The 58,984-nt window shown below is 41.1% G+C and overlaps 1 protein-coding gene and 1 pseudogene across 9 annotated transcripts; one reads left to right on the top strand and one right to left on the bottom strand.

Moving 5' to 3' along the window:
* The first annotated feature begins 3,496 nt into the window (after positions 1–3,496).
* On the top strand, positions 3,497–42,361 carry LOC127651425 (uncharacterized). Of its 9 annotated transcripts, none has more exons than XM_052137239.1 (21): positions 3,497–3,574; positions 3,721–3,836; positions 4,158–4,263; positions 4,329–4,422; positions 4,618–4,774; positions 4,915–5,104; positions 5,400–5,522; positions 8,235–8,288; positions 8,387–8,506; positions 10,220–10,381; positions 15,728–15,781; positions 16,368–16,410; positions 16,553–16,769; positions 17,173–17,252; positions 25,218–25,325; positions 25,416–25,496; positions 37,002–37,106; positions 37,289–37,410; positions 37,732–37,854; positions 38,204–38,252; positions 40,847–41,120. In XM_052137239.1, exons 2-21 carry the CDS (start codon positions 3,722–3,724, stop codon positions 40,919–40,921), a joined length of 2,178 nt encoding a protein of 725 aa, XP_051993199.1. In that variant the 5' UTR covers positions 3,497–3,574; position 3,721; the 3' UTR covers positions 40,922–41,120. The 9 variants fall into 9 exon arrangements, with proteins under 9 accessions (XP_051993199.1, XP_051993200.1, XP_051993196.1 ...); XM_052137240.1 differs by lacking the exon at positions 40,847–41,120 and adding an exon at positions 42,208–42,361 and having other exon boundaries at positions 3,500–3,607; XM_052137236.1 differs by having other exon boundaries at positions 3,500–3,607; positions 10,223–10,381.
* Positions 42,362–42,597: 236 nt separating this feature from the next.
* Positions 42,598–43,466, bottom strand: LOC127651352 (guanine nucleotide exchange protein smcr8b-like; annotated as a pseudogene).
* Positions 43,467–58,984: the final 15,518 nt, after the last annotated feature.

The following is a 58,984-nucleotide window of genomic DNA, read 5'->3' as shown; positions in this document are numbered from 1 at the left end:
TCCAAATAAGCAGTAATCAAAGTGGCAGGCCATGCCACTGGTGACTCAGAAGACGCAAAAGGGCAACAGGCTTGCAGAATAGCAAAGTGGGCAGCAAAATAATTAATTCATAGCCCACACATAGGTGAATGAGATAGCAAAGTGGGCATCATACCAATGATGCATTCCACTTTGACTAATGATCTAGACATCAACATTTTGCAAGCAAACTCAACAGCACACGATTTAGAGCATTGGGCAGCCAATGAGGTATCAGATGATAGGGGACTGCTAAAAGACAAAACAAAAATGACTGGCACTACCAACATCAGCACTAGTGCTGTTGTGCAGACATTATTATGGCATGTCACATATTTCAAAAGAAAAGGTGATACAGATCATCAATTAATTGTATTGCATTGCAAATTTGAAAAAAACGGTGTCTTTAATTCTAGATGCTTGCTTAGTGTGTGCACAAAAACAACTACAACAAAACTGTCTCCATTTGAAATAATAATGGGTAAGCCTTTCCTGACTCCTTGGGTCAAAGGCCGCGCATGCTCTTTGTCCACAGGTGATTTGAAGGTGGCAGTAGCTGATTACGTGGATTCCCTTGTCAAAACTTTGAATAACATAAATAGTGATGTTTCTCTTTCTCTCCCTATGCCCACAGAAAAGCCCACTCACCCATTTGTTCCAAACCAGCAGGTCCGAGTGAAGTGTCTGAAACCAACGAAGCTCTGGGAGCACAAGTATCTGGGTCCAACAACGGTTCTGGCTGTTACCAGGACAGGGGTACTGACAGAACTGCAACCACAGTGGATACACGCAAGCGGCGTGAAGCCTGCACCTGGGGAGAGCCTGACTATGTTAAAAGCGAACAGTGAAAGTACTGGAGGAGCTGAACACGCATGGTGCCTAACCATGAACTTGAGATTTAGAAAGGACAAAGAATGAAGTTCTTCATTCTATTGTTCTGTCTTATGACAGAAGTCGATACTCGTATATCTAGCGGTAATGAGACATGGATAGATGAAGGTGATGCACCACATACCTATCAATTTGTGGTGGAAAATAGCTTACTACTTTCAACTTCTTTCTGAATTACTGCAACACCCTGAAAAACACTGAAAAGAAAGGTAGTTGTTATGTATGTACACATATGCTGCATAGTGCATTTATACCAGTGGTAAAGGTACACTGCTCTGCCGGAATTGTGGATAGGTAGATGTGTCATAGTAAAATTGAGTGACCACACCATGGTGGTCTGAGCTATTGAGAAAACAACAAACAGAAGAAGTAGCATAAGTAAACCCTATACCACACCAAGAGAACACAGATTATGGACAGAAACAGAGAAATTCTTCGGAGCACTGTTCCCACAAGTGGGTGTTGCAGTAATTCAGAAAGAAGTTGAAATGACTAGATATGAACTGATATCATTCATAAATTCGACAAAAACAACGATTGATGCTGTATGCCAAGAACTAAAAGGCCTAAGATTAACAGTGCTACAAAATAGACTGGTCCTTGTGTCAGCTGCCAGTGGAGGAGTATCGTGGGAATGAGTAGCTGTACTTTCATTCCAGAAAAAGACGAAGATGGACATGCCATAGAAATGGGCCTGAAAAACATGTAGATAGCAGCAGACTTGACAGCGAGAGAAACTGCAGCAGATGTTAATGAATTACTAACATGGTGAAATGGTTGAATTCTTTTTTTTTTAATGCTTTAATAACTATAGGAGTAATTTGAATTGTTATTGCATTACTGATTTGTTGTGAGATTCCATGTGCTAAAGCATTGGTCAATAGGACCATTGATAACGCTTTGAATGCTAATTACGCTCTGATAAACCTTGAAGATGCTGATAGAAATTATTATGGGACACATTGGACGGAATATGATGGTAATGAGTAAAAGATCGAATGTAAGGTAAATCGGATACGATTTTTGAATAGCCATCTGATGAACTTGTCTTTTGAAACAAAAGTGGGCAATGTGAGAAATAGGCCTCATATGGAACAATGTGACCTTGATGCTTGCTTATCTGCTTTTTATGTTTTCGATACTGTCTTGAGCAAAACATATACTTCATAAGAATGCCCTTCTGTAAGCGAGAGGAAACAACCCCATATATGGAGGATTGAGAAAGTTCGAGGTGGGGGTTGTAACCAGCCTTGTGTGACAAGAACCATATAAACCCCTTGCTTGCTTTTAATAAATTGAAGAACTGCTTGTGACATTCTGTGTCCATGTATTTATTCCCACCGGTGAATTCATCTCCTGATCGAAGAGTGACTGCGAGGATGGCAGAATAAAGCATCCGGATCATATTTTACTAACACTACCTTAAACTGTTTATCACACAGTTACAGCCTATGTGTTCATTGTTAACATTTTCATTTGTATTTTGCAATATAAAAATAACAAATACAAAAAAGAACAATGAGGGTTACATTACATTATGACAAAGCTTGTTATACTAGCTTATATGCATTACATCAAAAAATAGTCTTACATGCAATAGAATTGTTAGAATTCCTTAAAGAATTTAAATATATATCAATATCTTTCTTGAAAAAAAAAGGAAGGAGTTTTCTTTGAAAATGTACACTTATAAAGGTAATATTTGGCAAGAAAAAGTAATACATTAATTTAAAATTGAAATGAGAAGGGTCTAAATTCAGAGATTCACCAAAAAACATTTTTTTGGCTTATACAAAAGTTTGAAGATAAACACTTTTTAACAAAATTTGAGAAGTCTACCCAAAATACTTTGCAATAAGTACTCTCCCAAAACAAATGAATAATTGTTTCTTCAAACTGATGACAGAAGGAGCACATGGGGGAAATACTATTATTGAATTTAGCAAGTTTATAATTTACTGGGTAGCAGTTATGTATAATTTTAATAGAGACTTCAACAACTTTATTGGATAATAAAAATGCTGTCGTAGGAGCCAGAAATCTTCCCATTCTATATCATTAAACTTATTATTCCAAAAGCTTACACAAGCAGGCAGTGAAATCTGACACCTGTTAAGAATTAAACGAATGTTTTGGTTTGACATGTTACTGAAAAGACATTGGTCAACAAATAAATGATTGTTGTCAAAAATAGGAGGAGAGCATAAAAAACCTTTAGGGCCAGGCTTTACTAAAAGTTTGATACAATCAGGAATTACACTAAAAACAATGGCATACTCTCTTGGGGGTACTGGAAAAGAGAAAACTTGCATAACATTTTCGTAACTGAGCAGGACACCCCTATCATCTATAAGTTGACTCACTAAAAGTATATTCTTGTCAAACCAATTATGAAGAAAAAGAGATTTATTTTTATATCTAATATTTTTGTTGTTCCAGATAAAATAACTATGTGGAGAAAAAATATCATTATATATTAGGGACCAACATATTAAAGCCTGTTTATGAAAACTAGATAAAGCTGACGGTATCGGAGACATCTTCCGCCGGTAGTGGGCTCTACGCGCAACGTAAGCAGTGACGTACATCCAAGTCCATGAGACTGTTTGCGAGGGAAGGGGATACAAATTTGAAATGGAACGCAACCTTTGAACGCGCACAGACAGTTAAATCTTACGGAAGCGTTTCGATATACAATGCACGTTTTAACTAATTCGCAAGCAAATATTTAATGTTTTTGTTCGACACGTACACAAATGTTAAATAGCGTTGCCTCTTATTCAGTGTTGTTTCTTCTGTGATATTTTGTAGGATGGAGCAAAATATACCGATTATTATTTTGAGCGACGAAGATGAAGATGATGAAAACTCAATGACTCACAACGATTCCTCTGTGCTAATTGTTGAAAACGAGAAAAACGGAACAGGTAACGTGTTCTTAATCACAAATACTTTAACATGACACTAACAATACTGTAAAATGACAACAACAACAAAACAAATTTCATGGTACTAGCATGTGTTTTTCTTTCTTTTCTTTTTTTTAATACCGTGTTTTTGTTTGTGGCGTACTATGGCAATACTATAGTTTTTGGACCTGATATCATGTTTTTTTTAAGGGGAAGTCATACACTTATGAGGCAAATAATTTGTATGTGCCACTATTCGAAAATGAAAAAAGGCAGCTATAAAATAAATGGGAAGAAGTTGTCATTGCTTTGTTTGTCTTGTGTTTCTGTTCATCTCAGATACATCGATGCATATTGAGGAACTGGATGAGGACCTGGCTATAACATACTCTCAAACTGCAACGGTGCTTCCACATGCAAGATATGACTGCTCACTAACTTTCAGGTCAGTATGTGATAACATTGTGTGAAGGACAATGCTGGTTGGTACTTATTTGTGTTTTGTTCCAGCCGTGCAGAGCAAGATGTCTCAGGACCCTTACATGAGAATGCAATGCACTGTGGTCAGTGTTTTTGCTACATCTGTGACAGACTGGCCTCCATGGTGAGATCACACTAACTATGGAAATAAAAACTTTGACTGTATTACATTTAGTTCTAGGTTGCATGTTGAGTGGATGCATCTCTAAAAGAAAAAATTCAAAAGGAGAAAATGAATTATGCTTTCAATTTAAAAAGGATCAGTAATTTTTGTTTCCAACTGTGACATTATTTTCCATTTGATTTGTTTGTTAAAAAGTGTGAGTACTGGACCCTCCCTGGCATTTGCCACTGTAATGCCCACAAGCACAGCGTCTACTGGAAGGCTCTTCGTGATAAGAGCCTCATGGGATATCTGCATGAGCTTAACTTCACCTTTGACCCACTGGATATGGATTCTGACCTACGGCGTGCTGGTGTGTTCATTCTGGTTTGATTAAAATTTTTGATTTTATTCACTCTCCGCACACATAAGAGAAACTGTGCCAGTCCAAATCTTTAATGTGTGTGTGTGTGTGTGTGTGTGTGTGTGTGTGTGTGTGTGTGTGTGTGGTAGAGACTTCTCTGCAGAAATTTGCTGGTAGTCTGGCGATAAAGTATGCATTATTTTTAACGGGGTTTGAGAAACCATTACGTCCCACAAACTGTCGGTGCAGCTGTCACCGTACCAATAACGGCACTTCACAGAGCCGCACTGCTGGATGTAAAGGATGCCAAAAACATCACATGAAGTTGCTGGAATATGAGTGAGTGGATACTTTTATATTATTTACACACATATATATTTGTATTTTACATAATCTGATTTGATTACGATTCTTTACTGATTAATACAGTGCATCATTCAGTAAAACAATTCAGTTCGATTTGATTGAGGTACAGTTCATAACAATGACTGAAAATAGGTGAAGAATTATATGAAGTTTACTGGTGCAAGTCAGAAGAGTCCACCTATAGGAAATAACACTATAAGCTTTAATTAAATTCAGTAAGCGATGCATTGCATAATTCTAAAAATTGTTTCTCTTTATTTTTTTGTAGTTACACTGCTGTGAGTAACCATATCGAAATGTTTTTGCATGAAGCAAAGAAAGAGAATCCAAAGGCCTGTATTGTTATGCTATTAGGTGCCATCAAGCTTTTCATCACTCACACTGCTCCTGGGTAATATTTGCATGCATACTATTACACATATCCTTTTCTTGTACCAGCATTTTAGTTGATAGGAATACCAGTGAAATTTCACAATTGTTAATATCACATCAAAATCTAATATGCTATTGAACATATTCTTTAAAGTGGGGATGCACCTATACAAAATGTGTGTGCCAATACAGAGACCTGTTTATTTAGAACATCTGCCAATAGTTTGTTGGTTCTGCTTTTTTATGCAACCTTGTTTCAAATACCTAGTATTTAATTACACAACTTAATAAGACATTTAATAATAACTTCGTTCTCTAAAAACAAAACACGAAACAAAAGCACATTATAACTTGTATTAAAATTCTTGACTCACATTAACTGAATTCTAAATAGTCTCCTCTTAAGTTCACAATACATTTTTTTTTAATAAAGTTGTTTTTATGTTCTGATGAATGATGATACTTGTTTTCATTTCTTTTAATGGACCTGGTTTGAGTCACTTGGGATTGGTAGTCATCATCAATACTCGCTGAGCTACCCATGGCCCCCTATTACCGCAGGCTAACTGCTGGCTTTCAGTCCAACAGTGCAAGGGTACAAAATTAAACCAGTACTCGGTACTAATGTTACTGTAGACTGGTATCGTAAGAGTTTTTTTACTTGGTACCTAGTACCATGGCCGTAGCCAGCTGTGAAGTCTGGACCTCGGTCATTTTTTTCATATCCAAAAATAAATTTTGATGCTATGTACAACTGAATAAATAAATAAATAAGCGGTTGAGAACTCCTGAGTGTCTGCATGCATGTATAATTTTGTTTGGATGGTTGGATGGTATCTTTAGTGTACGCTAATACTACAAGGGTGTGATAAAATGGTGCTACCTGAAGCTTCGCAGCGCATTTTGCAGAGCAGAGTAAAAGCGGGACCGGTCTCACTAATCTGACGAACCTGCTCTGCGTGCTGTCCCAAGGTTAACACCGTGCGAGTCGCATGCGACACATTTGAATTAGACAGAATTCTCTGTTATAAACCCATCTGATACAAGACACTTAAAGGCTCTGTGCTGAAGCTAGTTGAAACTAGATTAAACGGCCCATCATATTAAACTACAGTGACGAGGTATACAGGAAGACATTGTTCCATTCACAACGGTAATTACATTTACATAAAAATTACAGTTTAATTTTACAAATCAACAACCATACAGAAATATACCTGACAGTTACTGTAGTAACATTAACTGTAGTAGTAACTATGGTATTTTGCCAGAAATAGTATATATTTGTAATAAATGTTAATATTATTAGCCTACAAAAAATATGAAATATTGTGTATTAGGGCAATAAAAGTCACTTATGTAGGTTGTTTTTATTATTTCTACATGTGTTTAGGATAAATTTTTTTATTTATTTATTTTTTTATCACACATTCCATAGATTTACATTTATGCATTTGGCTTACTCTTTTTATCCAAAGTGATTACAGTGCACTTAGTACAAGGACAATCACCCCAGAGCAACCTGGAGTTAAGTGTCTTGCTCAAGGACACAATGGTGGTGGCTGTGGGTGTCGAACCAGCGATCTTCTGATTAACATTTATGTGCTTTAGCCCACTATGCCACCACCACTTCCACTTTTATAAATTGATTTACAAATTAATTGCATACAAAATTACATCTAACCATTGTGGGTTTTTTTCTACCTGTGATTAACATGATCTTACTAATACCATAGTTAAACTCTGGATACTAAGCACGAGCAATGGTAAATTGTCATAAAGGCAAATACAAGGCAGAATTTAACAAAAAAGCTTTAAAGCCTGGACACTCATGAATTAAGTATGAAGTGATGACTTTTTTTCCTTTTGTAAATATGTTTAGTTCTAATGAACTTTAATGGAAAAAAGTGAATTAGAGGTAGCTACACAATAACATTTCTCATGTCATCTTGGACTTACAGTGACACTTAGTGGTGTGGATGCAGCATCTTTCATAATCAGCAGTTTTCAGTTACAGATGCCATTGTAGAAATTCACTATTCACAATCAACCATGATTAATTTAATCCAGGAGTGAAAGTGCCCAATAACATGACGGTTACTGAGATTAAGTCTGAATAAGTCTCTAAAATGGCAGCCCCATTTAGAATAAAACTGCTTTTTATAATGTAACTGATATGACTAAAGTCCTCATCGCTTGTTAGTGGTCATGATTTTATACATACGTTTCAAAATCATAATTCATTTCTTTAGGAGTAAAAATTTTAAAGGGGAAAAAATTACTAAGTGCACCTTTAAATAATTAAAAGTCTGGCAAAATGTAAACAATGGATGGTTTTGGATAATATTAATATGTAACGGAGTAAACATAGATAAATTAGTTGTTAATTAACTTTTGCTGTTTTTCTGTAGTTAATGAGTACATTTTGCTGCCCAACTCAAAATCTATGCTTCATCTTCAAATGTGCATTTCTGTGACAAATTCAGTATTAATATTGTTAAATGGCATTTTCTATTTATTTTTATTTTTTTCAGTTTTATTATTGGTTTCTGTCCTTTTAATTTTTATATTTAATTTTAATGCATAGAATATGTTGCATTTGTAGGTGTAATTTTGGTAAAAGTCTTCACACCTCACTGTGGACCTCCACTAATTTTCAAACCCTGGCAATGGCCCTGCCTAGTACCACTACTTTTGACCACTTATATATGGTTACAAATCTTCTTTGCAGAAATGTCCATGATGCTGTTGTTGTCTCCAATTCTGTGACATTGCTCCTTTGGAGGTAATTTTACAAACCTATTGTTTTATGTATAATTTTGCTGTGTGACTTGTGTATTATTATTTTCTTATAAACCATGTGTTTGTGTGCTTATCTTTCAGAGTTATGACAAAGGTGTGGATGCTTTTAGTTGACTTTGATTTTTCCACCTCTTTCACAAAACAGCTACAGTCTTTCTTCCAGCGGCTTCCTCTGCCTTCTAACTGCACATTTTCAAAAAGGTAACAATATTTGCACATACATATACAGTTGAAGTCAGAGGTTTACATACACCTTAGCCAAATACATTTAAACTCAGTTTTTCACAATTCCTGATATTTAATCTTCGAAAACATTGGTCAGTTATGATCATTATTTTAAGAATGTGAAATGTCAGAATGATTATTTCAACTTAATTTATTTAATCACATTCTCAGTGTCAACATTTTACTTACACTTTGTTAGTATTTGGTAGCATTGTCTTTAAATTGTTTATCTTGGGTCAAACCTTTTGTGAAGCCTTCCACAAGCTTCTCACAATAAGTTGCTGGGATTTTGACCCATTCCTCCAGACAGAACCGCTGTAACCGAGTCAGGTTTGCAGGCCTTCTTGCACGCACATGCTTTTTCAGTTCTGCCCATAAATCGGTTTGAGGTCAGGGCTTTGTGATGGCCACTCCAGTACCTTGACTTTGTTGTCCTTAAGCATTTTGACACAACTTTGGAGGTATGCTTGGGGTCATTGCCCATTTGGAAGACCCATTTGTGACAGCTTTAACTTCCTGGCTGATGTCTTGAGATGTTGCTTGAATACATCCACATAATTTTCCTTCCTCATGCTATTTTGTCAAGTGCACCAGTCCCTCCTACCGCAACGTACCCCCACAACTTGATGTTGCCAGCCCCATGCTTCATGGTTGGGATGATGTTTTTCAACTTGCAAGCCTCACCCTTTTTCCTTCAAACTTTACGATGGTAATTATGGTCAAACAGTTCAATTTTTGTTTCATTAGACCAGAGGACAGTTTGTCCAAAAAGTAATATCTTTGTCCCCATATGCACTTGCAAACTGTAGTCTGGCTTTTGTATGGTGGTTTTGGAGCAGTGGCTTCATCCTTGCTGAGCAGCCTTTTACTTTGGATATAGATACTTGTCTACCTGTTTCCTCCAGCATCATCTCAAGGCCCTTTGCTTTTGTTCTGGGATTCATTTGCACTTTTCTCACCAAAATACGTTAATCTCTAGGAGACTGAATGTGTCTCCTTCCTGAGCGGTATGATGGCTGCATGGTACTATGGTGTTTATACTTGCGTACAATTGTTTGCACAGATGAACGTGGTACATTCAGGCATTTATTTTTTTTTTTCTGAGTTTTGGCTGTTTTCTTTTGATTTTCCCATGATGTCAAGCAAAGAGGCACAGAGTTTGAAGTTAGGCCTTAAAATAAATCCACAGTTACACATCCAGTTCTGTATACCTCTTATCAGAAGCTAATTGCCTAAAGGCTTGACATCATTTTCTGGAATTTTCCAAGCTGCTTAAAGGCACAGTTAACTTCGTGCATGTAAACTTCTGACCCACTGGAATTGTGACCGTCAATTAAAAGTGAAACAATCTGTCTGTAAACAATTGTTGGAAAAATTACTTGTCTTGCACAAATTAGCTGTCCTAAATGACTTGCCAAAATGATAGTTTGCTAATGTTAAATCTGTGGAGTGGTTAAAAAATGTGTTTTAATGCCATAACTGCAAACTTCTAACTTCAACTGTACCTTCACTAATGGTTGTAAAAGAAGTGCAAGTTAACTCGGTCTGCCTCCTTTTAAAAATTGCTAATACCGGTACCTTTAACTGACAATTTAAAGGAATAGTTCGGGTGAGTAAATGGATTGCAAGCTTGGATTTGTCAATTTGTAAATTATCAATGAAATTAAAATTTAGTGGCTTTTTCTCCAGCAGTCTGAACGTGCTGCGTTGGGATGATCCCTTGCTCTCTGCAGTGTTAAAAGGTCAGAATGTCACCGGAGAGAAGCATGTCAAAGGTCAAAGGCTTGAAGTCTTGTTTGAATTTCTGAACGTGATTCAAGCGCGAGTCTGTAAACTTCAAAAACAAAAGAAGTAAGCACTTTTTCTTAATGTAATTAAGATTTTTGATGTTACTATTTATGAAGAATTGTCTAAATTTATTTGTATTTACATTGGTATGATAAGTATCCTTATACAGGCCTGCATGGAATCTGCAAATCTCAAAGCCAAATTGTTTTGAAAATTTTAAGCAAATTTACATCCCGGTGTCCATAGGCGGAAATGTCGGCCCCCCCATCTGAGGGTTGTCCCTCCCTGAAATATCATTAAAATATGTGTATTGTAAATAATATAATGATATATTCTTAAAATAATTGTTTAAGAAATAAAATAATACAAATGCAATCGGGGCAACAACAAAAAAAAAAACGTTTTTTTTTTTTTCTCCTTCTACCAAGGAGCCGGATTACAAATATGCACTCACAATGTTCACCCCTTACTAAATTTCTTCATTGTGGGTAATCTATGCACAACTAATGCAATGTGGTTTTAAAGTTTTTGTTAACATTATGTTTATGTTTATTTAATATTATTTATAAAAGCTGAATTATTATTGTATAACTTGCTTATTTACTAAAACATGCAGTGCAAATGTACCAATTCATGTTCATTGACAAGAATTATATTTTAAACTTCAATTTTCAAGAAAATGTATCTCATTTGCATTGTCTGTAACACACATGAAAACAGACAAGGATCGTATTTTTAACCCCACCTCATGAAACGGCATATGGGTATTGGTTAAAAATCTAAATATTGTTGCCTAAATCCCAATATTGTCATCAATAACAATACTGCATACAAGAGCATAACATTTCAGTGCATTAATACAAAACATTTCAGGACCACACCAGCCCCGCAGCATGCAAGAAGCGAACTGTCCCTTGCGTCAGAGAAACATTCTCACTATTCGCAAGACTTTTCAACAATCTGACAATATTATCTCAATAGCAGAATAGCGAAACTTTAAAGATTCTCCCACTGACAATGACTTTTTAGTTTTAAACAAGCATGAGCGAAACAGAATAATATGTCTTTGGTGAGCCTTGCGCTGTCACAGATTTTGTCAAAAGTTTTGATACCGATATATTTAACCCGTACAGCTATGAGGAGAACAGCTCTGGCAGCACTGGTGTATGTATCTCTAATACTGTACATCTCTTTGATCAGTGGTGTTATGGCAAATCAAGCTGAAATCTTTCATGACAGAATTTGTATCCAGGCAAACAAAAGGCATGGGTTTACCCTGCTTACATAAACGTTTGTGTGCACTAGCTCGCTGACTAGCTCAATTTGCCTTACAGATGATAAACAAGTGGGAGATGTTGCATGCTAGAACCCTAAAGTGATCAGCACGTATGCCAAGAACAAGCAACATCTTCTGGTGGATAGTTATAGTTATTTTCTGGTTGATACCCTGTATCTGCTGGTCATTTAAAAGGTATTAAATCAATTTGGTGAAAAATAAGGCCATCTAAAATGTATTAAGTCTTAAATGACAATACCCGAGGTATTATTATTTTGTTTGTTTGAACATTTCCCTCCTTGGACCGTAATGTTGAATGAAAACGTTACAAATGAAAACCTTTCACGTGTCACAGATAACAGAGAGTAGAGTAGGCATGCTGTTCATGTGTACGTTCAGTGTACATATGCACTGATCTCAAGAGTGCTGCTCCGGACTCTAGATATTCCCCATTCATTTTCTCCATTGTCATTTCAACAGACTGGGTGATTACACATTTCACTAAATTGTATCTGATCTTTCAACACACCCTCAGAGGTTTATTCATGTTTTATTCATGGTAGAAGTTGAAGACAGTGCATGCAGTGCCCTGCTCTTTTAATGGCCGGCTATCGCAATCTGTCACAGGCACCATTGATGAATATAAATACATTTATTGTTTGAATTTCGAGATAACTGTGACCTCATTTAAAAGCTTAAAATAAAATTAAGTTTTGCAAACAAATTACATCTGTCTCAAATGATGGAGCGTGACACAATTTGTGCATCTGTAGCTGTAACTGGCGCTGTCCTGTGCTTTTACTCTTTAAGTTGTTGTGTGTGGGGATAATGAGACAAGATGCCGGTGACATCGTTTTAAAAATAAAAGACCCACATTGAGTTAACTAATTTTGAAGTTAATAAAATGAAAAATAAACGTTCCTTTTTCAGGACACTGTATTTTAAAGATAATTTTGTGAAAATCCAAATAACTTTACAGATCTTTATTTTAAAGGGTTTAAACAACGTTTTCCATGCTTGTTCAATGAACCATAAACAATTAATGAGCATGCACCATTGAAACGGTCGTTAAGACACTAACAGCTTACAGAGGGTAGGCAATTAAGGTCACAGTTATAAAAACTTAGGACACTAAAGAGACCTTTCTACTGACTCCTGAAAAAACAAAAGAAAGATGCCCAGGGTCCCTGTTCATCTGCGTGAACGTGTCTTAGACATGCAGATGTGGCCAGGGCAATAAATTGCAATGTCTGTACTGTGAGACTCCGAAGACAGCACAACAGGGAGACAGGAAGGACAGCTGATCTTCCTCGCAGTTGCAGACCACGTTTAACGCCTTCACAGGATCGGTACATACGAATATCACACCTGCAGGATGGGTACTGGATGGCAACAATTGAGTTACACCAGGAAAGCGCGATCTTTCCATCAGTGTTCGTACTGTCCGCAATGGACTGAGAGAGGCTAGACTGAGGGCTTGTAGGCCTGTTTTAAGGCAGGTGCTTACCAGACATCACCGGCAACAACGTCGCCTATGGGCACAAACCCACCTTCGCTAGACCAGACAGGACTGGCAAAAAGTGCTTTTTACTGACGAGTCGTGGTTTTGTCTCACCATGGGTTATGTTCAGTTTGTCTTAATTGTTTAATCTTTATGTTCATGCAAATATTTCCACGTTAAGTTTGCTGAAAATAAAAGCAGTTGAAATTGATCGGACGTTTCTTTTTTTTGCTGAGTTTACCAACATGAATTGGTGTAAAGTTTGTACAATATTTTACAACAGAAATTATTTTAGGATATCATATGATATGGTGAAATTAACTTTTATATTGAAAGCTTTTTTTATAAAACAAATACAAATAATTGAAGATGAGTTTTAATATCTGCTACATAGATAATGGTAAAACTACATATTAAGTCTGTATGCAATTTGGAACAAAAGATTTTTCAGGCGTCACTCATTCTTAGACTGCAGGTAGCGAGAGGGGACATAGACCTGGAGGAATGAATTAAAGTAATGGTGCTGTTCCATTGGCTTTCCTGAAGGTCAGAGTCAAAGCCATTATACAAATCTAAAAATGTGACATGGTATCACGGAAAAGGAGATGAACCAGATTTAACCAGATTTGAAATGAGGAATAATGTAAACTGTTAAAAAAACACTGCCCTTACCACCAAAATAAAGGCTCCAAGTGAAGGTGAAATAAATACTACAGAAATATATTACTATTATATACAAACAAATCTAATCTTCAAAATTATAATAATTCAATTTAATTTTGTGCAACTGTAATTTAACAGAAATGTTTTTGTAAAACTATACAGTATATTGATAAATACTGCTTTTAATTAGGCCAAATTAATTGCTATATTGGTGCAAATAAATGAAAAGCAACTGATTCATTGCAGGCTGAAGTTAAAAGCACCACTCATTCAGGTTGAACGAAGATATTTTCCAGCTTTTTCAAACCGTGTTGCCACGAAATGGCAAAAATGTAGCTCTAAAACAAAAATTTCACTTGTGGCATGACCGATATATATATATATATATATATATATATATATATATATATATATATATATATATATATATATATATATATATATATATATATATATATTTGATTTGGTCTAGTTCAAGGAGAAGTTTGTTGGTAGTGGCAATAATGCAGGGCCATTTGTGCTCCTGTTTAATGAGAGCCTCAGTGAGTGCACTAATAAACAAAAAGGAGGTTTTTGTAAGATTTTTGGAGTGACATCCAGTTAAGGTACCTTGTTTGTAGTAATGAACAGAATCATAAGTAGTAAACTTTAACTACTGTAGATGTCTGCATAAAAGTACACACCGTAAGCATACAGTATCAAACCAGCCCTTTATTCTTGCATTAGCAACATATCATATGAAGTCACTTGTTAAAGTTGCATCTATTGGTGGTTATGTATACCCATAGAAGTAAATGCATTAACCCAGATTGCTATTGATGTAACAAGCAAGTCTTAAATATTTTTGAAAAGGGTAATAAAAAGTATTAAATTGGATGAGCTGATACCTGCAGATACTCTGTAGCTGTAATAACATTATAGCCTGAATGCAATCTTCACATAATCCCTTTTTCAATTAACTAAAATCAATCCTCAGTCTTGTCCGACAGGCTGTATTAAATGACACCGCCAGTTGCCCATCCCTGCTCTAACGCGTCATTTGAGAAACACATTTTTACGCTTGTTTTACAGACCCAACTACAGTAACATAGCTATTACATAGAGATTAGCTTGCTCGGTAGCTCACTAACTGTATTAGAGCGTTGGACTTTAGACTTGGAGACCGAGGTTTGAACCCAGCCAAAGACGCTCTATACGGAGAAGCATATACTATATTACTATAGAAGCTACACAATGTGCTTTTCATGACAAATTAGCATTTTAAAACCCTATTGGTTGGGTTTAGGTGTTTGTTTTGGATGTGTTTTGTTTACCTCTCTTTATCATTTAGGCAAGTTTTGGTTAGGTTTAGGCTAAAGTTTAACGCATTAAAACATCCATCTAAAATTCACCCTAAAAACCTTGTTTGATTACAACAATTTCCCTGGGTTTTGGCAAAATACAGGCTAGAAACAAACTTTGTGGGAAGGCAAAATTATTGCTAAATAATGACTTAAATCTTTTTTATTTTTCACACAACCCAATTGTATGACTATCAGAAGACTTGGGGGATATGGTGCGCAAATTGAATTAACTTATTTTCTTATACTTTCATAGTGCATTTTTGATGTTTGTCTTTCTTGGAGCTTGACAACTGTGGTCACTAAGAACTTCTATGAGTTTGGTGTTCCATGGAAAAAATTACAACTTATGGATTTGTAACAACTGAAGAGTTAGTAATTGATGTCAGAATTGAAATCTCTGGTAATTTGACAACACTTTCAGTTGCCAGTAATAGTGTAGAACTCTCAGCTATGTTTAAAATATTTGACCATATTTAAATCCATTTCTTGGATTTTCCCCTTGCAAACAGCACTGGCTATCTGGGGAAAAGTCTGCAGATGTTTTTGTGGTTCCATAGGAAAGAAAGATGATTATGTAGAAAATGTGCTGAGGAAATTAGTTTTTATGTGTATTTTGTATTCATTAGGTACCGTGAACTGGCACGCTATCTCAAAGTTGTTAAAAGCACCAACAATCCCATGTGAGTGTCAGCTTCACATTAATTTGTTCTATAAATTGAGACTGACTGATTGTTTTTTTTCTGTTTTTGCATATTATTTTTATGCCTAAGTGTCCAATAGCCGAAATGCCTATCTTTTATTTCTGCTTTTTGATGCAATTCATTATGTAGACTACCAAAAAAAAAAAATATGTATAATGAATATTTTAATAATAACAAAATGTATAAATATTATGATTAAAAAAAATTATATTATTATTAAAGTATATTATGACAAAGTGGTCCAAACATAGATTTGGCATTGACATTTATCTGGAGACTTGATATTATCCAAAAAAACAATAAAGTAAAAAAATCTGAAAATTGCTAAACTTGGTTAAGGTATTATTAGTCTTATTAATAATAATAATGATAAAAATAACACCATTAATGTTGAAATCATCAGTAGACCCGATGTTACAGAACCAAAAACCAATTAAGTAGAAAAGTGTGAAATATGGCTAATGCATAATGCAAAGATTATCGGTTTATCTCTACATCTAAACATTGAATTTTTTATTTTATTTTTATGGTGCAATCTTTCAATGGAATTTTATCTGGGATTTAGGCTGCAGAGAATGAGAGACTTGGTCCCCCTTTATCTGTGCAAGGTACAATAGAAAAAAGACATTCATATATTCAATTGTTTGACTTTTTTGTTTATTTTTTTGCTAGTTGCTTGTTAAATTATAAATGTTTGCAGAAATGATTGCCCCTTCTAGAGTGTGTGTGTGTGTGTGTGTGTGTGTGTAGGTTGGAGACTTCAGTGGTGCAGTTCACACCATGTTATCCTCAGTGCATAGTGCATCTTGCCCTGCTTCCAGACTGACGCCTCAACATTTCAGAGCTTACCTCAGAATTCTCACATCAGGCCACACCCCTGACATAAAACATCAAGAATGTGATTCAGGAACTGGCCTTATGATTATGCCTGATCCTTTAATGGCCACTGTGTGGACACCCATCGAAGGTAGAGAACAGACTGATGTGATTTTATTGTGCTCTTGAGCAAAATAACCTACAGGAGAACTTTACTCTGCCTCATGTTGTTCCAAATCCCTTATGAATTTATTTTTACAGAGAAACAAAAACTTAAGATATTTTGAAGAACTCCAAGATGCACTTTTACATACAACAAAAGCATACAGTGACCAGGGGAAATCAAGCTCCAAAATAGAATTAAAAAGCACCATATAAGTAGTCCATGTGATTCATACACATTATTTCTTATTTTGTGTTGCACTGGAGAAAGTCACACAGGTTTGGAACAACATGAGGGTGAGTAAATAAAGACTGAGTGTTCATGTTTAAATGAACTATTCCTTTAACATCAATGTTTAATGTATAGTATGGATTCTGTGCCTTCTCTAAAGGTTCATTTGTGCTCAAGATTTTGGAGGTATTGAAGTTTGCACTGAGAGTTCTGGATTGTAACAGTATTGTTTTTGCAGATGTAAGTACAATCAATAGTATATTACTGTTTTATTTGACATTATATTGCATTCTCAAATGCTGAGTTGAACAGTTTTTTTTTTAATATATATATATATATATATATATAAGTGGAGCAGTTTATCTTACTTAAAATATTAAATATATACAAATTATATATATACATTGGTGGCCAAAATTTTGGAATAATGTACAGATTTTGATGTTTCGGAAGGAAATTGGTACCTTAATTCACCAAAGTGAAATTCAACTGATCACAAAGTATAGTCAGGACATTACTGATGTAAGAAAACAGCATAATTACTATTTGAATAAAGTATTTTTATTCTTGCAGGTGTGGCAAAAAATTGCATATAAATATATATGCAATTTTTTGCCACACCTGCTAGTGACAGCTGAATGAGAATTTACTGTCCATAAATGCAAATCAATATTTCATGTTTATTTTTCATTTATTTGGAAAGAAGCCATCTGAAAAGATGTTTTGCATCATGTTTGGGTCCATTTTCCGAAAATGTCCGACTGACTGCGTATCGGTAATAACGTATCGGTTACCTAACGTAACCTCGGTTCTCTCTAGATGAGGGAACGAGTATTGCGTAAGCTAGCTTACGCTACGGGAAAGATTAATCTTTTCTGAGATATTGAAGCCAAAAAATTATCCTTAATTTTGTATCCATTGTCAACGCAGTGCGGCAGCTGCTCATGGGTTGCTCTGCGGCAACTGCTGCAGCCTATAGACGAGCTGGGGTGAACTCGCATCCAATGAGAGGTGTCCGCGCGCTCACTGCATCAAAGCCCGCCAAAAAGGGCGTGACTAGAGTGCATATAAGCATAGTTCGTAGGCTGGAACCCTGGTTTTCATTGACTGAAGCGAAAAGTCGCTCGTGGCGCGAGCACGGCCGGCTACGCAATACTCGTTCCCTCATCTAGAGAGAACCGAGGTTACGTTAGGTAACCGATACGTTCTCTTACGAGAGGTTCTCTCTCGTATTGCGTAAGCTAGCTTACGCTACGGGAACCCATTGTCAACGCCGTGCGCGCCAAGCATCCACTGTATGAGCCCCAGGGAATTAAGGGGGAACCCGGGGGAGCCCTTATGAGTGGGGAAATAAGATTTGGCCGGCAAGAATGCGGGTCAGTGTTTGTGTAATATATAAGCACATAGTGGGAAGGGAACGACATGTGTCCCATCAGTGCAGCTCACCAGGGGAGCTGTAGTGTATTAAACCGCTAGTAGTTTTGCCTGCAGAGCGGGCACTTCCATATTGTAAAATCTGACAAATGTGGAGGGGGAAGTCCATCCCGCTGCCACACATATGTCGTGCATGGGAATCCCGCTGGACCATGCCCACGAGGATGCCATGCCTCTAGTGGAGTGAGCCCTAATGCCCAACGGGCATGGCAGGTCTTTTGACGGCAGCAGCAATAGCGTCCACTATCCATCTAGATAGTGTCTGTTTCGAGGCGGCGAGACCTTTGGTGCGCCCTCCGAACGAAACGAAAAGCTGCTCAGAGCGTCTGAAAGCGGCAGAGCGCGCGGTATACAATCTCAGTGCTCTGACTGGGCAAAGGAGATTGGTGTCGCGTTCGCTATCGGATGCTGGTAGCGCCGATAGGGAAATGACCTGTGCTCTGAAAGGAGTACCGATCACCTTGGGAACATAGCCGTGTCTAGGTTTTAAAATGACCTTGGAGTCACTTGGTCCAAACTCAAGACACATGGCGCTGACAGACAGCGCGTGAAGGTCTCCCACACGTTTGACTGATGACAGGGCAGTCAGAAAAGCGGTTTTGAGTGAAAGGTATTTCAAATCCACGGATTGAAGTGGTTCGAAAGGGGGCTTTCATAGTTTCAAGAACTATAGAAAGATCCCAGATAGGAACCGATGGAGGCGCGGGGGTTCATCCTTCTAGCTCCCCTAAGGAAGCGGATGACCAGCTCGTTTTTTCCCCATGACTGGCCGTGCAGGGGTTCAGCGAACGCCGCAACGGCTGCCACATACACTTTGAGCGTGGATGGGGATCTGCCCTTATCCAGCAGCTCTTGTAGAAATACGAGCAGCGACGACACCCCACATGTCCGCGGGTCCAGGTCTCTGTCGGTGCACCATTTTGAGAACACAGACCATTTTGACGCATAGAGTCTTCTTGTGGAAGGGGCTCTAGCGTGTATAATGGTATTTATTACTCCTTCTGGCAGAGCGACGGGTAGTCGTTGATCACCCACGCATGCAGTGCCCAGCGCTCTGGGTGGGGATGCCAGATTGTGCCGCGAGCTTGAGGGAGGAGATCTGCTCTCACTGGGATGGGCCACGGCGCTGTCAGTGACAGCTGCGGGGCTATGAGGAGCACCGAGTGACGCGTTTCCCTGCTCCTCTGCATTACCTGTGGCAATAGCGAGACAGGGGGGAAGGCGTAAAGCGGGCGCCTGGGCCAGTCCTGGGCCAGCGCGTCCTCGCTTTTCGAGAAAAATATCGGGCAGTGAGAGTTCTCTTCTGACGCAAAGAGGTCTATCTCTGCTCTGCCGAATAGGTGCCATAACGTCTGGACTGTTTGAGCGTGCAGGGACCATTGCCCTGGGGGAATATTGTCTCTGGACAGTCTGTCCGGGCCGTCGTTCAGGTGGCCTGGCACATGCGTCGCCCTCAGCGAGCGCAGGTGGCACTGGGACCAACTCAGTATGCATTCCGTCAGATGGAAAAGGTTCCTGGATCTGACACCGCCCTGACGGTTTAGGTAGGATACCACAGATCTGTTGTCCGAACGGACCAGGACGTGGTGACCCTGAATGACCGGGAGAAAGCGCACGAGCGCGTACTCGACCACTATCATTTCCAGACAATTTATGTGAAGGAGCTTTTCCTGAACTGACCATAGGCCGAAAACCGGAGAGCCCTCGCAGACCGCGCCCCAACCCGTGTTGGACGCGTCTGTCGAGATGACTTTTCGGCGAGATACAGCTCCCATTGTCACTCCTCGCTGATACCACTCGGCCACTGTCCAAGGCTGCAGAGCTGAAATACAGGTCTGAGTCACCTTGATGGGCTGGCGGCCTGTGGCCCAAGCCCGGCGAGACGCGCGGGTGCTTAGCCAATGCTGAAGCGGGCGCATGTGCAGTAAACCCAGCTGAAGTTGGCCATGTAACCTAGCACTCTCTGGAATTTCTTCAGAGGCGTGAGGCTGTTCATCTGAAAAGATGCGGCTAGTCGCTGAACACGGCGCACGCGCTGTGTAGATAAGCGAGCCGTCATTGCCACGGAGTCTAGTTCTATCCCAAGGAAGGAAATTGTCTGACTGGGCTGTAGTGAGCTCTTGGTCCAATTGACTGCAAGACCGAAACTGTTCAGATGGCTGAGGAGAACTGCTCTGTGAGACAGAAGCTCCATATGTGACTGAGCCATAATCAGCCAGTCGTCCAAATAGTTCAGAATTCGCAAACCCTGACTCCGCAGGGGTGCGAGTGCCGCATCCATGCACTTCGTGAAAGTACGGGGTGCTAAGGACAGGCCGAACGGAAGGACGGTGTATTGATAAACCTGCCCGTCGAAAGGCGAATCTCAAGAATGGCCTGTGACGGGGATTTATCTGAATCTGAAAGTATGCATCTTTCAGATCGAGAGAAATAAACCAGTCCCCCCTGGCGCACATGCGCGAGGAGTTTCCTGATTGTAAGCATTTTGAACGGTCTTTTTGCAAGCACCTTGTTCAGAACCCTGAGATCTAATATGGGTCTGAGGCTGCTGTCTTTCTTGGGAACAAGAAAATAACGGCTGTAAAGCCCCGACTCGCTCAGAGAGGGTGGCACTTTCTCTATGGCCCTTTTGCACAGAAGGCTTGCTATTTCTGAAAGAAGCATGCACGCTGCTTCCGTGTTCACAGTGGTTTCGAGCTGCGCTCTGAAGCGAGGAGGGCTGCGATCGAACTGTAGCAAATAGCCCTGTTGTATTGTGCTTAACACCCACTTGGATATCCCTGGAATAGCTTCCCACGCTTTGAAGCGTAACGCTAGAGGGTGAATGGCCAATTCGCTCTGATTGCCGCACACAGAGCGCTGAACAAAATGTGTGAGCGCGTTTAGTGTGTTCATGCATGATTGCTCGCAGACAGCATGAACAGGCTGTTTTGTGAGTGACTTCCCGATTGGAATGAATGGGGAAAGAGTCACATCTGTTACGTGATGCGCAAGCATAGTCATGGGCACGGGACTTACACACAGAGGACTGTTTGCTGGCCGTGTAACAGAGCGGGCAGAGAATGGTAGCGCCAGCGTATTCGTGGGCGCATTTGTTGACTCTAGCGCTCGAGCGGTTCAGTAACCGCTTTATGTGAGCATGCTCTGGTGGGGACACGAGACATGCAGTGCTTGTGTGCAGAAGTGAACACTGGATTGTGGGCACGTTTTCTACACATAGGGCTGGTCGTGTGACAGAGCGGCCAGAGAATGGGCGCGCGCACGCATTTGTGGGCGCCTTCATTGACTCTGACGCTCGAGCGGTTCAGTAACCGCTTTATGAGAGCGTGCTCTGATAGGGGCACGGGATGTGTTATGCTTGTGTGTAGGGGCTAACACAGGGTTGTGGGCACATTTTCTACACATAAGACATGTTTGCTCTTTACAAGATTTATTTGGGTCGCCGTGAAAACGGCGTTTGAGTGCAGGCAAGCGGGCAGTGTCACCGGCTTGTTGGCTGCTAAATTCACCACTGCAGTAGCCTGAGAGAAGGGGGCTGACAGGGGGCGAAGCTTTGACGGTGGTCCGGCCGCGGCGGGACTGAGCCGTCGTTTGTTCAACAAAGCTAGGAGGATTTCGGTTGTTCAGGTTTCAGCGCAATCTTAGGCCGAGGCCCGCGGGGGGGCGGTGGTCTACGGCGGCTGTCTGAGCGCGATCTGGGGCGGCTGCCCTGTCGGCGCTGGGAAGTCTGGCTTTGTTGAGCTGGGCGCTGTGAAGATGCTCGTGCAGGAGGCTGGTTATGTGGGCGGCCTGCAGAGGAGCTAGCGCGGCGAGGCAGGAAGAGATTCATGGCTTGGGTGGCTTTCTGGACTTCCGAAAAACGGTCAACAATGCCGCTTACCGCGGAACCAAAGAGACCGGACGGAGAGAGCGGCGCGTTGAGGAACGTGGAGCGCTCAGTTTCTCCCATGTCGGCTAGCGTTAGCCACAGGTGTCTCTCGGTTACAGTCAGCGAGGCCATGCACTTCCCTATAGCTTGGGCTGCAGCTTTGGTGGCGGGAAGGGCGAGGTCCGTCGCGCTCCTTAGATCTGTAACAGCCTCTGGGTGCCTGCCTCTCTCATCCCACTCCCGAAGAAGGTCCGCTTGGAGGATCTGCAAGACGGCCATGGAATGCAGAGCAGATGCGGCTTGGCCGGTGGCGGAATAGGCGCGGCCAACACAGGCGAAAGTAGTTCTGCAGGCCTTAGACGGGAGCACTGGTTTAGACCGCCATCTCGCGGAGGGCGGGCAAAGGTGTGCTGCTACCGAATCCTCGACCGGGGGGATGGAAAAGTAGCCCTTCTCGGCGGCGCCGTCCACTGAAGCGAGAGCGGTGGAGACGTGGGATCGAGTCCGGCAGGAAGGGAGCGGCCCGGGCCGCGGGCGCCGCGCGGTGACGGCTTTGAAGAAAACAGCCGTCGAGTCTGTTGGGAGCCTGCTCAGGGGGCGGTGACCACTCGAGCCCGAGGCGGTCGATGGCCTGTGTGAGGAGGCGTATCAGTTCCCCTTCGACTCCGGCGCGGGTCCTGCTGGTTTCCTGGGCCGTTGAGGAGGCTTGTGACCACTCCTCGCTGTCCGAAGCCATGATGGAACAGCAGCCTTTGTCCTCCGCCTCGCTCTCCGAGGTGGCAGCAGTGCGGCCGCTCGGCGGCAACTGTGCGTCCCGGGGGGGCGGGGAGGGTGAACGCAATGCTCGAGGGAGGGGCTCCGGCGAGACAGTCGCTTCTAAAACCGGTTCCGGCAGCCTTTGGGAGTGGCGCTTCTTCTGGCGCGGCGAAACAGAAGGCGGCGCGGCAGCTCCGGTTTTGCATACTTCGAGTCGAGCCCGCAGGGTCGACATCGGAAGCTCCTCGCAGAGGTCGCATCCGCCATCAGCGAGGGCGAGCTCTGCATGCCCCAGTCCCAGGCAGAGAGCGCAGATGATGTGTCGGTCTCCAGCGTGGCATGAGCCGCAGGAAGTGCGAGGCATCTTTAAAAAGACGCTCGATACTCTTTTGTGAAGTTCGCTGAGGAACTTAGCTTGCTCTAAAAAAGGATACGTCGCCGGATGGCGTAGCTCGCAGGATGGCTGAAGGTGGCGAAGACGGCCGGCTTCTTCGAGCGCTGTCCACGCTTGCTAGATGCCCCTCGAACGGCGACGCGGCTTCCAGTTCAGAGATGCGAAGAGCTTCGCTGAAGAGATGAAAATCAGGGTTCCAGCCTACGAACTACGTTTATATGCACTCTAGTCACGCCCTTTTTGGCGGGCTTTGATGCAGTGAGCGCGCGGACGCCTCTCATTGGATGCGAGTTCGCCCAAGCTCGTCTATAGGCTGCAGCAGTTGCCGCAGAGCAACCAATGAGCTCGCTAGCTAGCCCGCTCAAGGTCTGCAGCTGCCGCACTGCGTTGACAATGGATACAAAATTAAGGATAATTTTTTGGCTTCGATATCTCAGAAAAGATGAATGCGTAAGCTAGCTTACGCAATACGAGAGAACCTCTCGTAAGAGAACCCTTACTTATGCAACTGCAGTGAGTATTTGCTAAGTTTCCAAAAGGGCGAGGTTCAGCCAAAGTCAGGTCAGGCAATTTGAACAGTGAAATTGAAAGAATAGTTCACCCCAAAATTTAAATTCTCTTATAATTTACTCTCCCTTAGGCCATCTCACATGTGAATGACTTTCTTCTGCAGAACACAAAGACTTTAAGAAAAATTTCTCAGCTTTGTAGGTCCATAAAATGGAAATGATTGATGGCCAAAGTTTTAAAGCTCCAAAAAGCACATAAAGGCAGCATAAAGTTATTCATTTAACTCCTGGCATTTCATCCTCCTCCTAAAGCGATTCAACCCATTTTGGATGCGAACAGACCAAAACATAACGTATTTTTTTACTATTAAACTTGATATTGGCATTTTTTTTGGTCTGTTCTCACCCAAAATTTATTGGATTGCTTCAGATGTCATATGGATCAAATGACTGTGGAGTCATGTGAATTACTTTTATTCTGCCTTTTTTGTGCTTTTTGGAGCTTCAAAGTTTTGGTCACCATATGCTTGCATTCTGTGGACCAACAGAGCTGAGATATTTATTTAAAAGTCTTAATTTGTGTTATGCAGCAGCAGCAGCAGAAGAATGTTGTACTCTCCTCCCTCTCATCTGGGAGTAAATGTGAGAGAATTTTCATTTTGGGGTGAACTATTCTTTTAAGAAAAATTGCTTCAAATGTTGTTGTTTTAGTGGGTAATTTGTATATTCCAGAGCTAAACCGTGTGTCACAGGACAGCTCAAAATTTCAGAGACCTGGTTTGGGTCATCGGGGCAGTAGTATAACTGTATCTACTTGAATGGGCAAAGACCACAAATCTCCAACATTGTCAAGAATATGTTTCGGTAATGTGTCAAACCAACCAAATCATGCCCCCCAAATTTTTGTTTTTAATCTATTAATAATTTTTTTTTAAGCAGAATGTGTTTTATAGTAAAAACCATGCAATCTTTCCATCATAAATGTGATTGGCTACTGAAATGTGGGACTTCCATTCATAAAGCCACCCTATAGAAAATTATGATTTCTCCATATTCAACTTACAATTTCACCAGTGGCCCTTCTCTTTGTTAATTAGTCTCTGGTGTTGAAGGGTATACTGTTGTGCAGAGACACCGATAAACAAATTAGGACACTGATACTGTTGCTTTTAAAATTTCTCTGAGTGTGTTAACATTCCTAGTATGTTCTCTTCAGGTTTGGGTGTTTTGTGTATTTGTTGTAGTCAGAGAGCTGGGTGTATCTGCTCAGTGTTATCAGCTGCAGTTATGTTGCTCCAGATGGGCTCATTGTTGGTGCATTCTATACTGAGCCTGATGTCAACTTTCAAACGGTGAGGATTTTGTGTGTGTGCGTGAAAGGGTATCTTGTGTCTTTTTGGAGAGAGTTGTGTGATGAAGACATGGTTATGCGTTCTGTTCAGGTGACCAGAGTTGTTGCCAATTCAATTCTTGGCGAGCTGACAACTTCCAGGCGTATACACATCCCCAGAACATTTGAGAATGTGAGTTTCAGTAAATTAGCTCTTTACAAAGTATTTGTCCATTTTAAAATATTAACAATTACTTTGTTAAAAAGTATTGCATTTCTTTTCTAAATAAAATTGCTTCCTTACAGATCCTCACAGCATAATTTAAAACACAATATTGATCTTATTTTTGGCAAATAAAGTGGTGCACAACATGGCATCACAATATAAATGAAAGCATTAATTAAAACTTTTATTTAGTACAACAGCAATCTTGCTTGTGATATAATGCTTAAATACAGGCAAACCGCGGGTCCTTTAGTTTTAAATGTACTTTTTAAAATGGAAGGCTATAAAAAGTCTTGAATACCTTAAATTACAAGAAGTCTTAAATTTTGTTTGCACATCAAACAAAGAAAAGGAAAACATATACACAGTATCAATATTTAACCCCCGCAAACACCCCTGTGGTCACACATGAGCACATACACAAGATTAAATAATAATCACATGCATAATTACACCTCTCTCCAATGCCCCACCCCGAGAGCCCTCCAAGAACGCCAAACATTTGCCCCATTTCCCAGCAAACAAATCCAAATTCCCCAGTCTTCTAGATGACCCTTCTTCGAAAGCTGCCACCCTCCTCATCTCAGAGCACCACTCCTCAAATGGGGGTGCTCCAGCTGACTTCTATCCCCTTAATACAACTTTTCTGGTGATCATGACACTGGTTAGGATGCAATTTATGAGTTTATTCCCTATGTTGAGGACCGCCCCATCGCCTAAAATACAGAGTCTGCGGCACAATTAAATTTGAGTGCCCAATATCTCACACATAAAACTATGAACCTTCAACCAAAGTTCTTAGAACTTTACACACCACCAAAAAACAAGGGTTGTGTGTTCATCTTCTGATTGACATTGCCAGCAGGTGGGTGTGACTTTAAGACCAAGCCTATACAATCTAGAGGGGGTCCAATAGAATTGATGTCTTTAATTGCATAAGGCAAACCCTTGCATCTCTGGATGCAGACTTGACGTCCTAGCCCACATTCCCTCCTCCAGTACCAAGTTTAAATCTTTCTCCCATAATCTCTTGAGAGAAGTTAAAGCTCTGTCCCCCAGACTCTGAATTTTCAGGAAGTAATACACTCTGGACACCTTTGTCCTTACCGAGTGCAAATGGAACAGAGTGGAAATGCGAGATAACTGGGTGTAGCTTCTCCGATTAGTTACAAAGGCTTTGCAACTGCGAAATAGTGGCAAGAACTTCCTGTTCAATACAAAACCAGGGCTCTGTCAGGTGGAAGCGACCAATGTGCCAAATATCAGACCGAATGCATAATAATAAAACTAAATCTTGGGTAGGCCTTGCCCAACTTTGTCAGTCGGCCTATGCAATGTACTTAAATGTAATCTGGAACGTTTACCATTCCAAATGAAGGACTTTGCTACGCTATCAAATTGCTTTAATAAGAGAGGGGGACATTTATAGGGAGAGATTGTAGCAGGTAGTTGAATTTTGGAATAAAATTAATTTTAATAACATTAACCTTCCCAATCATAGATAAATGTAATGAAGCCCAACTGCCAACATCGCTTGAAAACCTTTTTATTAAAGGGTCAAAATTTACTAAATCACACAAATTTGCTGGGAATAAAATACCCAAATACTTAATTTCCTGTATGGGCCACTGGAAGGCGCCTGGCTGAAAAGCAGTTTCCAGGCAGTATGCTATCAGAGCCAAAGCTTTGGATTTAGTACAATTAACTCTGTATCTTGAGAATTTAGACAAGGAATGAATAATTCTATGGAGGCAAGTCATAGATCTCGTGGGGTCGGAGACGAATAATATCATCTGCGTTAAGCAAAAGCTTATGCTCCACACCTCCCGCCACCACCCATGGAAAATCATCCTGATCTCTTATCGCGGCTGCTAATGGTTCCAGGGCAAGACAGAAAAATAATGGGGAAAGAGGGCAACCGTGTTGGGTTCCCCTATCCAGAGTAAAATAATTTGAAATTAATCCATTTGTTTGTACCGCCGCTACCGGTTGTCTATAAAGTAACTTAATGCAACCAATATAAATATTCCAGAACCCATACATTTCAAATTTCTTAAAGATAATCCCATTCTATTATATCAAATGCCTTTTCGGCATCAAGTGAGATGGCAGCGACTGGAGTATATGTCCCTGAATAAACCCCACCTGATCTATATGTATAAGAGATGTCATAACTTAATTGGTTAGCCAATATTTTTGACAATATTTTAACGTCTAGCTGGATCAGAGCTATTTGACAGTAACTCTTACACTCCCTTGGATCTTGGTCTCTGTTTTAAAGAATCTGACTGATTCGGGCTTGCATCGTGTCATTTCGTTTTCTCCATATGTGGCAACACCTCTAAACTCACCAAATGTTTCCAATTGAGCAATCAACAAAAGATGAAATGATGGACTTCGATTTTTCAGCTTCCTGTGGGGAAAGATGCGCTTCTTGATGAAACATTATCATATTTCTTATGCTTAAGAAGAGAAATAACCTTTCTCCTTTTTATGGGGTGCCCCAACCCATTCACCTTCCACGTGGTGAGAGACAATCCATTCGTATTAACATTTGACAATAGAAAAAATGTATTGTGTCAAAAACAAAAATATAAACAAAAGTTTGCAACAATCAAACCACAAACTCTCCAGAGCCAGAGGATTTTTAATTATTTGTTCCAAAACTGCTAAGTTTTAACACTATTAATGTCATAAACCAGTCCCCCTAGGACAAAGTGTGCAAAGCTCGCAGTTCATGCATCCGAACCTCATCATTTAGCTGCTGACGCTTGAGGTTTAGTGTGAGCGCAAGAGAGCGCATTTTTATTGAACTGACGATGTTACAGATGTATAAACCTGTTAATCAGAAATGCAAATGGCATTAGTTTCAAGTCAAGTCAAGTGGTTTTTATTGTCGTTTCAACCATATACAGTTAGTACAGTACACAGCAAAACGAGACAACGTTCCTCCAGGACCATGGTGCTACATAAAAACAACAAAGGACCAACATAGGACCACATGAGACTACACAACGAAATAAAATACCTATATAAACTACCTATATATACCTATATAAAGTGCACGTGCAGACATGTGCAAAAAGTACAGGACAGTACAACAAATTACTGACAATGAACAGGACAATAGACAGTGCAGCGCCGACCAGTACTCAGTAGTGCAAAAAGATGACAGTTTCTAAAAATGTAAACATAACATACTATGAGATAATGTTCTATGCACATAGCAGTTATTGAGGTAGCAGACAGTTATAAAGTGACAGTTATTAAAGTGCAACTCAGGACACGTGTGTGTCAAACCAGTCTCTTGAGTATTGAGAAGTCTGATGGCTTGGGGGAAGAAGCTGTTACACAGTCTGGCCGTGAGGGCCCGAATGCTTCGGTACCTCTTGCCAGACGGGAGGAGTGTAAAGAGTTTGTGTGAGGGGTGTGTGAGGTCGTCCACAATGCTGGTTGCTTTGCGGATACAGTGTTTTTTGTAAATGTCTTTGATGGAGGGAAGAGAGACCCCAATGATCTTCTCAGCTGTCCTCACTATCCTCTGCAGGGCTTTGTGGTCCGAAACGGTGCAAGTCCCAAACCAGGCAGTGATGCAGCTGCTCAGGATGCTCTCAATAGTCCCTCTATAGAATGTAGTGAGGATGGGGGTTGGGAGATGTGCTTTCCTCAGCCTTCGAAGAAAGTAGAGACGCTGCTGGGCTTTCTTGGTGATAGAGCTGGTGTTGAGGGACCAGGTGAGGTTCTCCGCCAGGTGAACACCAAGGAATTTGGTGCTCTTGACGATCTCCACAGAGGAGCCGTCGATGTTCAGCGGAGTGTGTTCACCTTGTGCTCTCCTAAAGTCAACAACCATCTCTTTTGTTTTGTCAACATTCAGGGACAGGTTGTTGGCTCTACACCAGTTCGTCAGCCGCTGCACCTCCTCTCTGTATGCTGACTCGTTGTTCTTGCTGATGAGACCCACCACGGTCGTGTCATCGGCGAACTTGATGATGTGATTCGAGCTGTGCATTGCTGCACAGTCGTGAGTCAGCAGAGTGAACAGCAGTGGACTGAGCACACAGCCCTGGGGGCCCCAGTGCTCAGTGTGGTGGTGGTGGAGATGCTGTTCCCGATCCGGACTGACTGAGGTCTCCCAGTCAGGAAGTCCAGGATCCAGTTGCAGAGGGAGGTGTCCAGGCCCAGCAGGTTCAGCTTTCCAATCAGGTACTGGGGAATGATTGTGTTGAATGCTGAGCTGAAATCTATGAACAGCATTCGAACGTATGAGTCCTTATTGTCTAGGTGGGTGAGGGCCAGATGGAGGGTTGTTGTGATGGCATCGTCCGTTGAACGGTTTGAACGATACGCAAACTGCAGTGGGTCTAGTGAGGGGGGCAGCTGGGTCTTAATCTGCCTCATGACGAGCCTCTCGAAGCACTTCATGATGATGGGTGTAAGTGCGACGGGACGGTAGTCGTTGAGGCAGGACACTGAAGACTTCTTTGGCATGGGGATGATGGTGGTGGCCTTGAAGCACGTTGGAACAACGGCGCTGCTCAGAGAGATGTTGAAGATGTCGGTAAGAACATCTGCTAGCTGGTCTGCACATCCTCTGAGCACTCTGCCAGGAATGTTGTCTGGTCCAGCAGCCTTCCGTGGGTTGACTCTACGTAGAGTTTTCCTCACATCTGCCGTGGTAAGACAGAGCACCTGGTCGTTGGGAGGAGGGGTGGACTTCCTCGCCATCACGTCGTTCTGCACTTCAAACCGAGCGTAGAAGTCATTCAGCGCATCTGGAAGGGAGGCATCTTTGTCACAGGCAACTGATGTTGTCCTGTAGTTGGTGATGGCCTGGATGCCCTGCCACATGCGCCGCGTGTCACCGCTGTCCTGGAAGTGACTGTGGATTCTCTGGGCGTGTGCGCGCTTTGCCTCTCTGATTGCCCGTGACAGTTTGGCCCTAGCTGTTCTTAGGGCTGCCTTATCGCCTGCTCTGAAGGCGGAGTCTCGGGACCTCAGCAGCGTGCGCACCTCCGCAGTCATCCACGGCTTCTGGTTGGAGCGTGTGGTGATGGTCTTGGAGAAAGTGACATCATCAATGCACTTGCTGATGTAGCTGGTCACTGATGCTGTGTATTCCTCCAAGTTGGTAGAATCGCCATATGTTGCAGCCTCCCTGAACATGTGCCAGTCAGTACACTCAAAACAGTCCTGAAGAGCAGAGATGGCTCCTGCTGGCCAGGTTTTCACCTGCTTCTGAAGCGGTTTTGTGCGTCTGACGAGCGGTCTGTATGCTGCAATTAACATAACAGAGATGTGGTCTGAGTAGCCGAGGTGGGGGCGGGGCTCCGCCCGGTACGCGCCTGGGATGTTTGTGTAAACAAGATCAAGCGCGTTCGCCCCTCTCGTTGCAAAGTCCACATACTGATGGAATTTAGGGAGCACTGTCTTGAGATTTGCATGGTTGAAATCTCCGGCGACAATAAACAGTCCGTCGGGGTGAGCGTTCTGCAGTTCGCTCATAGCCCCATACAGTTCACAGAGCGCTTCCTTAGCGTTGGCGCTGGGGGAAATGTAAACTCTGGTTATGCAAACAGTGGTGAATTCCCGTGGTAGATAAAAAGGTCTGCATCTAACAGTCACAAGCTCCAACAGCGATGAACAGTAACTAGAGACTAGCATAGAGTTCTTGCACCATTCCGTGTTGATGTAAACACACAAGCCACCACCGCGAGTCTTACCGCAGAGAGCTGTATTTCTGTCGGCACGAAACGAGGCGAGCCCGTCTAGCTGAATAGCGGCATCCGGAACTCTGTCGCTGAGCCACGTCTCCGTGAAAACAAAGACGCAGCAGTCTCTAAACTCACGCTGCGTAGCCTGCTGGAGTCGGATATAGTCCAGTTTATTGTCCAGGGAGCAAACATTTGAGAGCAGGATAGACGGGAGAGCTGGCCGGCTAGGGTTTGTTTTTAGCCTAGCATGGACCCCGCCCTCTTTCCGCGCTTCCGCTTTCTCGCACACCGCTTACGACGTCCTCTCCCCCGGCCACCGGCATCAGGCGACGCCGAGGTCTGGAGGCCTGGTCTCCGCAGCAAGCTGAGTACGCGTAGCGCCTCCTGCAGGTCATCATGCAGCTTGGTTTTTGCATGAGTCTTATATTTGAGTAGTGTCTGGCGATGGTAGACACGAACACTGGTTGCTCCGATGTCCATGTGTTGCAAAAGTCTGGCTTTTTTAACAAAAATAGCACCATTGTGGATCCGGAGTGGCCGCTGCGTGCTACCGCGCTGCCATCTTGGATCTTGGATTTTGCGTCTGCGAACGATGCGCTAACACTGACAACTTTGTCGATTATAAACTGGAGCGATAATGTTACAATTTGCAAGCACGGGAGGTTGGAGCGTTTTTTGACATCTTTCAAATCCTTATTTTACATCACTTTGGACAATAATTGTAAAGCTAACAGAACTACTACGCTGCAGAGTTACAACTGTTGTATCTCATCTCCATCTCTCTAGAGCTCCTTTCTGACACATATTTTCTCTGCCATCTGAATCCATTTTAAAGAATGTTATAATATACAATAATAATATAATTATATAAGATGCAAGATTAATAATGTATATATTATCTATATTTAGTATTTGTATATAATCCGTTTTCATTATACATCCTAACTAATTACGTAGCATAGTCACCGTTTGGTGTTTGTCTTTTATTGAATGAAAAAAAGATGCAGTGACAGTAAATGAGACTATATGTTTTGCTTTACATTTTTTTTTTGTTTCACGGCAGAAAAATTCATAGATTCATGGAAGGTGACAGAATGACAGAAATATAATTTTTAAATGAACTGCCCTTTAACTGCCTGTTAAAGGTATCTGCCGAGAAGAAATACATACCGTAAATGTTATTCAGCACATGTTAGACCTTATTCACAGCAGTGCCATCTTCGATATTTAATGGCAATGACAACGAGGCAGTGAGGGATAGACGTACAATCTCTTTGATGAGCTGTACTGCAGTTTAAAGTGTTTTTGGATCATTCTGCAAACAAAACATTGAAAAAATATATTTTCAAGAGAACTCTGTAGACCAAAAAACTCTGACAACATGAGTTGTGGAAAATCAGATGGAATATAGGAGTTTTTTATAGCTTTACACTGTGCGTGCCATTGAAGAGATGGAGATAAGTCTATCCCTCACAGCCTTGTTTCCATTTCCATTAAAAATCAAACATGACGCTACTGCGAATAAGGTATATTGCATCACGTTTTGCTGGAAAACAAGTGACTAAGGAGAAGGGGCACAATATAGGCCAAATACTTCAGGCCAGGGATTTTTAAAGTGTGTGGCGTGCCTCCCCAGGGGGGTGCTAGTGCATGTCTGGGGAGGTGGGAGAGTGATAAAATGTATGAAATAATTCATACATTTTGTGTGTGTGTGTGTGTGTGTGTGTGTGTGTGTGTGTGTGTTTTAACATGAGTTTTAAATATTATATTGTACTTAAAACATTATTTAAACAGCTCTGAAAATTTGAAAAAAAGGAAAGTTTCTCTGAAATTTGTAAAGCCCGCCATCGATTCCGTTGTGTCACAAGGAAGGCCCACTGTCTTTGATTTTGAAAACCCCTGCTTTTTTTTTATCGACATGGTACAAAGTACCAGTACTTTTAAAATACCTAGTTTAGAAACAAAACTTCAACCAAACAACCCAGCATTCCCGCTGATCCTTAAAATCCTTAACTCTTTCCCCGCCAGCGTTTTTAAAAAAGTTGCCAGCCATCGCCAGGGTTTGACGATTTTCGCTAAAATTTAATGGCCCGCAGAATATTTTCTTCCATGAATATATGAAGATGCTATATATCAAAATAAAGATCTGAGCCTCTGCTTTTAGGCAAAAAAAACGATTTTATTTTATCTTCATTTGTTCTTTTTTTATTGCCACTTGAACAGAGGTAGGTTTTGTCAAAAACAACATTTCGGACAAAAAGCTGAGAAAAAGGCATTTTTATCAAACAAGTGCTTTAGTATTAGTATGGTGTTCCACTTCTTCACGTTTGAGACGATCGCAGTCTGTTTCTTTGATCAAAGAGTTGCGTACTCTTTCAAAACATGCACGCGGGTCTTCCTTACCGTATACCACCTAAAACGCGGATACCCGGAAAATTCCGTGTTTGGTGGGGAAGCGTTTTTTCATAAAACCCGGAAAATTCCGTGTTTGGCGGGGAAAGAGTTAATGTCTTAAATTCACTTTTCCCAAATTTAAGGTCATAAAAAGTATTAAATATCTTAAGATACAATAAAAGTCTAAATTATCATTTTAAAGAGGTCTTAAATTTGGGGTGGAAAGACAGGAATCCTGATATGACCTAATGTGATTATTAAACTTAATTCTAATTAAATAAATGTATGCGCGGCATCCTCCTTCAGAGTGAAAATGCGGTACTGTATTTTCTCCAGGCACGCTAGGACTTGTAAGTGTTTTCAGCTGTTGCAGAGCAGTTCGCAATCATTAGGACATATCGGAAATGTATGACAAGCAATAACTAATGATCAACTGTTGATGATATAGTGTTGATGAAATATGACAATGTTTACTTTTAATTGTTTATGTTGTAGATTATTGTAAGAGTGCACATTTTATGTCCCTTATCTGTTTGAATGAGCAGTTGGAAGCAGTGAAGTACATTTCAAAATAAGAGTCCCTGGTATATTTCAGCCTAAATATTCCCAGATATGAATCAGATCTTTTTTCCCCCCTGGTTATTGGTATTTTGGTTGCACCATAAACTGTATCTGGAAATTAATTCAATATGGACTCTTGTAGCCTCCTTCTGGCCCTCCCCATCACAGGATGAAATGTCTAAGAATGTTAAATATAGGCTAATCATTTTAAAAACTGTTGGCAGATTAATTGCCTTTCAACACAACTTATCAGCAACCATCCAATATCGATATCAGTTGACCTCTAATTTGTATTTATTTTTAAAATGGGACATAAACCTATTTTAATTTAACATACAGTATCTCACAAAAGTGAGTACACCCCTCACATATTTGTAAATATTTGATTATATCTTTTCATGTAACACTGAAGAAGTGACACTTTGCTACAATGTAAAGTATTGAGTGTACAGCTTGTATAACAGTGTAAATTTGCTGTCCCCTCAAAATAACTCAACACACAGTCATTAATGTCTAAACCGCTGGCAACAAAAGTGAGTACACCCCTAAGTGAAAATGTCCAAATTGAGCCCAAAGTGTCAATATTTTGTGTGGCCACCATTATTTTCCAGCGCTGCTTTAACCCTCTTGGGCATGGAGTTCACCAGAGCTTCACAGGTTGCCACTGGAGTCCTCTTCCACTCCTCCATGACGACATCACGGAGCTGGTGGATGTTAGAGACCTTGTGCTCCTCCACCTTCCATTTGAGGATGCCCCACAGATGCTCAATAGGGTTTAGGTCTGGAGACATGCTTGGCCAGTCCATCACCTTCACCCTCAGCTTCTTTAGCAAGGCAGTGGTTGTCTTGGGGGTGTGTTTTGGGTCATTATCATGCTGGAATACTGCCTTGCGGCCCAGTCTCCAAAAGGAGGGGATCATACTCTGCTTCAGTATGTCACAGTACATGTTGGCATTCATGGTTCCCTCAATGAACTGTAGCTTCCCAGTGCCGGCAGCATTCATGCAGCCCGAGACCATGACACTCCCACCACCATGCTTGACTGTAGGCAAGACACACTTGTCTTTGTACTCCTCATCTGGTTTCTGCCACACATGCTTGACACCATCTGAACCAAATAAGTTTATCTTGGTCTCATCAGGCCACAGGACATGGTTCCAGTAATCCATGTCCGTAGTCTGCTTGTCTTCAGGAAACTTTTTGCGGGCTTTCTTGTGCATCATCTTTAGAAGAGGCTTCCTTCTGGGACGATTTGATGCCGTGTGCGGTGTATGGTCTGAGCACTGACAGACTGACCCCCCCCCCTCCCCACCCCTTCAACATCTGCAGCAATGCTGGCAGCGCTCATACGTCTATTTCCCAAAGGCAACCTCTGGATAAGACGCGGAGCACGTGCACTCAACGTCTTTGGTTGACCATGGCGAGGCCTGTTCTGAGTGGAACCTGTTCTGTTAAACCACTGTATGGTCTTGGCCACCGTGCTGCAGCTCAGTGTCAGGGTCTTGGCAATCTCCTTATAGCCTAGGCCATCTTTATGTAGAGCAACAAAAAGAGAGTTCTTTGCCATGAGGTGCCATGTTGAACTTCCAGTGTCCAGTTTGAGGGAGTGTGAGAGTGATGACACCAAATTTAACACACCTGCTCACCATTCACACCTGAGACCTTGTAACACTAACGAGTTACATGACACCGGGGAGGGAAAATGGCTTATTGGGCCCAATTTGGACATTTTCACTTAGGGGTGTACTCACTTTTGTTGCCAGCAGTTTAGACATTAATGGCTGTGTTGAGTTATTTTGAGGGTACAGCAAATTTACACTGTTATACAAGCTGTACACTCACTACTTTACATTGTAGCAAAGTGTCATTTTTTCAGTGTTGTCACATGAAAAGATATAATCAAATATTTACAAAAATGTGAGGGGTGTACTCACTTTTGTGAGATACTGTATGTGGAAAACATGTCTTGCATATTTTAAACTTGCATATAGCCTACCCTGTTTTACTGATAAGCAATGTTAAGGCCATGTTAAATGTGTGACCCTGCCTGTTTAAATAAGAGTCTGTGATGCATGATTTATTTTGAGATTGCGTGGGTTTGTTTTGGGATGGGGATACACTTTTCATTTTATTTGTTCTGGTTTTGAAAAAGGTCTTTTACTCTTAAATTTGATTTTAAAAACTCTGCAGCAACCCTGCAACCAATGTTGTCAAATAGATTCAACATATTTTATGTGAGATCTAAATGCAGAAATATAGTTCAAAATTAAGACTTATTTTCCTAACAGTTTTTTATTAAATAAACACAAGAAAGACTATATTATGGACACTTTCATGGAAATGAATCAAACTTACCAACTCTAAAGCCATTTTTGCTACTTAAGCTTAAATCACAGATGCTATTAAAACATATATTGTAAGCTACTATACATACATGGAGACATGAAAGTAGTACAAGGACACGGACTCTAGAAGTATAATGGCCAAATAAAAAGTGCCATATTATTATCGCTTTTAAATCACCAACAAAATCAGCATAAATATATTTTGAAAAGCCCTAACTCTGAAGTCCAACTACTGTTTTGAATCAAGAACATGGTAGATTGTGGAACTGACTCCAGGGGAGCTAGCACCTGTTTATGGCCAATGGGCATGGTTATTGGGGGATGTCTGTTTATGTCAATGTACAATTATTGGCAGAATAATTAGAATGTACCATTCACACAATTGTTCTAAGTATTCAAATATTACATATAGTTTTTATTATTGGTGCAGAATTTAAGTTCTATTTTCCTCCCATTAGGACTATCCTGACCAGGCTAGGCTGCTACTAGTCACTCAGGCTTTGGTACTGCGCATTTTTCATTCACAGCTCAGCCCCATTCTGAAAGTCATCATTTCATTTAGGGTACTGTCTTGGTCTGTGTTTAATACTTAAGATGTGTGTGTGTGTGTGTGTGTGTGTGTATTTATGTAAGTGTAATACTGTGTTGAACTCCATTTTAGATGAACAAATTAAAAAATACTGTTATTTGCACTTAGACACAAGTGCAAATTCCTTGACATAATCATGTGTACTTTTGCTTTCAGTCCAACCGCTGGGCTCTTCGTTGGCTCTTCTACAGTCTGCTGGTGAGGCCAGTAGTGCTACACTATCTCTTGTGCACTGTTGTGGAGGAATTGTTGAATGAGCAATACCAACCCGTACAGAGGTATCAGTGTATGCTCGCACACAAATTTACCAAAACAGAACAAAAACATTCAGGGTTAAAGATGAAGTGTGTCATTTCTGTGCCACTAGCTCCCCAAATAGAATTGCAAAAATTACTTTCAAACAGAACAATGGTTTGATAGCAAAATCAACCTACAAAAGCCTTCCTTAAAGATGTTGATGTATGATAATCTGGGATATGAGGTTTTTTTTTTACATTTCCCTGTCAACGCCCCAACCCCAAAAAAAATCATGTTTAAGCATGCAAATATGTGCATATGGTACATGCACAACTTGATTCTATATCTGTTGATCACCTCAGAAAATGGAGCGAAATGGAGCATTCCCTGATTTCATACTTCCTCTGCCTGTACTTCCTGGAGAACAATGTGGCGCTAGATCTTGGCTCCTATCCCACCAATAACTTGCTTGCTTCTTGGAATGAGTAAGAAGCAGCAATCAGTCACTATAGTATATTTTGTCATGCCATATCAGAATTGTTCTTTATTACATAAATCTGCAGATATCATTCATTTGTTGATGTGTTGAAGCACTGAAGTTTGTGTAGTATATGAAAATTATATAAGTTTTATTGGACATTTTAGATATTCCTCATAATCCTTGTCTAGAGGGACATAAGGAAAAGGATGATTGGGTGATGAAACATGATGGCCACTAAAGCATCAACACAATTTCACTCTGTTAAAATGAAAAGTACACATTGCATGAACATACCATGAAATTCAATTTGTCATCATTTTACAAATCCACTGTTTTTATGTCCATGATTTCAGATTGCACTTCCCTTGGCAACTTGGCTTGAGACTGCATCTTGAATACAATGTAAGAATCTCTTCCTTTAATTTAAACGTCTGCAAGAGAGAGGCGTTGCTACAAAGATTGTAGAATCTTTGAGTTAATTTTTTTTATATAATGAACAGGCATTTGTAAACAAACCTTTTTTAAATTAGGGGTGGGCAAGAGAACTCTAAAGAGACAGCAATGATTCATCATGTCAATGCAATAACTGAATGACTTTCAACAACTTTTTCAACTTACATCTTTTTTGGGAAATTTGTAATTTTGAGTTTGACTCTGGTCAACCATGTCCAGGGCTCCAGACTAAAAAAATTACTGGGAGCCACTGGGTCCTAAACTGAAACATTAAATGATCCAAATGGCTTTTTTTGTAGACAACTCACAGATTATCTCTATTTAGATGGAAAGCCAAATAATAGTAGTAGTAGTATGTTTTATTTAATGCCATGTCAGCGATCAAAGCTATAATCATGGCAAGAATTCAATTACAAAAAACAAATATCATATAAATACAATAAAAACAAAACAAATATAAATAGCAAGTCATATTATACAATATTTTTTTTAAGAGTAATATATGATAAGAAATCCAAAACCTTTTCAGGCACAATCTCATTAAATAAGTCCTTTAACAAGGTAACTTCATAAAAGAGCATTCTACTTGTGTTAAAGCCAAATAATAATAAGTCAGCTAGTAACCCATTCATCGAATGTTTAATAAACCGCATATATAGTTGAGAAGATAAGTTTGCATTCCCTTTTGTCTCATAAATGTTCACACCCCTTTCATAACTTATACAAATATAAGAGAGAAAATATTTTTTTATTTAGTACTGCTCTTCAGAAACTACATAACAGATATTTACATAAAGTATAATATGTATATATTAGTGTGTTGTTTTCTTGAGCATCAATGAATGTTTGCACCTTCTGTAATAGTTGTGTACCTCAATTGTCCCAAGTGTCAAGCTTGATTTTGATAAATATATAGTTTTAAAAGATTGCTTTAGTCTTTCTTTATGGTGACTGGATGGCCCCAGACACAGAGATTACAAGTTTATTGTGCTACTTCAATCCCAATCAATTATTACCAGAACACAAGTTGTACACAATATGGGACATATAAAGGGTTTTTTCACCCAAAAATCTCACCCTCAAGACATCCTAGATGTAAATGACTTTCATCTTTCAGCCAAACACAATCTGAGTTATATAAAAAAAATGGTGGTAATGCCAACAGAGGCTGAGAGTGTTTGCTGCCATGAATGGACGATTGGAATGACTGGATAGACGCACGAACGCACCATTAAGACTAATAGAAATCTACAGTATAGCTAAAACAACTCGCTGCTTTTCGCCAAATTCCTTTACTGTAAACAAGGCGCGCTTCCACGTTTGTCATTTCTCACCGGAGCTTACACTACACCTACATCATACGTTGGAACTCGACTCTCTTGTGGAAGCGCAGATGCCCGTTATCGGAAGCCAGTGATTATAGTTTATAAAGTTATAAATATGGATATCTTTTATCTTTTTCTTACAAAAATGCGTCGCTTCGTTTCAGAAGGCCTTTATTAACCCCCTGGAGCCGTATGGATTACTTTTTTGATAGATGGATATGCTTTTTTGGTCTTCAAAATCAAAGGTACACTCCCATTATAAAGCTTGGAAGAGCCAGGATACTTTTTAATATAACTCTGATTGTGTTTGGCTGAAAGAAGAATGTCATATACACCTAGGATGGCTTGAGTGTGAGTAAATTATGGGATGATTTTCATTTTGGGGTGAACTAACCCTTTAATTATAAAGAAGCACTCCCAGTTGTGAGCTCACTTACAGCTGATTCGCTGAGAAAGTGAATCCGATTAAAATTTGATAACTTGAGCTCCTGCGTTCAAACCCTCAGTTCTTTTCGGGTGATTCATGGAAAAGATCAGGTTCAAAAGAGTCATTTGTTCACTAATCTCTCATGCTAGGTTTGTTGTTGTGTGCGGTGCAGTGAGCTCATCAGAAACAGAATGGGTGAAAAGTTGCCCGAGACAAACTGGTTGTGTGCGATCTAAAAATATATTCAATAACTCTCATAATATCTGACGAAACCGCATATGAACACACACAAACAATAGATTTGAAATCATTGCGGCAATCAATTATTTTTGGTCACATTTGCAACCATTTTATTCACAGTCTGGAGCCCTGATGTCAGTATCGCACCATATGTTGGAGCACTCTACACAAAGCTACTGTTCCAACGAGGGTATTTTTAAATGTTTAACTATATTTACATTGACCCACTGTCTTATGAACCACTGTCATGGTCCACAATGGTGAAATAAAACAGCGAGACATAATCCAACAGTAACGGATGTTCCTCTGACATATGTACATTTGATTAACTGTTTAAAAAAAACAAAATAGCACAGAGAAAACTTGGCCATCACTCCTTTTCTCCTCATATGACGCAAGCACTTGAGCAGTCAAACTGACCAAAATGCCCATCCTTAGTGTTTTTCAAATTAGCTTTTAACAAGTTTTAGTTGGAGTGCATCATGCCACTCATTATTAAAAGTGAACTGATTTCAATCAACAAGAATAACAACATTCTCATCCACTTGCAGGTGGCCAGTCTTTCTAAAGAAAAACGACAAATCCTGCATGAAATGCAACGCATAAGCCTTGTACCCACATCCTGAACAAGGAAACATTCACGGCATTTCATTCCACGGATTAAGTTCAGACCAAGTCTATTAAGTCGTTATCTGCTGGGGACAATTTGGTTAAACAACAATATATTTTTGATTATGGCACCCTGAGAAAGCCACAAGACATGATTCAAATATAACTGATCTTATTAAATTATTTCTTTACAGTCATGTAATAAAGTTGTAAAAATAAAGGACTCTCTTTATTGAATATTAAACATTTTTGCTATAATTTTTTTTAATACCCTTTTTCTCCCAATTTAGAATGCCCAATTCCCTCTACTTAGTAGGTCCACATGGTCGTGTGGTTACTCACCTCAATCTGGGTGGTGGTGGACAAGTCTCAGTTGCCTCCGCTTCTGAGACAGTCAATCCACGCATTTGATCACATCGCTCGTTGTGCATGACACCGCTCAACTGCCATGTTGAGGCTCATGTTATTGTCCACGATCCACGCACAAGTTACCACGCACCCCATTGAGAGTGATAACCACTAATCGCGACCACCAGGAGGTTACCCCATGTGACTCTACCCTCCCTAGCAACCAGGCCAATTGGTTGCTTATGAGACCTGGCTGGAGTCACTCAGCAGCACACCCTGGATTTGAGCATCAACACACTCTGAGCTACCCAGGCCCCCCATTTTTTGCTTTATTAACATGCTTTGAAATGTTCTTTCAAAATTCACAAGCCATTAGTTTAAGCTATTGGTTTGAAATTATTTCAGCTTCCAGGATTTTTTTTCTTTGCCTTGGAATTAACCAATACAATACAACATTACCTGCAATTAAAGTGCTATGATTAATGTGTTGCATGTTAAATAAATATAATCACATTGAGCATCAGGGCAATATAGAAATCTCTATACATCAAATTATACCAATAAACAAGAATTCAAACATCATGACTCAGAAGGTTCACATTTTTATGTAGCTATTCAGTTTTGATTTATTATATATTATTTTAGGTTACACTGCCTTTTTAAACAAGAAATCAAAGTGTGTGGACATTGCAAAAAAATGCTAAAAAATACTGTTATAAATGCGCAAAAACAACTTTAAAAGCCATCAAACTAAATAGATCTACTCTGCGCAGTGCAAAAGATTCAACGCAATACATTGACTATTTTCAGTGCAATTTTGTTTGAGTGTTTCAGAGCTTGAAAAGTGCGTTTGTGGTGTAGCTGAATCTGAGGACATTGTGTGGAAATTCCATGAAATGTAGTTTAATGAGCACTGATAAATAGTTGACAATTTTCTTATCTTATTGAATTTCAGAATGAAAATGCTCTGTCTGTACGCTAAGAGGGCTTCTGGGAGTATTGAGAAGGTTTGAGAATGTTAAGAGGAATGGTCTGGTGACAAGCTTGCTTGGCACTTGCTGAACAAACAGGAAGTACGTGTTACCACGTTTAACGTGGCTTCTTGGATCCACCAGCTGATTGATAAGAGTACCACTAAATAAAATTATATATATATAATTTTGAAAATCCTTGTCCATTAATCCGAACAACTGTAAAAGTAACAGAGAAATGGTAATTCATTGTCAGAACGCAGTTACTCTCCAGACATGACTATTTTTGGGTTCACTTGAAAATTACAGGCAGGTATGTTAGTGCATAGTCATCAAAATGAAGCTGCATAAATAATTTTTACTCCTGGGAATAGTTACCTATTGAAGCCTATAATTTTCCAGTTTAGCAGGTCAGTAAGTTGCAGCGGCATTGTTCATATAAGTTCATGGTTGAATACTCTCTCTGTATCTGCCCAGATGTGGTGTGTAGACCGATAGAGCTTTAACCACTCATCTAACAGTAGTCTCCTCAATGCCAAGCACCACAAACGTTCAACCACTAAGAAGCCTAAACACTGCATGCACTGCAAATGGAAACTGTTGCAGAAACTTCAATGCTGCCCGTCCTACTCGGCCATGCCTCCATCTGGTCCAAACTTCTATTTTATCCACATGATTATACGCAGAGAAAGTGCAATCTGATGGTGTGGAGGAAGTGGTACTGCGAAAGCTTAAGCAGTCTGATAAATTATCACATACTTTATAACAGGGATCCTCAAACAAGGTGAGAGGGATGGATTCCGTTGCACGATACACATCATAGGAGTTCAACCCAGCTGGGGTGAAAGTCATCGGACAGTCCGGTGGGGTTAGGGTGAAAGCAGGATGAGAACCCTCTGTCAAAAAACCTCTATTCTCTTCAGCAACTGCATTTAACACTCCAAAAGCACACACTTTAACTTGTTTGTTCTCTTGGTTTTGAGAGATCCTTCTCATCTGTCTCCTGTTCTGGAGATTCCTCATCAATAGCGCAAGGATATGAGGCACACAGTTCCTCTGGTAGGATTGAGGCCATCGTACTAAGCACCCCACTGTAAGTCGGGTAGGTACCCTCCCTTGCCTTAGACCCTCCAGTGCTGCTGTAGTGGACAAAGGTGGAGGTCTTTGTGGTGCTATATATATATATATATATGGGTATACTTGACCCCTGAGTCCTAAAGGATTTTTTTTTACTGGTCTTCATAGCGGACTCATGTGCCTTCATTTACAATGAAGTGCTTGTGACTTTATGGAATTAGAACGGCCTGAATGCAGGCGGTTGTGTAAATGATGGGGAGCATGAACTTAAAGGGAAGGGCATAAGTATACATGTATATGGAGAATGAATAGCGAGTGCTCTAAACAGAGAGGACTTGTGAAGAAATTGACGTTATGTCTAGGTTGTAAAACCTTGAACGTATTTTGTGAGGACCATCCTGCTGTAAAACATATGTCTTGTAAGGACACACCATTCGTCCATGCCCATGAGGAGGCCATGCCTCTAGTTGAGTGTGCTTTAACACCAATTGGGCAAGTCTGACCCTGCGACTAATAAGCCAGGTTAATTGCATCGACAGTCCATAGAGAAAGTCTTTGCTTGGAGACAGACTTTCCTTTGTACATACTCCATAGCATATAAAGAGCTGACAGTTTGAACTGGCAAGTACGCTCAACATATGCTTTTAGCGCTCACACAGGGCATAACAAATGCAATGATTGTTTCTCATCTGAATTAAATGGAGGAGGGAAGAAGGCCTGAAGGTGAACCACCTGCACTTTGAAGGGTGTAGTCAGGACCTTCGGTAAATGGCCATTCCTGGGTTTGACAGTGGCTCTGGAAAAACCGGGGCCAAACTCCAGACATTAATTGTTGACTGATAGTTTATGCAGGTCACCTACCTGTTTTGCTGAGGCTAGAGCCAGCAGTAGTGTGGTCTTAATGGAGAGCATGTGCAAATAAACGGAGTCCAAAGGCTTGAAGGGGGACCCTGCGAGAGCTCCAATTCGGGACTGTAGCCGGCTGAGGTGGGTTTAATCGTCTTGCTCCATTAAGGAACTTTATGATTAAATCATGCTTGCCTATAGAGGTGCCGGTTTCATGTGCACGATACGCAGATCTAGTTGCCACATACACTTTTGAGCGTTGACTGGGTGAGTCCTGCGTCTAATCGCTCTTGAAGAAATATTAGAATTTCATGGATGGGGCAGTTTACTGGGTCCTTGCTATGCAAGTCAAACCAATCAGTGAACACCTTCCATTTTGGTGTGTAGAGGTATCGTGTGGACTGTTCTGGCTTGTAAAATGGGGTTCATGACTGAATGTGTCAGTTCTGGTGTGTAGTGTGCCTGTTCAGGGGCCACTCATGCAGGTTCCACAGCTGGGGCTGGGTATGCCAGATTGTGCCTCGCGCCTGAGAGGAGATCCCTCCTCAGTGGTATTTCCCATGGTGAGCATCTGTACAGCATCTACGGAAACCATGGCTGGTTGGGCCACTTCGGCGAGATCTGTAATGGAACGTTTCCTTGTCCTCTCGGACTTTGCAAATGACAGAGTGAATAAGGAATACTGGTGGAAACTTATTTGCGTTTCTCCGGCCATTTGTGTGCCATTGCATCCGTTCCCAGCAGGGATTCGATTAACAGAGGGGACAGTGGGCACTCTCCACCGAGGCAAATAGATTTCTGCTTTGCCGAATATTTCCCAAATCCTCAGTACATTTTGAGGATGAAGTCTCCATTCGTCTGGTATCACCCCTTAGAGTGGCAGTAGGCCCGTGCCGTAATTCAGGGGTCCTGGGCCATATGTCACTCTCCGGGAGAGATGATGCTTGCTCCATAGGAGGTGGCTACGTGTCCATCTCAACAGTGGTGGTGAATGAATTACACCTTGGCTGTTATATATATATATATATATATATATATATATATATATATATGCCACAACTGTCATGTTGTCTGAGCAAACCAGGACATGACGGCTCACTATTTCTGACTGAAAGCCTCTAAGGCTAGAATTACAGCCGATAGCTCCTAGCGGTTGATGTGCCACACTTTCCTCACACCTGTCCAGGTGCCGAAAGTCGGGCGTCCATTGCACACCGCCCCTCAACCTGTATTGGAGCATCCATGGTCACTTTCCGCCTGACAACCAGAGGGGACAGTGGGTATTCTCCACTGAGGCAAATAGATAGATTTCTGCTTTGCCAGATATTTCCCAAATCCTCAATCCTCAATACAGTTTGAGGGTGAAGCTTCCTGAATTCTTTCATGCCAGTTTATTTATGCCACAACTGTCATGTCTGAGTGAACCAGGACATGACAGTTTGATATTTCTGACAGAAAAGACTTTAAATCTAGAAATGCAGCTGATAGCTTTAGGCCCTGCGTGACAACTTGCCCCAGCGTGACACCACACTGGTAAAACGCAGGAGCTGTCAGTGGTGCTAAAGCAGCTATACAGTGGCGGGATATAATGATGTGCATGCCAATCATGTGGGTGTACATTTGATGAGATCCGTTTCTGAGTTATCGTTCTAAATGTGTGCTTTATAATTGCTCGATTTAAATGTCTCAGATCCAGGATTGGTCTTTCTTTGGAACAAGATAATAACGGCTGTAAAACCCTTTTTGTGCTTGACAATTTGGCACAATCTCTATTAGGTTTTTCAAGATGAGACCGTGTATATATTGTCCGTCGGTCAATTTTGACAGCGAATACCAAAGGTGTCGCTTTATTTATTTTATATTCAGATGGCAAATGCTCTGCTCCGTTAAATGAAACCATTTTTATTAAATGAGGAACATTTATTTTGGTCAAAAATGACCTAATAACATTGGAGGGTTAAAGCATGAATGAAAGTGTCCAATAACAGGGCAGTTGCTAAGATTAAAGGGATAGTTAACCCCAAAATGTACATTTCTCATTTACTCACCTTCTTGCCATCATAGATGTATATGACTTTCGATTTGTTTGAAGAATATTTCAGCACTGTAGGTCTATACAATGCAAGAGAATGGTGGTCTGGATTTGAATCCCCAATAATCACAAAGCATAACAGCATAACAGTAATCCATATAACTCCAGTGGTTAAATCCATAAATCTCCACCTTTGTCTAGCATATTGCTACCAGTAGGTAGCAATATGCAGAAGAATGTGAAAGTGGAGATTCATAGTAAAAAATAACTTGAATATTGAGCTTAACATGCTCATAACTGTGGAGATGACCGTGGACTTTGTTATATTGTATATACTGTATACCAATCCACCTACCTCAAGTGTCACAACTCCTGCACAAAATACTTATACTATTTATTCCAGCATCCTTTGCACTATGCTTCATCACACTGTGTACCTGTATATCACATCCACCTCCGACATGTACATAATAATTTTACTCCTGCATCCTTTGCACTCTGATCACTGCATCATTTGTCAATATGTCTATATTGTTTTTGTGCATAGTGTGTATATTTGTGTTGTCTACACTGTAGCCTGTGTCTGTTATTTTATTATTGTGTTATTGTATTTTTGTATGAGTAAGCACACAATGAGCAATGTACAATCCTGAGTCAAATTCCTTGTATGTGTACACATACCTCGCAATAAAGCTGATTCTGATTCTGATCTGTTTTTCACCCACATCTATCATATTACTTCTGAAGACACAGATTTAACCACTGGAGTCGTAAGAATTACTTTAATGCTAGCTTTGTGATTTTTGGAGATTCAAAATCCTGGCCACAATTCACTTGCATTTTATGGTTCTACAGAGCTGTCGTCAAGTAGTATTTGGCTGGTCATGTGATTCTAACATGGCATCCCCCATGAGGGAACCCTCTCCATGTAGATTAAAACAGCTTTTTAAAGAGATAGTTCACCCAAAACATTTTGAAAGAAACAATGGTTACCATAATAAAAGTTTGTAAGGGAAGTGATCTTTTCAATATGAAACTGTGATTTATCTTTATTGTATCTTGTGTTTCCTTGTGTACCGAATTGATCAGAATGATAAATGATCAGGTGATCAATTATGATGGACAACACCACAACAACTTTAAAATTGTGTAATATCTCTTTATTTAGACACAAGTTGTAAAGATGAATTAGTATGAAGTACGGTTTCATTAACCCTCAGTGGTGTGAGCTTGCTATGCATATTGGTAGGAGCAATTTTGTTACTGTTGTTGCGGTTTATTTTTAACACAATTTGATTGGCACATTATCATAAGCTGTAGTCAAGGGTGACCCACAACATTTATTTCTGTGTATTTTTGTGATTCTGCCATTTATGCCGACTATGATTGAAGGGGTCAAATTTGGGCAGGTAAGAAAATGACACCACCATAATTAGTAGAGGAAAGTCCAATTTGCCAATCACCAAACTGTACACCTATAAACTTTAAGGTTTACACAACCCTCTATTGCACTTACATGTACATGTTTCCAAATCCAACACACCACGCAGTTTATTCATTTAGTTGTAGAGAATAACTTAATTTCATGTTAGTAAACATTGAAAGGCAAAATGTAACAATTGTCATGCTCAGAAAAGCACCGTAGTACTGTTATATTGACTTTATTTAGCTGTTTTCCTTTTGGAAGTCAACACAGTTTCACATTATCTATGCATAATGCCATTTCTTCAATTTGCAATATACTAGAACAGAATCTCATGGTCAAAACAGAACAGGTTGTTAATAATAATAATAATAATAAAAAAAAAATAAATACATCTAAAGTGATAGAGAATGCTTGTTCAGAAGTACAGAATAAGGTTTTGTAAAACCTGAAATATTATTAGTGAAATCCTCTAGTTATATCTTTTAAATCTACATCCAAGAAAAGTTTCTATCTAGGAAAGTGCTGTACATTTTTTTTATAGTTGCCCATGTCAGTTATTGTAGGCAAAGAGGTATTGTGTGATCATTTCAAAATTGACACCTTATGGGGATTACTTATAATTTCACAATGATTAAGCAACTGTTCACCTAAAAATAAATAATTCTGACCAATTTATTCACCCTCATGTCATTCCAAATGTTTCTAAAGTGTTTAGTGTTTCTAAAAAAACACTAAACTTTATTAAAAATATATATTTTTAGCATTTACAAAAAACAATTTGTATAAAGTTTATAGTGTTTGTTTTTCTTTAGATCTTATTTTTACTTAATGTTTAAATATAAAACTTATATTCAATATAAGCATTTTTAATTCAATTAAAACGTCTCTGTAGCCCTTTCACACTATACATAAGCCTATTTCAAAACAGCTTTACAGATAATATGGCCCCAAGTTAAACAGCAGAATGTTTAAGAAATATATACAAGCAATCTCACACAAGCAAGAGTGCGATATGGCCCTACATCAGCACTGCTGTGACTCAGACACAGGCACGAGGCCGAGTGGGATATTCCTTATATACAAAAGTTCAATGAACGAGTACATTTAAAAATAAATTAGGAAAAACTGAGTACGGTCACAAAAAACGCATTTGTGCATGGAAATACATTCTTACACAATGAATCAAAATCTACCGTTGCTGGATCAAAACAAATGATGTGTCTAGGCCTTTGTTAGTAATTAAAAAATTTCACTTTAGAACTAATATTGGCTTGGGCTGTTTCGAACAAGCGAAACAAGGAAATATATGTGTGTGTGTATTAGAAAGAGAGAGAGAGAGATGGGGTGTGTGCGATCACCTGTTGATGATGCTGTAGATCAGCCTCTCACAAACTTTTTTCAGTCAGGGCACCTTTCAAAAGTGCATAAAATCTCAAGGCACCCCAGTGTAAAATATAATTTAAAAACACTGCATAACCCAAATGTAAATGCAAATGTCCTGTTTATTTAGACAGAACAGTAATGAACAGAGCATAATACGAACTGTAAATAACAATAACAATAACAACTTTATAGCACCTTTAAAAACACAGGTTTACAAAGTAATTCACAAAATAATTAACACAAATGCCATAAAACCATAAGAGGTGGACCGCCCAATACAAGAACCCAACAACAAATCCAGACCAGGAGAACTAAAATGAAGTGCAGGATGCAGTTAAAATAAAATAAAAAGGGGCAGACATGAAAAAAATATATATACAATACGATAAGAAAAAGATGCATGTTAAAAAATGCACCAGAGATACTAAAAGTGGCCTAAATTCACGTTTATTTTTACATTTCTGTCAGTCTGAGGTGTTGTTGCTGTAACGCGTTGCTATGGGTTGCGTCACTTGCGTCAAGTTGTGTGTGTGTCTTGCTTCGGTCTTGTGAGACGGATTTTTATGGTTAATTATATATATCTAAAATGAATTTACAATTTTATTAATACGTTCATATGTTTAAAAAGAAGAAGAATGTATTTATGTAAATTCAAATATATTTATATATGAAATGTCAGTTTTTTTATTTTTTTTTTATTTTTTTTTTAGCCTACGTAATTTTTGGCGGCACCCCTGACACAGTCAGGGGGCACCCCAGTGTGCCGCGGCATCCACTTTGAGAAAGGCTGCTGTAGATTGTTAGTCAGTTCTGAAGATAATGTAATTTTGGTGAAATTCTTCCTATTTTCTCAATGGAAAAATAGCCGTCCAAATGTGGGTATTCCTTTCTATTTCATATTAGCTGGTACGCAAGAGTCTTTCACTATAGAAACCGCAATCTCCTCCGCCATTTTGTCCTCTCCAATGTAGAAATTACGGTAAGAGGTAAGCACCTTGTGTTTGTGTATTTAATCAGTCTGTTGTGTCGCTCAGCTGTGATGAACCTTAATGCTGAAGTTGTTAGTTTAAAGCTATTTCCTAGCTTTAGTAGTGAAGTAGTAATATGAGTGATCACGGAGTGATGTAGAGTATAAAACTGACAGACGCTGACTCACTTCACATCACCAACTGTCTTTTGCCTCCACCCATTGGCTAAAATATGTAATGTCACAAATTTAAATTTAAAGAGACAGCTAGCTCCCTTACATTTAAAATGTAGGATTGTCAATAGAATAAAATACTACTACTGATATTACCCTAGTAATAATTATACCCTTCTGTCACTACAAAATGCCATTTTTTTATATACTGAACAGTATCAACACCATTGATACTTGGACGGGCACTGTGGTTGCACAATTGTATTTTTAAGTACCTTGGAGTACCATAAATCCCACGGTCCATGTCCATTGAATGGTACAACAACAACACATGCACACAGGGGGTCTGAAGCTGCACCTGGCACTTACTCTCTATGGATCAGAAACAGCTGTGGATCTTCATGAACTCAAGGACACCATTGAGAATACACTCTTACCATGTCTAAATTTTGACCAATGTGGCTTAGTAACTCTCCACTTATTCATACGATCATTTTGAGATCTTCTCTTAGGGCTCGGTTTCCTGTGATCTAAAAATGACACTACAACCTGGCCTTAAACACTAGTGCTTGGTTGATTTATAATTCATGCCACTAATAAAGATTTAAATATATTAAGGGTTTTACATGCTTGAAAAGAACTACCTTGCCCAGAAGAACTAGAAAATGAACACAACATAGACTATACACCCGTATTTCCCTGGTTAGTGGGTAAAAATGCGATGCCAACAGAGTTATTGTACACTTATAAAGTGATGCCTTCAAACTGATTGACTTTTTAGCTTTTAAGATAATTTTCTTGACTCATTCAGATAAATACAGTTTAAAACTGACATGTGTACATACGCACAGTTTGGGACTTACATTAACATCTAATAGAAAAATCCTTGATCGATATTTGAGAAAATCTCATGACAGTATTGAATATAATAATAAAGATTTGCTGCTTGTTAAGAAGGGGCATGAATGTAATCTATATCAAACAATAGTGTTTTGTTCTGTTAGCGTTAACTATCTTCACCTTCTGTTGAATGCAGAAAACGAACAAGTATGGTGATATAATAAACAAACAAGTGTTCAGAAGTGCCAGTAGCATTTTAAACCGGTTACTTACCTTTATAAGGTATTGTCAGTTAGTAAAAACCACTGGAGTGTAGTATCAATTCAGTACTTTTGAATAGTGCGCAACGGCCCTCTCACCTAAAACAAACACGTCCTGCGTCACTCGAAAATCTTCTGAACATCGGCGGTTGGCAAACCAGCTTTTGGTGCATTACCGCCACCAACTGAACTGGAGTGTGGAACAGCGGTGCGGAAGGACAACTCTTACCTTATATTAAAGGGTTAGCTCACCCAAACAATGAAAATGATCCCATACTTTACTCACCCTCAAGCCAAAACACAATCAGAGTTATATAAAAAAATATCCTGGCTCTTCCAAGCTGGGATGAATGGTACCTTAGATTTAGAAGCCCAAAAAAGTAATCCAAACGGCTCCAGGGGGTTAATAAAGGCTGTCCGTGTGTTCACAAGAGAGTCGAGTTCCAGCATATGACGTGAGCTGTCGTCACCGAGCTTACATTATCCATCCATCAAAAAGTACACGGTTACTCAGGTTAATATGGCCTCTGAGCAGCATTTTGTAAGAAAATATCCATATTTATAACTTATAAACTATAATAACTGGCTACGCCATCTGCATGTTCACAGAGCTGAGTCCAGCATATGCGAGGTGAGGAAGCTCGTGAGAATGCAATCGAAGAGCAAAACAAAATGATGGTCACAAATTAGAAGACAACAAGGATTTAAAAAAAAAAAAAAATGTCAGAGGATTTCGATATAAGAGAAGAGGAGATTGAGTGTTTTGCCCAGCCATTTTTGTTTGAACCGGAGTACACTAACCAGGAACTCCGGGAGATGCAGGAGGCTGCAGCAGCGGCACAAACAAAAGAATCTGGTAGACGAAGAGTACAGGAGACGTGGTGGTGCTCATGCAGGAAATGTGAGGTAATGCCAATAGAGGCTGAGAGTGTTTGCTGCCACAAATGGACGATTGGAATGACTGGATAGACACATGAATGCACCATTTTAAGACTAATACAAATCTACAGTATAGCTAAAACTACTAACTTTTTTCTCCATTTTCTTTGCTGTAAACTATGCACTCTTCCGCGTTTGTCATTTCTCACCGGAGCTTATGTTATGCCTACCTCATACGTCGGAACTCATCTCTCTTGTGAACGCGTGGATGGCCGTTACCGGAAGCCAGTAATAATAATTTATAAAGTTAGAAATATGAATATTTTTCTTACAAAAACGCATCGCTTCGTTCCAGAAGGCCTTTATGCCGTATGGATTACTTTTTTGATGGATGGATATGCTTTTTTGGGCTTCAAAATCTTAGGTACCATTCACTCCCATTATAAAGTTTGGAAGAGCCAGGATATTTTTTAATATAACTCAAATTGTGTTTGGCTGAAAGAAGAAAGTCATATACACCTAGTATGGCTTGAGGGTGAGTACATTATGGGATCATTTAAATTTTTGGTGAGCTAACCCTTTAAGAGGGGAAACATTTAATATAATCCTGTTGCTTTAGTAAACCTCCAAACATCATCTCTCATATCTAATTTTCCATGTTTTTTTGCTAAAAGACTTGAATTACTTTTGACTGCAATACTTGTATTTCATTGTTGTAGGCTGTGCAATGTATTATGACATGTTCAATTGTCTCTACTTCATGACAATGACTGTATAACCCAGTATGGTGTTTTTTGATTTGATATAAATTTCCATTTAATCTAGTGTGACCTATGCATATTCTTGTTATTATTGATTCTTCTCTTCTTCATAATAACGCTTTGATTTCCCCTGTACCCACATTTTCCTGTATCTTATACAAGGGTCTCTCCTTAATTTCTCTATCCCAAAGCTTCTGTCTGAGTCTATGCAAATGACTACCTTCTCAAAGCTTACTTCCTTTACCCACTGGAGAGCTAGATGAATTGCAACCAACTCAATTGTAAATACCTTTAAATTTTCCTCTCCCTGTGATGTCATAGCTGATGTGTGTGCAGGAAGGCCTCCTGATGAAAAGCCTGACAATAAGATGACGAAGAGCTAGGAGTTAAGCTTAGTTAGCGTATCCCCCAAACTGCTGCACAAGGGAATTGAAGGAGTGGTTGTGAAACAGATTGCCGCAGCAACCAAGAAAGGTACACACTCGAAAACAATGTGAAAATTCACCACTGACTGTTAAGTTTTTAAAAGTATTGTCTTGTTAGACTTTTAAAGGTGAGGTGCATACCAGGGCTGGGCATTGATACAGATTGCTCACTGTTTTGTCAGAATCCGGGTCGTTTGATCCATATGTGAAGATGTCTACCATATTGCTGTATTCTTGTTTAATATACTGGTTAATTATACAATCATCTGGCAAGTCTTTATGTTCCTTTATTTGGTCTAGTAGATATGTCAATGCAGGGCCCTCAACACTCTGATTGACGTGCATATTGACCAATAAAAAGACAAAGCTGAACGACTGTTGATGAAATCGGTTGAAATTAAATCAAAATACAATAATTACATAATTAATGAAATACATACATTTTCACATTTATTTGGTTACATCCCAAGGTAAAAAAAAAAAAATTGTTAAATTAAGTTATCTTTTTTTATTTAATAGTTGGATTTCTTATTTATTTATATTAAATGTATCCTTGTTTTTACAAAGTCCAAGTAGTTACTTCAATATGTTCGGTGCTGTTGCTGTTTTTGCTGACTAATGCCCAAGTCCCATTCAAGTCTTTGGAACGCTCTCGGGAAGACTGGGCAGCTAGTTTATGTAAACAAGCGGCATAAAAGTACAGCTCCTATCTACTTGAATGGGGAATGCTCGAACTCTCTAAAACGGTCAGTCAAGATTACTTTTAAATAAAATATTTCAAATAAGCAGTAAAATCTGAAGACATTGGGATCATAAATTTAAAGAGCAACATGCACGTTGGACACCCCTATATAGCATAGTGTATGTTGATGATAAAACAACTAGATTTTCTGAACTGGAGTAATATATATTTAGCCGTAACGATATTTTGAGATAAATTGTGATAAAATAACTTCCGCATCTATAAAGCACTAACCGGAAGTGACGATGGCCGAGGGAGTCTGGTCAAGTTCAAGCTCAGGTTACAATGGATGCGAATGAAGAAACAGAGTTCTCCGGTGTGGACTCTAGGGAAATCTAGGGGATTTCTACATATTGAGTAATACATTTGGACCTTACAATTTACTGGAGAGTATAAAGTTAGCCTACGGGGATACAAAATCAGACGGGAGGGCGGCGGGAGAACAGTTTGAATTGAAATGCGGGGGAAATGGGAGAGTTGGGCTAGCTTCCTGCCAATAGCTATAGCATTGTGCAAACTACTAAATTAATTTCAGAAGGCAGACAATTACGTTACGACAACCTGTCCTAAAGCTCAGTCTCTCTCCCTCTCTCTGTATTATTATACTAAATAAATATTAAATATTTAATATTATAAAAAATATATTATATAAAAATATTATACTATTATTATTACGAAATTACACAAATTAAGAGTTAAAATAATTAAAAGTAAGACTTACTCTGCTAAGTGCTCGTTCTCTTACGAGAGGTTCTCTCGTATTGCGTAAGCTAGCTTACGCTACGGGAAAGATTCATCTTTTCTGAGATATTGAAGCCAAAAAATTATCCTTAATTTTTGTATCCATTGTCAACGCAGTGCGGCAGCTGCAGACCTTGAGCGGGCTAGCTAGCGAGCTCATAGGTTGCTCTGTGGCAACTGCTGCAGCCTATAGACGAGCTTGGGCGAACTCGCATCCAATGAGAGGCGTCCGCGCGCTCACTGCATCAAAGCCCGCCAAAATGGGCATGACTAGAGTGCATATAAGCGTAGTTCAGTAGGCTGGAACCCTGATTTTCATCTCTTCAGCGAAGCTCTTCGCATCGCTGACCTGGAAGCCGCGTCGCCGTTCGAGGGGCATCAAGCAAGCGTGGACAGCGCTAGAAGAAGCCGGCCGTCTCAGCCACCTTCAGCCATCCTGCGAAGCTACGCCATCCGACGACGTATCCTTTTATTCAGCAAGCTAGTTCTCACGAACTATTCACAAAAGAGTACGAGCGTCTTTTTCAAGATGCCTCGCTCCACTTGCGCCTCATGTCGCGCCCTTCTCAGCACAGGAGACCGCCACATCATCTGCGCTCTCTGCCTGGGACTGGGGCACGCAGAGCTCGCCCTCACTGAGGGCGGATGCGATTTCTGCGAGGAGCTACCGATGTCGACCCTGCGGGCTCGACTCGAGCGCTCAAAGCAGAAACCGCCGCGCCGCCTTACCTTCAGCCGCGCAGGAAGAAGCGCCGCTCACAAAGGCTGCCGGAAACTGTGGTTGAAGCGACTGCCTCGCCGGAGCCTCTCCCTCGAGCATCGCTTTCACCCTCCCCGCCCCGGACGCCGCAGTTGCCGCCGGCGGCCGCACTGCTGCCATCTCGGATGACGAGGCGGAGGATAAGGGCCGCTGTTCCATCATGGCTTCGGACAGCGAGGAGTGGTCAGGCTCCCAAGCCTCCTCCTCGGCCCAGGAATCCAGCAGGACCCGCGCCGAGTCGAAGGGAGTTAACACGCCTCCTCACACAGGCCGTCGACCGCCTCGGGCTCGAGTGGTCACCGCCCCTGAGCAGGCACCCAACAGACTCTACGGCTGCTTTCTTCAAAGCCATCGCCGCTCTACACCCGCGGCCCGGGCCGCTCCCTTCCTGCCGGAATTACATACGGAGCTTGCAAAGTTGTGGAACGCTCCTTTTTCAGCCAGGACCCGTTCCCACGTCTCCACCTCTCTGCGTCGGTGGACGGCGCCACTGAGAGAGGCTACTCCTCCATCCCCGGTCGAGGACTCGGTAGCAGCACACCTTTGTCCGCCCTCCGCGAGATGGCGTTCCAAGCCTGTGCTCCCGTCTAAGGCCTGCAGAGCGACTTCCGCCTATGTTGGCGCGCCTATTCCGCCGCCCGGCCAAGCCACATCTGCTCTGCACTCAATGGCCGTTTTACAGATCCTACAAGCAGACCTTCTTCGAGTGGGATGAGAAAGGCAGGCACCCAGAGGCTGTTACTGATCTACGGCGCGACAGACCTCGCCCTTCGCGCTACCAAAGCTGCAGCCCAAGCTCTAGGGAAGTGCATGGCCTCGCTGACTGTGACCGAGAGACACTTATGGCTAACACTAGCCGACATGGGAGAAGCAGAGCGCTCCACGTTCCTCAACGCACCGCTCTCTCCGACCGGTCTCTTCGGCTCCGCGGTGAGTGGCATTGTTGACCGCTTCTCAGAAGTCCATAAAGCCACCCAAGCCATGAACCTCTTCCTGCCGCGTCGCGCTAGCTCCTCTGCAGGCCGCTGACGTGATCAGCCTCCTGCACGAGCCTCTTCACAGCGCCCAGTTCAACAAACTCAGACTTCTTAGCGTCGACAGGGCGGCCGCCCTCGATTGCGCTCAGACAGCCGCCCCCCCGCGGGCCTCAATTTAAGGTAACGCTGAAACCAGAGCAACCGAAGTCATCCTAACTTTGTTGAACAAACGACGGCTCAGTCCCGCCGCGGCCGGACCACCGTCAAAGCTTTGCCCCGTCAGTCCCCTTCTCTCAGGCTACTACAGTGGTGAATTTAGCAGCCAACAAGCCGGTGACACTGCCCGCTTGCCTGCACTCAAACGCCGTTTTCACGGCGACCCAAATAAATCTTGTAAAGAGCAAACATGTCTTGTGTAGAAAAAGTGCCCACAACCCAGTGTTCGCCCCTACACACAAGCATAACACATCCCGTGCCCCTATCAGAGCACGCTCTCATAAAGCGGTTACGAACCGCTCGAGCGTCAGAGTCAATGAAGGCGCCACAAAATGCGTCGCGCGCCCATTCTCTGCCCGCTCTGTCACACGACCAGCCCTATGTGTAGAAAATGTGCCCACAATCCAGTGTTCACTTCTGCACACAAGCACTGCATGTCTCGTGTCCCCACCAGAGCACGCTCACATAAAGCGGTTACTGAACCGCTCGAGCGTCAGAGTCAATGAAGGCGCCCACAAATGCGTGCGTGCGCCCATTCTCTGCCCGCTCTGTTACACGGCCAGCAACCATTCCTCTGTGTGTAAGTCCCGTGCCCATGACTATGCTTGCGCATCACGTAACAGATGTGACTCTTTCCCCATTCATTCCAATCGGGAAGTCACTCACAAAACAGCCTGTTCATGCTGTCTGCGAGCAATCACGCATGAACACACTAAACGCGCTCACACATTTTGTTCAGCGCTCTGTGTGCGGCAATCAGAGCGAATTGGCCATTCACCCCTAAGCGTGGGAAGCTATTCCAGGGATATCCAAGTGGGTGTTAAGCACAATACAACAGGGCTATTTGCTACAGTTCGATCGCCGCCCTCCTCGCTTCAGAGCGCGGCTCGAAACCACTGTGAACACGGAAGCAGCTTGCATGCTTCGTTCAGAAATAGCAAGCCTTCTGTGCAAAAGGGCCATAGAAAAGTGCCACCCTCTCTGAGCTGAGTCGGGGCTTTACAGCCGTTATTTTCTTGTTCCCAAGAAAGACGGCGGCCTCAGACCCATATTAGATCTCAGGGTTTTGAACAAGGTGCTTGCAAAAGACCGTTCAAAATGCTTACAATCAGGAAACTCCTCGCGCATGTGCGCCAGGGGACTGGTTTATTTCTCTCGATCTGAAAGATGCATACTTTCAGATTCAGATAAATCCCGTCACAGGCCATTCTTGAGATTCGCCTGACGGCCAGGTTTATCAATACACCGTCCTTCTGTTCGGCCTGTCCTTAGCACCCGTACTTTCACGAAGTGCATGGATGCTGGCGCTCGCACCCCTGCGGAGTCAGGGTTTGCGAATTCTGAACTATTTGGACGACTGGCTGATTATGGCTCAGTCACATATGGAGCTTCTGTCTCACAGAGCAGTTCTCCTCAGCCATCTGAACAGTTTGGGTCTTGCAGTCAATTGGACCAAGAGCTCACTACAGCCCAGTCAGACCATTTCCTTCCTGGGAATAGAACTAGACTCCGTGGCAATGACGGCTCGCTTATCTACACAGCGCGCACGCCGTGTTCAGCGACTAGCCGCATCTTTTCAGATGAACAGCCTCACGCCTCTGAAGAAATTCCAGAGAGTGCTAGGTTACATGGCCTCAGCCGCAGCAGTACTTCAGCTGGGTTTACTGCACATGCGCCGCTTCAGCATTGGCTAAACACCAGCGTCTCGCCGGGCTTGGGCCACAGGCCGCCAGCCCATCAAGGTGACTCAGACCTGTATATCAGCTCTGCAGCCCTGGACAGTGGCCGAATGGTATCAGCGGGGAGTGACAATGGGAGCTGTATCTCGCCGAAAAGTCATCTCGACAGGCGCGTCCAACACGGGTTGGGGCACGGTCTGCGAGGGCTCTCCGGTTTTCAGCCTATGGTCAGTTCAGGAAAAGCTCCTTCACATAAATTGTCTGGAAATGATAGCGGTCGAGTACGCGCTCGTGCGCTTTCTCCCGGTCATTCAGGGTCACCACGTCCTGGTCCGTTCGGACAACAGATCTGTGGTATCCTACCTAAACCGTCAGGGCGGTGTCAGATCCAGGAACCTCTTCCATCTGACGAAACGCATACTGAGTTGGTCCCAGTGCCATCTGCGCTCGCTGAGGGTGACGCACGTGCCAAGCCACCTGAACGACGGCCCGGACAGACTGTCCAGAGACAATATTCCCCCAGGGGAATGGTCCCTGCACGCTCAAACAGTCCAGACGTTATGGCACCTATTCGGC

Source organism: Xyrauchen texanus, chromosome 11 (genome assembly GCF_025860055.1).
Source record: "Xyrauchen texanus isolate HMW12.3.18 chromosome 11, RBS_HiC_50CHRs, whole genome shotgun sequence".
Classification (NCBI taxonomy): domain Eukaryota; kingdom Metazoa; phylum Chordata; class Actinopteri; order Cypriniformes; family Catostomidae; genus Xyrauchen; species Xyrauchen texanus.
This window is presented reverse-complemented; position numbering and strand designations above follow the sequence as displayed.

Coding starts and splice junctions, on each gene's coding strand:
- LOC127651425 (XM_052137235.1), top strand. Junction 4,423..4,617: donor GTGACAGACTGGCCTCCATG/GTGAGATCACAC, acceptor TTTGTTAAAAAG/TGTGAGTACTGGACCCTCCC. Junction 17,253..25,217: donor ACAGTATTGTTTTTGCAGAT/GTAAGTACAATC, acceptor TATTTGTTGTAG/TCAGAGAGCTGGGTGTATCT.